At 39.7% G+C, this 55464-nt stretch overlaps 1 long non-coding RNA gene across 1 annotated transcript; it reads left to right on the top strand.

Moving 5' to 3' along the window:
• Positions 1 to 22029: 22029 nt before the first annotated feature.
• On the top strand, positions 22030 to 34063 carry LOC120297204. The gene is made up of 5 exons (XR_005553725.1): positions 22030 to 22154; positions 27021 to 27095; positions 30308 to 30451; positions 32970 to 33022; positions 33929 to 34063. It is a non-coding gene; the product is annotated as an uncharacterized LOC120297204 (long non-coding RNA).
• Positions 34064 to 55464: the final 21401 nt, after the last annotated feature.

Genomic DNA, 55464 nt, shown 5'->3' with positions numbered 1-55464 from the left:
AGATCCTTCTGTATCTGAAGCCTGTCTTCTGGAGTGTTGGCTATTACTGCCAGCTTGGTGTCATCTGCAAATTTGATGAGTTCCCCATCTATCCCTTCATCCAAATCGTTGATGAAGATGTTGAAGAGGACTGGGCCCAGAACAGAGCCCTGGGGCACCCCACTACACACTTCCCTCCATATAGATGCAGTTCCATTGAGGACCACTCGCTGAGTACGGCCGGTCAGCCAGCTATGGATCCCTCTGGTGGTGGTTCTGTCTACCCCACATTTTTCTATCTTGTCAAGTAGTAGGTTGTGATCTACTTTATCAAATGCCTTACTGAAGTCCAAGTAACTTATGTCCACAGCATTCCTCTGATCCACTAATTTTGTCACTTGGTCAAAGAATGCAATAAGATTTGTCTGGCATGATCTATTTTTGACAAACCCATGTTGGCTTTTAGTAATGACTTTGTTTGCCTCTAGGTGTTCGTTGATTCGTTGTTTGATTATCTTTTCCAGGATCTTCAAAGAAGATAGAGAGCTTATTATTGATTATAGCTGTGAAGAAACCAGAGCACTGTGGATATGACAATTGGAATTTTTAAGATCTGTGTTTGAAGAATTTACAGTAAGAGGGAGACAATCTATATAAGTTAAACTTGAGATGTTGAAGAAACAACTAGAGAATAAACTGAATAAAATTGCATGTTAAACAAGTGAATGACAAAATGTTCTTTCTAGAAAATAGAATAAAATAAAATTTAAGGGCAAAAGGTTTATTTATTTATTTATTTAAAACATTTATTTAGCTACCCATCTTTCAACCAGCTCTGGGCAGCTCCCAATTAAAGATTAAAAAAATATTTTAAAAAACGTGTAAAGTTAAAACATAAAACATCATTAAAAACAACAAATTGTTTAAACAGCAAACTGATCCTTGCTAACTCCTAACACAACCAGGTTTTCCGCCTTTCTGTGTTACTGATTTGTCTGGGACCAGAAGGCAGCGATCAAAGGATTTGGGATAAATCCAGTTTAAGAAGTGAAATGATATAGAAGCATTCAGAAGGCAAGTAGCAAGTAAAAGCTACCACACAGGAGAATCAAACAAGAATGAATCCTTCAGAACAACTCAGCTAGTCTTTCCCAACATATTGGCCCCCAGTTGTGTTGGGTTGCACTTCCCATTATCTCCAACCAGAATGTGATGGCCACAGTACCTGGCAAAGCTAGAGTTACAGTCCAATGTATTTGGAAGGTGGTGCCAAGTTGGAGAAGTGTGTGAAAAGTACTGTAGTGACAGAGATTATACATTGTGTTAAACTATCATGGTTTTGGTTTTGCATCAGACATTTATATGATTTTAAAAGTATATTTTATGGATTAACCTGTTATAGAAACCTAGCCACTTAGCTTCAACAAACCATATTAAAACAACAATTTCTTAGTTGCAGTAAATCTCCAAAGTTTCAGTCAGGAATGTGAGGACCTGAAAGAGCTGAGACTGAGCTAGGCTGTTGTAGTCTTTGGTAGTAAAAAGAGGCTTTCTATGACTCTCATTTGCTGTGGTGTAAGTTGTATTTTTCTCATATTTTCTTGCACTTGGGTAAACACTTGGGTACTAATTTAATAGCTTTTGCTTGTACATCGATTGTGCTTTTGACTCTATATTCCTGATGACATAGGAGATAAAATCATTTTCTTCTACATACATTGTCTTTCTGGTATCTATAACAATATATTAAGTGTTAAGGATGTCAAACGCGTCGCGTCACATGACATGTCGCGATGTATTGTGACTTTTTTTGCATTGCCGGAGCTGGGGTGGGCGTGGCCTCCATATGATGCAACCGGCCCGTGGGCCAGCAGTTTGACACCCCTGAGTTAAAGCAACGTTTTCCTAATCTGGCAACTTTTAAATGTGTAGAATTTAATTCCCAGAATTCTCCAGCCAGCTTGGGGGTATTCTGGGAGTTGAAGTCCACACACATTAAAGCAGTGGTTCTCAATCTGTGGGTTGGGACCCAATTTGGGGTCGAACGACCATTTCACGGGGGTCGCCAAACAACGCAGTCCGCCATTTTTTTCTCCTTTTCCTTAGCTGTGCTACTCCCTTTTATTCTACTGGCTTTTGAAAGCCAATAGAATAGACTCTCTTGAATAGAGTCTAATTCTATTGGCTTTCAAAAGCCAATAGGAATTGTCCAGGCTGTCTCTGCCCTGCTGAGCCCGCCAAAAGTCCCATTCTGCAAACGGTGCTGCACCAGTTGAGTAGTCCTCGACTTACGACCGGTTGGGGGTTGCGGCATTCAAAAGGTTGAGAACCACTGCCTTAAAGTTTCCAAGTTTGAAAAACATTGAGTTAAAGTAGTTTTTTTTACCTGATAGTAAATCGCTCCTTTGGCCTTTGGTGTGAAAAGACTCATTGGTGCCTAACAAATAACTCATGTGATATAAAGAGGATATGGCTAGGATCAGGAAAAGGGAGCATTTTAATCCTTTAGAGAACACACCTGATGAGGTTTCCTTTAAGGAGGCCTTAACTGACTGGTGAACAAAAGAACAAAACAAAAGTCCTCTATAAAAGGGAGATGCTTTTTTTTACCTTTTAGGTCTTGACCTTTCTCTGGAATTCTGCTCTGCATCTAAGCTGTATAAATGCCTGAGAGCTGAGGAATAAAAAAGAAGCTGCATGCATTGGTCACTTGGCAAAGCTTTAGTATTAACAAATATTCACTCAGGCTCAACATGACTCATGGAGACTCTTTGGACACATCAATTGCAGTTCTCCTGGTGGCAATCTGGAAGGAATTTCCCATTGTTTTAACCAAGCTTTGTTATCCATATTTGACCTGTGATGGAAGAAATCATAAATATGAGTTGTGACACCACAGTGCAAACCTTGTTCTTTCATGCTTATGGCCAATGTTATTTTATTACAGATCCCTCCCTGGCTGTAGACCAGGGGTGTCAAAATGCTGGCCCTGGGCCGGTTGCATCATGGCAAAACCATGCTGACCCCATTGCTGGCAATGGAAAAAAAGTCGCAATACATAGTGACACGTCACGTGACACTGCGAGTTTGACATCCCTGCTGTAGACACTGTTTTCACATGGTTAGTGTAGTCTGCAGCCCTGAGATTTCTTAATGAAATATTAAAGATCCAATCCTGTTCAGGTCTTTGGAATTTTTCAAATATAGCCTTTAAAAGAAAGAAAAAAACTACTTATGAAAAATATATCTTTCCTTATAACTATTCTAAATGCTTGACTGGACAGCCTTTACTTTACGTTGCCTATTCTAGTATTTAAACTATTTCCCAGACAGCAGGAAACTGCTCAATTCTCAACAGTCATAGTCAGAGGAAGCTCTAAAGCCTGTAAAAAAAAGAATTCAGTAACTACATTATTTCTATGGGCATATAATAATTCACTATTTAATTTTTAAATGGATTTTGGTAACTTCATCTTCTTGGCCAACCATAAGTAAGAGCAGGGATAGTGAATATAGGCTTTAATACTCCTCACCAATGTTGGAGAAACATTGATCATAGTATCATAGAGGCAGAAGGTACCTTATGTAGGACAGGCAGTTCAACTTCTTGTTCACTGCTAGAACAACTCTGGCACATGAACTTCTATTTGAAGACCTCAATGAAGGAGAACTCATTGTTTCATATGGCACCCTGTTCTATTGGCTGACAGCTCCTTCAGTCAGCCTGATGTTGTCTTGAATCTCTTATGCTAGCCCATTGGTTCTGGCCCTACCCTCTGGTTGTATAAGGACTAAGTCAATAAGTCATTTGAAGATTGCTACTCAAATATCTCCTCTGAGTTGTCTTTGCTGTAGGCTACACATATCCAGATGCTTCAATTGTCATAAAGGTTAAATCTCCACTCCTGCCTAAAATATAACCTCCCAGTTGCAGCAGGAATTTTAAGACAGGCTTCAAATGTTCTCTTAATACATCTGTGTTCCAAAAACTTTCCATTAAGGGCATCTAGAACCACTGTCCCTCTACTATGAAAGTCTCTGAAAACTGAGTTTGAACATCCTCTAGACAAAGGCAATATTTGGATTCAATATTCAGCTTGGGAAGAAGAGTCCATATATTCAAAAATAAAGAGGTCTAAAAGAAATTGGTATAAATTCACTCAAAACATAAATTAAGAAAAGTAACAAAATGGATTCATCCCATGAACTGGAGGGACGAATGTATGTTTTCATTTTCCTAAATGCCTTTTGGACTGTAATGCTGGTGTGTCAGCAGGATCTTTGGGTCTGCTGTTATTTTAACGCCAATGCACATAAGCCACAGAGGCCAAGAGAGGTCGAGTCTTTTTTTTATCCCAGATCCAACTTGTTCCTCTGTTTGTTCTTTTCCAGACCATTTAGTGGAATTACCCTCAATTGCTAACTTCAAATTAATAACTGGAATCTGTTTTTTTTCAGCATCAGAAGGTCTGGCAACTCAGCCCGATTGATTACAGGTGAATGCTTCCCAATTGCGTTTTCCCCCGGGTCAAGCTTTAGGCCCCCTGGACCACCTGCATTGCTCCTGTAAGGCAGCTTTTGTTAAATTGCCCTAGAGCTCCCCACCCCTCCCTCCTTCCCTCCTTTGCTTTCTTGTCCCTGTGCACATGATGGATCCGCTCCCTTTCTGCCACGTGACTTCAGTTAGCCTTTGAGTTCAAAAATCATCTCTAGCATCAGGCATGCTTGCTTGGTTTCCCTGAGGCTATGCACTTGGAACAAATCAGTCTTGTTTGGGGTATTTGGAGGGCGGACAAAATGACTTTTGAAATGCTTCTTGATGGAAAAATCTTAAGCAGGGCCAGGAGGTGATGGTTGGTCTTCTCCTACTTAGCTTTAGTACTAGATATTCAGAAGAACTCCCATACTATATTGTAGTGTGGACAGCTACAGTTCAAGACTGTAGACCAGAGTACATTAATTTTTGTGTTAATATTTCAATTGTCAGAGCTCTGTTAATTATGAACTCTGAATGTTAATTCAAAACTCACAGCAGTGTTATATGGGTGGACTTCAACTCGCCTTATTGCTGAGATGGATGGCATATAGATTAAACAAACAAACAAACAAACTCCCAGAATTCTCATCAATGATCAGGCTGGCTGTGGAATTCTGGGAGTTGAACTTCCGGAAATTCCCAAAGTTGGGAAACCCGCCTACTGTTTTTTTGTTCCACTCATACTTACCAACCTGCATTCTGTAATCACTAAACATGTTTTGTCCTTGTCGGAAATTTCTCCTCCTCCTCCAAGATCTTTTCCTCCATATCTTTTATACTTCTGCAAACTCTTAGTTTTCCTGGATCAGCTGAACCTATCCTCCTGAATGACCCTATTTCAACTACTTAAGGAACCTTACTCAGAGGATTTTTCTCTTTTGGGTGATTTGAGGGACCCCCCCTCTCCCCAATTACATCTACCTGTTCTATCATACCCAGCAGAAGGGCAGAACTTTGTTTACCAGAATCCATAAAGAGAGCCTTTTCTGCTGTGGAAACTCCCTCTGGAACATCATTTCCCTCAAAGGGAGTTTGGGCCCAACCCTGCTGGATTTCTGGAAGGCCTTCAAAAGTTGGGTGTTCCATTGGCTTTGGGCAGGGGTAGGCAACCTTGGCTCTTTTATGACTCGTGGACTTCAACTCCCAGAATTCCTGAGCCAGCATGGCTGGCTCAGGAATTTTGGGAGTTGAAGTCCACGAGTCATAAAAGAGCCAAGGTTGCCTACCCCTGGCCTTGGGGATCCCAAAGAAGTGTGAAGCCTATTGAATGATTACACTGTGTATAGTTAAACTGCACTCTCCTTTGTCTTTTTGCTATTTTGTTTTTTAAATGCAGTGAGTAATTACTTTTAATTTGACTTTAATGGCAGAAGGCTTTGATTGTTCGTTGTGTTTTAACTGTTTATGCCATCCGGAGTAACATGCAAGGGAGATGGATGGCTATATAAACTGAATCAATAAATAAAAACATATAAAGATGAAAAAGCAGCTATTTTTAAAAATTAAAGTGAGAGAGATGCCTATGAAAGATTATTATATAATGACCAGAGATAAATACAATAAACATCAGCAAGATTAATCTGAAAAAAAAAATATCTCTAGAATGGTTGTCATGCTGACAGCCAAAGCTTTTAAATAAGCACACCAGGTGTGTGGTTGCAATTTTGCATTTCCCAGAAGCCCTCTAGGGAGATTTACCTGACCCTGACTAGTCAAGTGGATGATACAATTAAGCATACTGACTTTCCTGATAATTCATCTTCCTAAGAAGTTAGGAATCATTAGCAATAGTACTGTTAGAGCAGGAGACTGCCTGGAACCTCTCTGCAAGTATACACCTGGGTTCCCCATCTTTCACTTTCTTTGTCTGCACCAATTACTCACCTCTGCTCCCCTCCCCCCTCCTCCTCCTGTTCCTCCACCACCATCACCAACCATGGCATGGGTGCTGCTTCTTTTTTTTTTTTTTGACATGCAGACCATGTAAGAATGTTCTGGGCACTCCTGCCACTTTCATGTATCCACGGGATCACTAACTGTACTGTACTGATTTTATAAGATATATGGAGGAGGGTCACCTGTGGGCTGTGAGGTCAGTGGCCTATGTCTACTGATCCACTCGGAGTGGTGGAATGGTAATGGTTAATAGAATCAGAGTTCTGAGTAAACCAAGAACATGTCTACTTCTTCTGGCATATGTTAGTCTTTTAGATATTTGTAAACTATCGTATTTCAACCATATCTAAACACGCCCAGCTCTTTTAACCATTCCTCAGGAGATGTGATTTCCAGATCCTTTGCCCTGGTAGCTCTTTTCTGAACTCAGTCTAACTTCTATATCCCTTTTTAGTTGCTTTCCTCAGAACTGGAAATAGTATTCTAAATATGGTCTAACTAGCAAAATGTATTATTAGATGATTACCTCCCATAACCTGGAATCAACCCTTCTCTTAATGAAGCCCCAAACTGTCTTGGTCTTTTTAGCTGTTCACCTCAAAGTCAGCTTGGGAACCCATAGTACTTCTAGATCAGTGGTTATCAACCTTTCTAATGCCGCGACCCCATAATACAGTTCCCCATGTTGTGGTGACCCCCAACCACTTATATATCACCGGGTGCCAGGGGCATGGCCAAAGAAAAGGGGGGAAAATGGCGGACAGCCTTGTTTGGCGACCCGCGTGAAATGGTCGTTCGACCCCAAATGGGGTCCCGACCCACAGGTTGAGAACCACTGTTCTAGATCTTTCTGCCATACACTGTCATTAAGCTAATTCTTGCCCTAATTAAGTATCCTCTACTTTTTATTTGTTTATTTATAAACCCACCTTTATTATTTTTAGAAACAACTCAAGATATAAATGAAGCAAAAAAAAAAAAAGAATTGATTGTAAACTTGATAATGGCAGCTAGATTAGGGATGGTTCAATATCGGAGATGGAATTGGGTTATTCAAAGAAATGAGTGGTATAATGAAATATTGAATATGGCAATAAATGATAAATTAACAACAGAAATTAAATTTAAAAAGGGATGATTAAAGTAAATAATTATAGTGAAATATAGGAGGATTTTATAAAAACAGTCTTGGTGGAAGGCAAAGGGAATAAACCTACTCAAGAACATATAATGTTTTGGAGGGAATAAGGGCACAATTGAAATATATTGTATATTGTTAGTTGTTATATGAGAAGAAATATAGGTAATAAAAATGATCTCCAAGGGAGTGGGTGCACTATAATATTTGTATTTTTAATACTGTTTTTTTAAATTTAGACTTATATGTATTATGTTTGCATTATTTGTATTTGAATAAAGTTTTTTTAAAAAGAAATAACTCAAAGTGGCAAACATATCCTCCTCCTATTTTTCCCACAACAACAACTCTTTGAGGCGAGTTGGGCTGAGAGAGAATAACCGGCCCAAAGTCATCCAGCTGGCTCTCATGGCTAAGGCAGGATCTGAACTCAGAGTCTTTTGCTTTCTAACCTGATGCCTTAATCACTAGACCAAATTGAAATGTCAGCATCTGTAGGAGGAATGAAAAAGTGTTTTGCTGAAGACCTCTCGGAGCAAACGGTCTGCTAAGGAGACAATACTGGATAAGATGAAGTCAGCTTTATATCTCCCCTCCCTGCTATTGTTAAAACTGTGCAAATCCATTATTTTTCTTTTAAGTGTTCTCACAGAAAAATGTTTACTTGCCAATACTTTTGGCAGAAACAGCCCTACTAGAACATTCCCAAACCGATGTATTGGCAACAGTTGCCTTTTTGGTTCCTGCAGTATTCTTCTAATAATATACTGTGCAATATTATTTGACATTTTCCCCAGTATGTTTCCTTCCACCTCTGGTGAAAAAATAATATTAATATTTCGGCATAAAAACACTTTAGCATTTTTCAGGGCACAGAATACTTTTTTTCCCCCTGGTATCTGCTTGGAATTTTCTTTTCTTCAATCAATTTCTTGCGGACTTTGCCTCGGAATGCAATGCCTGTGTGTAGTACAAAACTTTTGTAACAAGTAACCTTTTCCTGACATGCTATAAAATGTTATTAAAAGTACACCCACATGAACACATACACATACTCCATCCTCTCTAGTTGCTATCTTCTTGGCTGGAGAAAGCTGAACATCTGCTTTGATTTAGTCATGATGGAACCCTTACTTGAAAAGGCATTACTTAGTCAGCTTGCCAGAGTAGATGACCTAAACCATGGCAGAAGGCTGGGCCACAGAACCGTCTTCAAACCTGTCTGTCAACTGAAGCGAAAGAAGAGTAGCTGTTTAAAACAATGCTTAAAGGAGAAAATTCCCTTCTCTCCTTCCTACGATATATTATGTATGACTGCAACTGCAGAGAATGTAGCAACAGAGATACAGTTGGCCACAAAAGCTTTGCAGAGGCAATAATATCAATAATACACTTCCACCTGATATAGTTTCAGAGGAATAATTGTTAGACACGGGCAAGAAAGGGCTAGCCTCCTTCTTCTCCTGTGATGATAAAGGTTAATCGACTTGCCTCCAGTCTGCTGATCCATTCAGTGTCAGCTCTAATTCAGCTCTTAGATCTGGTCACTTTTAAACCAGTTCTAAAATCAAGACAGCAAAGTGCAATATTGCAAAGACACTTCAAGGAGTGAATGCACCCTCTTATCAATGAGTTCGAAATTTTATTGATTCCAAGAATCTTTTCTACTCAATGAATACCATATGTCCTGAAGTCTCTAATATTACATGGTTGCATGGCCAATCCTGGGTGTCCTTAAAGGCTCCTGCTCCTGCTGTAATCATCTTGGACATTTTAAAAAATAGCCTAAAAAACGGAAGAAAAATCTTGGCTATCCTACAAAGTTTATAAAATAGTTCCCATGGATTTTGTTTTTCTTGAGGGAAGGATGAACACTAACTGGGCTTTGTTTTGGCTACAGTTTTTCCTATTGTGCCTGTATCATGAATTCACAGCAGCAAAATTCCCAGATTTGCTTACATTGAGGAAACCATTCTAAGAATTGGCTTTCTTCTTGTGAAATCTTCCTGGTAAATTCTCTTCTCAGGCAGAATAAGTCGTCTTCCACTTCAGATTTTTGTTCATATAATTTCTTTCCCTGCTTCCTTGAATGATTCCAGTTTTGATCCTCTCACTGTCTAGACATCCTTCAGTCTGATCTGTTTCTATGCTGAGATTTCTTTTCCCCCCCCCCTTAGATTTAAGAGATATTTTACCCTCGTATTGGCTTTGACAATGATATTTAGTTTTCTTCCTTCTTCTATAGGTCTAGGTTTTGCACTCCAAAGTTCAGATTAACTTCACTGTAACCCATACACCTCTCTAGATTATCGAGGACTCATCCTATTACTATTTAATCATGCAGTAATTAGCAGATTTTATTTGATTTCTGTGTGGATTGCTTAAAAGAGCAAACATTTTTGATTTCCAAATATTGGATAACTGCAGTCATAAAATTACCTCCACTCCAAAATTTTATTTTTTTTATCTAGAGATACTGTGAATCCTTTTCCAATCCCACATGTAAAACAAATTCTTAGTTCAACATTATTTAGTCTTTTACATCAGGATCTTCAAGGAAGATTTCAACCACTAATCAGAAATTATAAACTGAAAATATACCTATGCTTGATTTATGCTACTAGTACCCTGACTGAGTTCATCCATGATACTAAACCATAGTTTGTGAAATAAACTATAACTGGCTTTCTTATTTCATTAAACCAAAACTAAACAAGTGATATAATGACTTAATGCAGGATGTGCCTGTGGTCTATATGTACCTCTCAATGCCCTGAGATTGTGAGCTTGAAATTCAATAACAAGTGCATTTTTTACATAGTGCATTTTTTCCTCCAGAATAACATTGTGTGGGAAGAATCCAGAGAAAGAAATATTTTGGGGAATATTAAAAAGGCAGAATATATTTTCCCAAAGGATCTTAAAGGCAGAAAAGTAAGCCCAGTTTTTCTTAATAGACACAAGTAGAAACTCAGCAGAAATCAGCTTTTAGAAATGCAGATGTAATAATCCATTCAGGAAGGTTGGAGCCTTCCAGCTAGAAACTGAAGAGATTAGGAAGACAAAGATTCCTAGAATCAACAATCCCTCATACCAAAAAATCCAACACAGGACATAGTCATCAGCCCCAGCCCCAGGAAAGCAGGATATGACCTTTGGGACATAATAGGATTAACCCACCACCATCAGAATACCAGAAAGGCACTTCAGACTCAGGACAAAGTTCATGCCACAGGAACAACTCCAAACAAGAGCCCCAGAAGGTATAAAAACCCACCACTCCCAGCAACGTGTGGTCAGCTTTCCCAGAAGCACACTTCTGTCTGGCTTTGCTCTTCAATAAACTCCAACCTTCTTTCTAAAGTCGTCTCCATTTTGTTTATTCCCAGCTTGGACTGGACCCTGATGAAGATTTTTCTTTCAGCAATTGAGAATGGGAAAAAGAGGCCTCTGGAATGCAAACTGTTGTTCTTTCCAGCCTTAAATCTCCTCAAGCCCCCATCTCTCCTGAAATCAGGCTGCCAAGATTCAGCCATTTTGTGGTCAAATTTTGGCAGCTCTATTTTTGGCCAATTTTGATAGGAGGCAGCATTTTTGAAGGGTGAAAACAGGAGCAGAATTTATCTCAGAGGCTTCCTGCTCTATTCCCATTCTTAAATCCCCCCTCCCGAAAAATGTGCTCCCAATTTCCAGTGAATTCATCTGTGGCCTTCCAGCTGATAAGGGAATTGCAGTCCCCAACCCAGAAAGCTGCCCATCCCTGGCTTAATGTAATGTGTGAACTCACATTCCCCCCCCCCTTGCAATGTAGCCATGTTTGTTCTGGAGATGCCCCAGAGCTTAAGATCTGGAAGCAGAGGCTCCTCTTCCAAAGAGGAAGCTTCTTCCACCCTAGAGAGCATTTCACAGGTTCCAGAGAAAACAGGGAAAGACACCCAAGTTTAAGGGTATGCAGCTGGATGAAAGTCTCGCTGAGTGAACTGCCAGATTTACCAGCTGCCACTTTTCTCTCAATGGATCAGCACTGTCTTTGGTGAGTAGCTCTGACAGCTCCCTGCTGGAGGGAGGAGAAAAATCCTTGCAGAACTTCAGGGCTCTGGGCTAGATCCTGAGCAGCCAAAGTCATTAATGGCCCCTCAGGATAAAGTGTCCACCTACAGTTCATGAAGGGGCAAGGAAGTGGTGAGAAATTTCTCCTCCAGCCTGGTCTATGATGTTGCTCTATCTTTCTGTAATTGTGGAGAAAAGTGTTAGATTCTAGATCAACTTACTGACCACCCTTGATATTAGCACGTCCTCAAAGCTCCATTTTCTCTTGTAGCACCCATTTTGCTATGGCAAGAGATTTTAGAAAACCGTAGACAATACTGGACTTTACAATAATGTGTCTATCCTGATGCCCAGGTTTGAAAAGCTGGGTATAAAGGAAGCAGATTCTAAAAACCAGATCCATACCAGACCCAAGTTTAGATGTGATTAGATTCTGAGAAACGGCATGTGTTCATTTCATAAAAATAGGGAGGGAAGGAGAAATATAGGATTTGAAAAGAGGGTTTTATTACAGGAAATTTAAGTTTAGTATCTCACCAAGTACATATGTCTGGGTTGTTGCCCCCCCCTTTTTAAAAAGTGAATTGGTTCTTAATGTCTTTTAAATAGCTATTTAAAAGCACATACTCCAGTAACAGAAATTCCTTATTTTGTGGTATAACCAGCATTTAAAAATGGATTTTTTTATTTCTTTTTTTTAAAAAAAAATCTTTGCAGATGTAGAAAACAGATACAATCTATGCATGTGCAGAAAAAAAAGCATAGATCAAGGCAACAGACTTCAGAAAAGTCATTCATAAAGTAAAAGAAAAAATATGTATAAACCCTGGGAACACAAAGAGAACTTTGTATTGTGAGGATCAGGGGTATCTACAGAGGAGGGTCAAAAAGTTAAGACAGTGGCCACAACAATGTGATAGAAGCCTCATCTGCTTTTATATGCATCAAAGCATGTCGAAAGGAGACAGGTTTTTGACTGCACAGTTGTGGCCACCATCCTTATATATTTTTTAAACTTCCCTGCAGGCACACTTGGTGAGGATGGTAAAAAGGAATTATATTGCATAACTACAGTGCTGGATTTGTTTAAACTTTGCAGGATCCTGATGAAGGCCAGCTTTGATACTTTTGGACAATGGAGCTGAGATATAAAAAAATATCAGGGTACAGAAGAGGCAGAGCAGTGGTAGAATGAAAGCAAATATATGGCAGAAAGTTGGGCAATATGGAACTAGGGAAACAAAACCCCAATCACCTATTCTATAATAGCACAATATAAAATTTGGGGTTTTGCAGCTCAGATCTGGCAACCAGATGCTCTGCATATTTGAGTCATACTATTTTAGCTAATTAAACTCTTATTTTTTGTATTGTCTTTGTATAAAACACTGTTGATTTGGAAATATTCAGGCACAACTGCTTTTTTCCAGGTGGAACTATTGTAACCTCCAACAGACTGGTCATGTGCTGTAATTTGCAGAGACTGATCCTCTCCTGAAAGTAACCTTGATTTGGAAATCTGATAAGTCCAAATCCAGTTTACAGATCAAGAATCCTGAGACGCTAGGATAGCAGGGATCCTGGTGCTGCCCATCAGCTGCTGGCATCTGAGTAATATATTATAATGACCATGAAGCCAATACATCTGCTCTTTCTTCTCCCTTATGTAGAAATGTAATATGCTACAATTTGTAATAATGATTTTTTAAAAAAAGAAACACAGTTTTTGCATCTAACTCAAATGTCGGTTGCATATGCAGGTTCCAGATTTAATCTCTGAGTTTTCCAGTTGCAAAACTCTGATGCCCAAATTTTCAATCAGCAACATTGCCATTGCCTAATTCTTCTGCCATCTGGCTAATGGTTTTTTACTCCATAAGCCTAGCAATGTCTTCAGGGTATGGTCAATACAATCAAAATGACAATGAAGATAGTGCAACGGGAACCTCACTTGTTCTTTTACATATTTCACATGGATAATGCACATACACTAAATGATGGAGTTTTGATCACAATGTTACAGCCACCACTTAGACTTTATTGATCATACTTTGGGAACAGCCCTGCATCTGCAATTCTAAGCTGCAGCCCTTTAATCCTAAGCCAGAGACTGAAAAGCTGTCGTGATTTCGAAAAATTCTAGCCTAACTTATATCTCTATGTAGACAAGTTTTTTTTTTTAAAAAAATCTTGATTTCCAGTTGCCAAAAGCGGCATGGTGATCTAGTGGTAAAGATGCTCTCCCACTCGGAAGGTTGAAACTTCAATCCTAAGTAATGGCAGATGTTTCTGTCCTAGAGCACAAAGAAAAAATATCGGCTGCAAACTCTGTATGGCATGAGGAAGGACATCTGACCAGTAAACTCTCAGCTCCATCCAGTTGCCCCAACTCTACCCTGAATTAAAAGATTACAGGGTCATAAAAAGGGAGATTTTTAAAAATGTGATTTCCAGTTCCCAGTAGAAGAGAAAAGCCCTCCTTGCCAGGAGGACTGCCAAGTGAATCCTATTCAACTTTTATTTCTGAGTCCCAATGAGGGTATTGGTCATCTGGAAAACCCACATTCCACAAAGTGAACATTCCCATGTCCAAAGTACAGCAGTGTCACTGAAGATTGGCTAGGCTGGTTGGAATCGAGCAGATCACTAATCTCCCAGAGCTCCTCCTCCAGGTGCCTCAAAATGTTTGCATATGAAATCTTGTGTTTCAATAATCATTGGCTTCATGCTGGAGCACCTTAGATTGACTTTGGCCATCTTCAACAGCTGAGAGTTTACAGTGAGATGGGAGTTATGTTCTGAAGACAGGTCCTCAGCAAACATTTACCAAACAACTTCATGTCATGATAAGGAGGATTTATGAATGAGCCCTTCCTTTGCTGGCTAGTTTGTTGTCCAGTGTCACATGAACACAGCCAAGTGGTATTAACAAAGTACAAAAAGAAAACAAGCAACCAACCAAAGGGAGCGGGGAAAGCAAAGCCTCTTCCTTATTAAGTCTTTACTTTTGCAGATTTATGGCTGGAGTATAGGTTAGTTACACTAATGACTGATAGGATCATCTAACTATCACTGTGGCGATAGATCACTGATATAGACAGGCTTTGTATTGCAAGTTCTGGATGATAGCATAAACTACAAATGTGGAGAGCCCCACTTTCATCCTGGCACTCAGATAGGTACTACTAGCTGCTCAGAGAACTTCAACAAAGCTTCCAATCCATTTCTGAGGCAGTCTTCTTTTCAACCGCATGTGCCCATGTTGCTTTGATATTGTTCTGAGGCTTTCCCAAATTCTGGACTTCTTCCCAAGCCAGAGATAATTGCTGACTCTCAAAATTGTGGGAAAAGACACATCCAGCAATGATCTCATTTCTAATATGAGATATTAAAATGTTGTGCTTTCAGCTTTTCTTTCCCCATAGTAATCAAGACTTGAGACAACACATTCAACAGCAATCTGCTGTGGTCATGGTTCAGCAATTCTGAAACAGGTCCAGTGGTGCAAAGCAGGTGTTGGCTGGGGATGCTGTGAGTTATAGTCTAACATAGTGATTCAGTCTTAGCAACTTCCAAATTCAAACGCCATCCTCAGGTATATCCTTTATTCCTAGTAATGCCTCTCCTAAAGAGATATTGTTAAAAAAATAAAATAGCAATGGCATATCCAGCACAACAACCATTATTCCCCCCCCCCCAATTGTTCCAGACAAGCAAATAATGCCTATTTGGTTAATTACTGTTGCTTTGGTCATTAACTCAAGTGGTATTAAAAAAAATAAGAGGATTATATAGTCTAGCTTTAACTGAAAGAGACTTATTGACTTTTAGCCAGCCTTAACAATCTACACAAATTAGACTAACCTCCATTTCTGATTATTTAACATCAGTGTGCACACACAGGAAAACATTAGCAACTGTATCCAAACACTGGTTGTTGTTGTTTTATTTCTTGGAAGGATCTATGTATAGTCAAATTGGAAACATAACCAGCAACTTGGCATATTTCAAGATTGCATAGAAACAGCCTATGCTAAGATGATGAAGATGATGATATTTATTTATTTATATATAATAGAATGACAGGATAACAGAGTTGGAAGGGACCTTGGATGTCGTCTACTTAACCGCCTGCTCAGGCAGGACAACATTCCAGACAAATATTTGTCCAATGTCTTCTTAAAAACCTCCTTGTTCACAATAAGTTAATACTATTAATGCTCCCATGCACTGTGTGGCTTTAAATTACAAGAAGGCATTTTATTAATCTTTTGGGAAATTTTCCACTGGCATACCCATTTAATTTAATGAGTGGAAATGTCAGCTTTCTATGTGGAATGAAACTGACCCAATAAAACAAAATTTGGTTGCTTGTAGAAGATTGAATTATTTTTAAGAAGTTGTCAAATAAGGTGGAAAAATTTACATTTGGAGTTTAATATGGATATTGACTTGAAACAAATTAAAGTTGAAACTTTGTCAGTGAACAGTGAACAATTTACCTTTAAGTTAAATCCAATTTAATAAATAGATCTGATTAAACCTCATGCTGTAGGTCTACCTTTACATCTGACCAATACATAATTAATATATATTATTAATAATAATACCTCCAAATCACATGACATTGGCTTTATTCTTATTCTTCCCCTCTGCAGTTTGCATATAAAGTATAAAAGACTAAAAAGAGATTTTCATAGACATCCCAACCTTTGAATACCCAAGGAACCGAAACAGCAAAGTTCTGCTGTCGGGCAAGCTTCCATGCCAGCTGCTTTTCTTTCCTCTTGCTTCGCCTCTTTTTAACCTCACACATACCCCACCTTCTGTAAGGGAAGACAAAAGGTTCACTTACTCTCTCGTGAAAGCTGGCCTCCATGTTTATGTGTCTCCCACAGCCACCATCGGCTTCCGCTGGGTTAGACGTGGTCTAACCCAGCCACTCAAGCCATGCTCTGACTGTGATGCTCCAGTGCCTCATGGCTCCTCCTAGAGGAAGCAGACAGTGCAGGAGGGGACCCCACTCGCACTGTACCACCAGTGGGGCATTTTCGAAAAAACGAGGATAGGAATGGCAACAATAGGAAAAGAACGCAACTCTGGAAAATCTATCGAAAAAAGGTGCTGGAACTCTGTTCCGGTGCATTCTATGACAAAAATAAAAAATAAAAAAAAAATCCCTGATTATACTTACACTTCATATTTCTTAACTGCCTGCTTCCCTCCTTTATACCTTCCATTATTTCTGTATCCATCAAGACATATATAGAATCCTCCCATCTCCTTCCCCCCCCCCAACAATCACCTTGTCAGATGAGTTGGATGCAAGGAAGTGATTGACCTGAAGGCATTCAGCCATCTTCCCTGCCCATGGGACAACTAGGACTCATGGTGTCCTAGTTTCCGCTCCAAGATCTTCTTCAGATCAAATTAAGGAGATATTATTCTTCCCATCAAAGGCAGTCCTATTCTTGGTGTTCAGGGATTGTGCTTTGCAACTCTACCAGTGAAGTCTTGTCCCTTTTTATGCAAAGCACCCAGGAGACAAGTGTTTAAAAAAAAGGATAGGATTTCAACAAATAGCAAAAACTATCTTGGTCTTTTTTGATCATCTCCAACAGACATCCCTGGATAAGATTCTGCATTAAAGGAGGAAAGAAGAGGGAATAAAATCTGGGAGGCCGTGTTTTGTGGCTGCAGCTCATAAACCTTTCCAATCAAAATACGATAGGAGGGGACATAAAGGTGAGTGTTCTTGGTGGCTGTCCCCTTTCTTTACAGCCCTTACCTGTAAAGTAAGAATGGCCCTTCTCTTTGACATCTTTCAGTGATTTGGAGATTTTCAAGAAGAGACTGGATAGCAATTTGCTTGAGCAGGGGGTTGGACTAGAAGACCTCCAAGGTCCCTTCCAATCCTATTATTCTATGTTCTATGGGATTTCTCCCGAGTTCTTAGACTGAGCAGCCTAAAAAAAGATCTGAGTCTTTATTGTTTCTTATTGCTTATAGTTTTATTGTTTCTTTATTCTTTTGTTTTTCATACTAAGTCTGAGCTTGTACACTTCCTAAAGCCTCTGGAGTGAGGGAAGTTATAAATCATATAAATAACCAAAATCAATACAATAAACTTGCCCCACTCGCTACTATAAGAAGGAACACATGGTTGTTCTCCAAGATCTGGATGTCTGCACCTACATGAACTGCAGGTACTTCCTTCCTCCAGCCAATGGCTCTAATACAGGGTCTCCGCAGAGTATGGTCAAAAAGGTCAAGATGGTGGCTACAATTGTACAATCAAAACTCTGCCTATTTTTTATGTGCACATAACACCCTTGTTGCAATAACTGGGATAGGAGAGAATGTGGGTTTGGTGAGCTCTGCTTCTGGCATAAAGCAGAAATGAATTTCCTTGGGGTGAAATTCCTGCAGTTCCTGCAGTTGGATGCCAGACTGGTCTAACTGTGCCGGCCTTTCAGGGAAGGTTTGCTACCTGTTTTACTTTTCTGCTTGCCTATTTTCCACATCACTTCACTTTAGCTCCTAAAGAGGCTGGGCAGAAACACATTTGTGAAGACCTTATCCGTACAAGGGAAGAGAATGGAAGTAACTAATCCAGCCAGAAGTCAGAGCATAAATCTTTGAACTATGTGTTGCCAGCTGCTGCATCATTTAAAAATAGTGTGGTGCCAATAAGACAGATCATTCCACATGGGGGCCATAAACAGAAATCAAAGGTATGCGCCAGGACCCTGATTGCAGCTCAGCCTCATCCCCTGGGCCCCCCATCAAGGTCCACTTCTGCTTTACACTATTATGGGTATCCCTCCTGGATTTCTTTGCTGTCAGCCACTGATCTCTCCCTGGACAGGAAGGCACCAACTGTTTTTTGTTTCATAGAAGTCTGGTGGCACCTACTGATCTTTTCAGGTCTTTACGCTGAGGTATTGCTATAGCTTGACACAAGCAACTGTTTTAGGAGGCATTTGAAGTGCTTCCTCCCTGTCCCTCTTTACAATCATGGGGTTTGGATGGTTGTCCAAATTAATATATAATTTTTCAGTATTTTCCCTTCTGTAGAATCACAGTTAAATTTTCTTTAATACATGCTGGGGCAGTTGTTGATGAATCTTTTCATTATGCTGAAGATTTTGATCACAGTAACACAAAGGATTGTCTCCATCCTTACGTGTGCCTTCAGATTCCTCGCAACTACTTAGTCAAATCCATGCAATGTTCTTGGCAATGTTTTCAGAAGTGGTTTCCTGTTCTTTTCTTCTTCCTGGGGCTGAGAGCAGGGGACTGGCCTAAAATCCTCCAGCTGGTATTGCACCTAAGGCTGGACTAGAATTTAGAGTCTCCTCATTTCTAGCCTGGCACTTTTAACTACTATTATATCGCATGAGTATCCAACATTGACCATTGTTATCTTTATTTCCTTTCCTATTTGTGTTCTCACATTTCTCTTCACTATCTCTTGGCTAGATACTTATCTGGGACCCTATCTCACTGCACAGGAAATATTCATAGCAGGCAAGGAATTACTTTGAATCTATTGAGCACCAGGGGGTATTTTCCTATTAATAAGTTAGGACACAGCCAGGCAGCTGTATTAAAATGTTCTCCATCAGCTTAGGAGAAGTGGCTGAGCTGGAAGGCAGGGTTAAGTGTGTCATCAGTTTAGAGTCATTGCATTGATACTTTTGCATTGTCAGAAAAGACCTAAGTCCATCCCCTCCCATGAATTTTGTTGACCTTATCGGGTGCCAATTGACCATTATTTGACTAGATTGATGTATTAGAGGTAGCAATAATAAACTATTTTGTGTTTGAACACAATGAATGCTCCTGGATATTTGCACCTGACAATCAGTACTTGGGCCAACAGAGAAGTATGTTATTTAAAAATTGCTGTCCCAAATGCCAAGCCCAATGTTTGCTATAATAATAAGTCTGTTCTCTTTAACATTTTAACAAGTTAAGGACAAGTGATTGGTGAATTCTCCCAGTTTCATTACTCTTCCCATTAGATGTTGCTTTTAAGTGAGAAAACCATCTCCAATCACTGCCCCTAATGTGAGATGGGGTAGGGTACGGTTGCCTAATTATCATAATCTGGTAGTTGAATGATGTATTTAGCCACCTATTACATTGCCATATCTGACAGGTTGCAAGCCTGGAAGTGTTCTGGATACCTGACCTGTCAACTGGACGATTTCTGAATACAAGTCTAGCACTCTTCTGAAAGAGCACTAAATTCGTGTCCCCAAATTATCTGGTTGACAAGCTGCAGTCAAGAAAGAGGAATGAAGGATGAAGGGGGAAGGAATGATCAATAAGGAGCAAGTTTAATCCTCAGATAGGAATGGTTGAAATCAACATTTGGTACCACACAGCCTTTGTCCTTTAGCAATATAGCACTATTTTTTTTAAATGCAGGTTTAGTGCTTCTTTAAAAGAACACTAAATACATGTTTACAAGGAGGCTGCGTAAGATCTGAGAAATGTTTTGAAAAACTCCATTCAAACATGCAGTGGAGCTCTCTGCAGCAGCCAATGTCCATTCTCTCCTGCAGTTCAAGGCAAAACTGTCATGGGCCTGTTCCCAGAGGGGAAATGTTATGCTTGTAGTAGTCTTCAGTGGCCAGTAGGAATTGAATAAATCTCAGTACAGACTCTGTCAGAAACCACCTTGTTGATAAAGCTAGATCATCTCCATGACAAATATTGTATTGAAGGAAAAGAGAAAACACTAATGAAGGCTAAAAACAACTTTTAATGCCTGAGCTGCAGATTGGGAATAAGACAAAATGATGTAGTGAGGGTATGGTATAAAAGTGGTCACTGGGATATGTTTGTACTGCAGTTAAAGTGATATGAGAGTTTGCCCTTGTAGCAGTTTCTAGACTTGTTGTGCCAAAATAACAGCAATAAGAATGGGCTTTATATCACTTCAATGATAGCTGAGTGAGGCTAACAAGATGCTGTAGGTCTTTAGTAAGGAAGTAGTCAGAGGTAGAAAGCATATCATGTCAGAATGGGACTGCAAAAATCTTGATTTGCAAAGTATCTCATCTATTCCTCCTCTGGATTTCTGTAGTCCATATCTGGTAGCCTTAACAAAGTATCCCAAGAATCCGGGCCCAAACCCAAAGTCCTTGGGACAGACTGTTATTTTGCATAAAGCAGCTGATGTAGTCTACTTGATTCTTGCAACAGACAACTGGCTCACATTTGGCTTGTTGTGGCTGAAAAATTGGGTACATCACTCTTGATATTAAATTGAATTGGGTAGAGATTAAGGAGAGTGATAGCCTACACAACTGTAAGAAAATTGGTTGCACAATGCTATGCTAATACTCATATAACTAGACACAGATTACTGTTTTTCTTCTTTTCAGTGTGGACAAATTCAATGTATTTATTCAATTAATCTGTTGAAACAGGTATCCTCCAACTTTGTACAAATATTTGTGGTTCACAAACCATAATCATAATAAGAAATGCTAATCGTGTTAAATGCTTGCAAGAAAAAAAAGGAAGAAAACTATATTTCAGTGGTGTATTTCATCATGCAAAAAATCTCAGGGTTTATCTCCTATATTTCTACTCTAAGTACTATTTTAAATTTATTGTTCAGATATTTTTAGATTTTTTTATTGCTTGTTGTTTTACATTATGCTACTTTTAATTTATTGTTTTACTGTGTGGATTTTGGTCTGATCTGTATGCATTTGGCTTTTTTTTGCCTTCTAATGTATTATCTGGGGGGGGGGTAGCAAATCTAGGCAATAAAAATAATTAATATTTTTGGGGAGGATTCTGCAGATGGAGTTTCAGGGGAGACTTTGCGCAAACAAATTGCATGCCTTGGCATGATCTCAGCAATTGGAGAAGCTTTCCACCTTTGGCCCAGGGTATATTTTGGCCTTTCAGTTTGCAAAAGAGTCTGGATAAGGCTCAGAGCCAAAGGAATACCGGAGATCCCAGCATACATTAGCTATGATATGAGAGACGTTCTTCTAGTAAAACGCATAGTCATTAATCAGTCCAACTTCTATTCATGTTATTGGCACACCCCTAGGTCAATTCCCATGGGCACTCATGAAACATTTATCCCATGAGATCAGACAGCATGAATAATCACAGGAATCTGGCTTTAAGTGAAGCTATGGCAGGGTTGTCAATCAGTACTATGTCAGGACACTAAATTAAAGGTCATGCGATATGCGATGTTAACTTTTCCCTCCCCCAAATATTCTGGATCCAGTTATGAATTTTCAACTGGGAAAAAATGTGTTAAATCTACCACATACTTGCATGTGGGCCTACACAGCATGTGTAAAATGTCCCTCTGGTTAATGTAATTGAAAGTAACCCCTAAAACAGGTGTTAATGGTCCTTTCCCAATCAAAAAGGAGGGGAAGAGCATAGTGGTAGCAGGCAACAACCTGAATCCAGCTCCTCTGAATTCAGAAATGAGATACCCTTTATATTGTGAATGATTTAACTTCCACAAAAGCAATTTGTTACCAAGAACTGGACCTTGAAATGCAGGTAAGAATAACTTCATTTTCCCAGCCTTGTGCTTTCCAGATGTTTCAATCTAACAATTCCAGTCCTGGGAATGATGGGAACTGAATCCAACAGAAGAGCATCAGAATGAGGAAGATTGCATTGGGTTCCTCACCCCTGCCCAACCTACTCCTCCAGCCCTTAGATTTAATTCCATACTTCTAGCTTCCTCAAATTTCTAGTCCTCCAAATGTGTTGGGATTACAGTTCCTAGACTAGCTTTCTTCAATGGAAGGTTAACATATTATGAGAAAATGTCTCATTTGACTTGCTTTTGTGTTGTGGATGACCTACTATACTTCGATGATTTCATACAATGGTTTCTTTTCTTCCTATGTATTGCCTTAGTTGTATTCCTTATCAGGCTCCATACCTGTCATTTACATTAACTTGTCAGTCTCTGTTTTATTCCTTCTAAGGAGCTCCCATCTGGGTAGCCACACAATGTCAGCCCTACACATAGATCAGATCAGGAAAATAATTTCACATAGATAATAGACCTAGACTTTTTTTTGAGATAGGCTACTATAAAAGAATCCGTTTTTCTTTCCTCTTATGAGGAAAGTGAGTATCTTTCTAATTCTATGTGTGATACTCTATGAAAGTGAAAGTTGGACTTTGAAGAAGCAGAAGAGGAAGAGTGTTGATGCCTTTGAACTTTGGTGTTTAAGAACTCTTCTGAAAAGGTCATGGATAGAGAAAGAAAACAAATTGATCATCAAACAAATCAACCCAAAATTCTCACTTGAGGCACAAATGACGAGACACAAATTATCCCACTTTGGACCTGTCTTTCTAGAGAAAACTGTATTTCTAGAAAAGGTTGAAGGAAAGAGAAGAAGACTATGACCAGGAGCAAGGTAGGATGGAGTCATTAATAGTGATCAGTATCAATGAGTACACTATTGGAAGACACTGAAAAATCAAATTAGGGTCTGGTCATCATGATCTGGCTACCAGATCATTATGGAGAAAATCTAGCTAAGTGGTCATTAAGAATCAACACCAACCGAATAGCTGAAGAGGAAGAGAGGAGGAGGAGGAAGAAGAAGAAGATCAAATGAAAACACTCTGTGTGTTTGCACTCAAGAAAATGAGTCAAAAGGAAGTGACCTTAGAACAGGGCTTTTCAACCTTTTCACCCATTGTACCACTTTTAGGATATGGCAATATCCGAGTACCACCAGTCGCCTAGCAAGGTGTCAAAAACTTGATGACCAAAAAAAAAAAGAGGAAAAAGGTGATAAAGTACAAGTAGTCCTCGACTTACAACAGTTCGCTTAGTGACTGTTTGAAGTTACAATGGCACTGAAAAAAGTATCCCCAAGCCACAGCCGAGCAAGACCCCTGCCTGCCCACCCGGCAGCGCTCTTCCTCCTGTCCGAGGTTTTCATTGTTGTGAGCATTTCTGTTGAGGATTGGCAGCAGGGGTGGGGTGGGGGAGTGTTTGGTTTCATTCCCCCAATCTGCTGGGTAGTTGCAGCAGGTTTTGGTCACTTCACATGACCCTGGGACACTGTGACTGTCATAAATATGAATCAGTTGCCAAGCATCTGAATGTAAATCACAAGATCCTGGAGATGCTGCAACATTCCAGCTGATTGGCGCTTCTTCTGGGCTCAGCATTATTTGTCCATTATTAAAATGGAATGCTTCAAGTAGCTGGATTTTTGCTAGTTCTGACTTACAGTAATGGCAGACATTGGTGAACATCTGAAATTAAGTCATTGTGTCTGAAAGTGAAAGGTTTAACAGTCATATCAATTTATGTGCCCGGCAGTTTTATAATTTAGGAGGTTCCTCTTGTAAAATGCTTTAAACCCATCTGCAAAAATAGGCTTCTTAGTCCCTTGAGTCCAGGCTAGGATTAGAAGTTTGCAGTTTATGACTCATACCTCCTAATTCAGACTGGTTTGATTGCCATGTCTCAATTTCACGTTCTTTACACTTCCCTGTTTAGCTGCTTCTCTCTCTCTCTTTTACTGTTTACTTTTATAAAGTTTATATCCCACCTTTCTAGATGTTTCACGAAATACATAAAGATGCCCAGACCCATCTTCACTCTCCAGTTATAGTGTGTATTCAGCCACAAAAATAAACTTCAATATAATTCTAAATTTACCTGCAGTAGGTTTGTGTTAAGAACTTTATCATTATATAATCCTGTTTGCTAAATCTATTGAATTACGAATACCAAATGGAGCCTGAAAAAGCACAAACCAGATATGTCATTAATTGCACAAATATAATCTCGACTTTTGTTTTTGAAGTTTAAATAACAGCGCAGAGACACCGTTACTATACTCTGTTAGGAGCGTTAGAAAGTTCAGGTGGAACCATCTGCTTCCTAAAATATATTAGCATTTGCTGGTGCCTAGAAAATTCCCTCCTCGGGCTAATAGCAGAGTGAACAGAATCTGGTATTAGAACACTAGAATGGGGAGAAATGGTTAAGCCTACTGTTTCTAGCTGTAGTCCTGAATGTGACTGAGCCCTGTGGCTATTTAAATGCTAATCACAGAGCACATTTATTGAATTAATATAGTTACTATTTATTACATATAGTTACACTGCCATTAACTATGCAATTAATCTCATTCACAGTTTAGTAACATAGTTACATCCTTCAGATAAATTAGTGAAAGCACTATTGAAGGCATTATTAAAGGCAAAGGAAATATGCATTTAGAACAGGGGTGTCAAACTCAATTTCATTGAGGGCCGCATCAGCATTGTGGTTGCCCTCAAGGAGCTGGGTGGATGTGGCCAGGGTGGGTGCGGCCTACTGGGTGGGTGTGGATGGAGTGGGTGTGGCCTACTGGGTGGGCATGGCCAGCTCTACATTGTAGCATCAGGGTTTGCTGATAGGCTGGAAAAATTGAGCTCCAAAAATTGAGTGACTGTTTATTAATATTCCTAAAACAGAAATGTAAAAGAAATATTAACCTGATACAATTTAGTGTAAAAAAAAAAAAGTCTAAATTCACAAACCAATGGATAGGATCTGTGTTGGAGGCAACTAACCAGGAAAAGAGAGGCCTCAGTCAAAATGGTGATTTAGTGTGCAACTGTTGTTAAAAACGCATGGATGCCATCATTGCAAAAGAAACTGGAACTAAAACTGCCAATATGATATTTTATTTATATACATCATTTATATCCCACCACAAACATATAGAGACTCAGTGGCTCACATCATAAAGAACAATAATAACAATAAACTTTACAATATATAAACCTACAATAAAAAAATGAGCAAAACTACATTCCAGGCAGTATCTGGCATCATCCTCAGATGCCAATTTACAATAGATCCCTTTTAAGAAGCTTGCAGAAAGCAAATAGAGTTTGGGCCAAATCTGCTTGTCATGAGGGGCTGTTATGGCGTGCCTACTCCTAGAGATTTATGCAAAATTCTGGTTATAAATTATTCAAAAAGTATACAGATCTGATCAAGATACAGCAAATGGCTTTTTTGTTTGAGGGGTCCATGGTGTTCTCTGAGCTTAGTTATTTTCTTGCAGATGTTTCATTACCCAAACTAGGCAACATCATCAGTCCTAGTATAGGGGTTAAGAAAAGTCTGCAAGAAAACAACTAAGCTCAGAGAGCATCAAGGACCTCTAGTTTTAATCCTGACCTACAAATATTCTCCTTTATTAGCTTTGTAGCTTAGAGAAAAGTTAAGTAAAAGAATATGATGGATCTTTCTCAGGCATGACTCCATGTCTCTGGAAGAACATTCCTCCCAGGATTAGACTGGTTCCCACCATATTCCAGAATGGCACAGTGGTTAGAATGCAGTACTGCAGGCTAAACTCACTGCTCACTCCAGGAGTTCAATTCTGAATGGCTCAAGGTTCACTCAGCCTTTCATCCTTCCGAGGTCAGTAAAATGAGGGCCCAGGCTGTTGGGGGCGATAGGCTGACTCTATAAACCACTTAGAGATGGCTGTAAAGCACTGTGAAGCAGTATATAAGTCTAAGTGCTATTGCTATTTTAAGAGTAGATTTATGTTGAAGGAGGATTGTATTGCTCTGTATTTGGGTGTTGTTGCTGTTCCTCAGGGCATAGTAGTATTGTTTTGTTTCCATTTTGTCACTGATGTTATTTTAATACCATTATTGTAAGTCACTTGAAGTTCTATTTGGATTAGAGTGACATACCAGTTGCAGGGAATAAATAAATATAAAATTAGCACACCAAAACCAATGTGGGCTAGGTTCTGTCAAGATTTTAGTAATCTTGTGGGACCTGGCATCAGAACAGCAAAATCTCATGAGACCTTCCTGAAATCTCACGGTAGTCTCATTCAGTTTTTAAAATATCTAGACAATTATTGTGCAAGTCCAAAGGAGTCCTGAGCTAGAAAAGTTGTCAATCTCTAAGTCAGGGGTGTCAAACTCAATTATTTATGTTTCAGTTGTATAGGTATAAACATATCTTTATGACTGTAAGCTCCTCAGAGTTACCCTATGGTAAGATGGCCAATACATTTAATAAACAAACAAACACAATAAATAAATAGATAAACAAAAACAAACAAACAAACAAATAAATGGGCTTTTCTTCGGTCTTTGATTGGCCATCAAGATCTAATGTACTTGTTTCTTTGTTATGATCTTATTTCTAACTGGCATTACATTCAGCCTTCAGGCAGTGAAACAGAAGCACAAAGAATAGATGGAAAGCAGTGGCCAAGACTGTGCTATGTCAATTGTGAAAAAGTGACTCAGAGAAAGAAGATGGAAATGTTGAGCCATTACAGAAAAAAAAAAATCTGGGAAAGTAGAAAGTGAGAGAAAGAAACTCCAAATAACTTTATCTTACTTTGTGTTATGTATAAGTTGAAGCAGAATCACACTCCAAGCAATTCCTGTTTCTTGACCTTGTCTGGCCAGAGAGGAAACCCTGCAGCACAGGTAAGGCATAGATTCTTAGCCACATGAATCTATCAGTAGAAACATTGAATTAACATTGTGAATAAATGTGAAAAGACTTGATAAGACTACGAGATAAAACCACAAATCCTGTGCAACAAATCTTGAGAACCTGGGCAATAGGAGGCTATTTTTCCTGAAATAAAACACTCTCCTGCTGACAATAATGGAAATTGTGTTAAAACCATAATTTAATAACAGATTAAGAGATTAAAAGTATGGCATTTGGCAAGAGTATTTTATATATAGTTCACATATGTTTTCACCCTTTTTGGAATATAAGCAGAAAGTCAGGAAGGAGGCATTTAAACTCAGCTGTTGCTCCTTCCACCATCAGCACTTTTGCTGCCTGCAGGATGGTCCCTTCCTTCACTTGCACACACAACAGCCTGATTCATCCCACAATGCCAGCATTTGTGGCTGGTTTTTGGATTTCATTAGTCATCTCAGAAGTATTTAAACTTGTGGTGAGCAGTTACAAGTGCTATAGCAAAAAAAAAAAGAAGAAGAAAAAAGATGAATAACAGCGAGACAATAGATTTACCAGCAAGGCTAATGAGACATAATCACCAAAGTAAGGGGAAGAATAGATATGTGTATATGTGTGCACCGTCACATAAATATGTAAAATCGTCTCAGATCCACATAATAAGATACCAGCTAAAGACTACTTTTATTCCTAATGTGCCTGTTCTATAGGTAGTCCTCGAATTACAACAATTCGTTTAATGACCAAAGTTACATTATTGACAAAAATGACTTATGACTATTTTTCACACTTATAACCATTGCAGCATCCCCATGGTCACATGATCAAAATTCGGACGCTTGGCAACTGACTCATATTTATGACGGTTCCCATGTCCCTGGGTCACATGATCCCCTTTTGTGACCTTCTGACAACCAAAGTCAATGGGGAAGCCAGATTTACTTGTGTTAAATTGTGTTAGCAAATGTAGTGATTTACTTAACAACTGTGGCAAGAAAGATCATAAAATGAGCAAAACTCACTTAACACATATCTCACTTAGCAACAGAAATTTGAGGCTCATTTGTGGTCGTATGTTGAGGACTACCTGTATGTAAGTTTTAACATATTTAACATATCCGGCCCCCTTTCTGAATTTCATTGCATATAGGTCTGCCATGAAAGATTGTCAGAAATTGTGAATGTTTCAGAGTACAGGGATTAGTTTGCTGCTGCAGCTGCATATTTTCCAGAATTTCCCATGCACAGGGACACTCTTGGTTACTTGTAAGTACAAACAGTGCAGGAGGGCTAGCACAAGAGGCCTCCTCCCAGGATGCAGGCAGGCTATAAGGATCTCTGCCAATTGCAAGAGAAATCTTGCTTTGCAGTGCTTGCTCTGTGATTTGATGCGCAAGGGAGAAGACGGGGGAGGGGAGGGAGAGGAGACAATGCAGGAATGTCTTTCTGTCAGGAAAGTGATGTAGATTGGGCAAAGAATCCAGGAAGCAACACATGGGTGCTAATATTGGGGAGGGAGAGGAAGATTGCTTAGCCCTGAAAGACCTTTGTTTTGATTCACCAGACTTTTTGTAGGTTCCTAATATGAACAACTGCAGCATTTGGAACTAGCTTCATAAATGGGTTCTGGCTTCTTCATCCAGGCAGCTGACAGGGTCCCACCAGAGCAACTGCTGATGCCACTTATGGGCCGGTTGCGTCAGATGGCTGAGCATAGAAGACTCTTGCTCTTTTAATTGCCTGATATAGCATTGCTGTGGGGACACTATGAGCAGCTAGAGATAGACTGCAACATTCCTGCCGACAGTTACATCCAACAGGGCTGTCCACAGCATATGAAGTGGCACTATTTTACTGTATACTGGGAACCTGAGCTTTCTTGTAAACACTAATTTTAACATTTGAGATTTGAATGGAGATAATTATAAAATGTAAACACTTTCTTGAATGTCCTGGTGCCCATATGCACCAGGACATTCATTCACTTTGGCAAAAATGCAGAAGTTATTTGCTTATTGCCTTCTTTTGGGATGAGTTGTCAACTCCCTAGTCCAGTGTTTTTCAACCTTGACAACTTTAAGACATGTGGACCAACTCCTAGAATTCGCCAGCCAGGCTGCCCTAGTCTAATCTTTAATCTTGGAATTTTTTAGTGGCCACCCTTTTAAGTTTGGATAGGGCTGGATAGGTGCTGCCATCTACTGCAGACAGCAACTTGTTTCTCTTCATTTTGTACTTCTTTGTGAGTTTGTGTGTGAAAACTGAATCAGTCATAGAAACAGAGTACATAAAAAGATATGTTACTCTGGAACCTTTTAGAATTTAAGCTCAATCTTTGGGGTAAAGGTGAGTTAATCCCACACTTGGCAGCTTCCATGGCACAGTTACTTGGAACCAAAGTGTGAACTGGATCTATTTGGAGTTAATTCAAACCTTTTGATTTGGTTAGCTGACACTTTTTTAATATTTGCTAAAACACCATTTCCATTCATTTAGCTGTGCTGTTGTATCTTGAAATCTATAGCAAAGGAAATTCTTACAATAAGGACATCATAAAGATGCACATCCATACAAGAAGAAATTGATCAAGCTCATAGATATAGTTGTGATGTTTGAAATACCTAGATGGCCTTTCAACAGTTTTTGTCTAATTTCTGGGCACAGATTGAATAGATGATTTCTCTGAATTGAGAAGGAGAAATTGTCAACCATTTCTTAAGCACAGGAAGTCTCCCCTATAGTGGTTCCAGCAGCACCACTAAGAAGAAAGTACTATGAAAGTCACTTTTCTCCCCTGTCTTCCCTTAGGATTTAGTGGTAGGAAGAGAAATCAGGGTTGTTATCAGTTAAGGGATGATTATAGAATGAAAAGAGGACATTCTTGCCCACACCCTGGCTATCTTGTAAGAAAATCAGCATAAGAAGACCACATCTAGCCAAGAACATTTTACCCCAAAATCTCTTCTTTTGTGTGTACCCATAAAAATATGCAGGATAATATCTAATAATTCAGAACATAATATAAGGTTTTAGCTGGTTATGGCATTGCAATAAGTATATGGTTGGATAAGTTTAGGAGGACTAGAAGTAAGACACATACCAGGAAAACACAAATAATAGGTCATTTCTGTCAAAATAATTGCTTTCAGGATCTGTGGATGAAATGTGGAAATCTTCTGCTAAAATGTCTTCTTTTCTATTACAGTTTCACGAATCAGCTAGGAAAATGCTATGGACAATGCTGACCTCTGCAGAATGACAATGGGAAACCAGCTGTGAACGCTACTAGCCTATTATCTGGCCTTTGTCATGTGCTCTACAACAATTACATCTATATTCTTTAAAGGAGGTATTAAAACAATCTATAAAGTGTCATTTCATTTACGATCTACAGTGTGCCAGGATCAGAGGAGTAAGTCTCTGCATCCTTCTCACAACCAAAATTTGTAGTTCAGAGACCCCATTTTTTTTCTCCCTCACAGATGAGTTTCAGTAACAGAAAAAGTGAATGGGAAGATGCATAAAATATGGGAGAGAGGGCCATATGGTTCCCAACAACTTTCTTTGGCATGCTACTTACATAATAAAAGCCTCATCTGGAAGCACTCTCTGAAGACTGGCTGGTGGGGAACATGAATGGGAAATTGTTACAATCTTCATGTCCCAGTGACATCTACTTGATCATTGTGGGAACTGAATGCTGAGATAAACATCCCACTTAATCCAGGAAGAGCATTTTTATATTTATTCCCTGAGAGCCTCAGTTTGAGATGTATCCATTCCAGTACTGAGATGGCTTTATACTGATGGACATCTTAGACCAGGGGGGCACAACCCACTGCCCTCAGACTTCTAGTGGTGACCAAGAGGTTATGAAAATTATACTATGTAAATTCACTTGCAAAAGGGCAAGTAGCAAAAGTCTGATTTTTCAAAATAAAAGCAAAGGAAATGTATGCAACTATTTAAATAAACTTAATCTATATATTAATTTGCTATGACAGTTTCACCCACTCTAACTTTCTGTCATCAGACTTTGAAGAATTGCCCACTCAAAACCTAGCAATTTATATGCAAATAGCATGTTATTGCTTTACGGAATCATAAAGATATTCTGGTTCAGCCTTCCTTAACCTGAGCATATGTCTGTGAATATTTTGATTTCCAAAATTCTCATCAATGGTCAAAAATTAAAAATCTTTTAAATGTATACATGGGAGCCTCCAGAAGTTCCTGGTTGTGTGCCATGTAACTTCTTTGCTCATCAGTTTTCTAGAGGTTCTGGTTAAAGTCAGGCCTTCAGATGTGGTAGACAGTGATTTAAAATTGATATAAAATTGATTTGAAGGCACAAATATATACTGTATGCAGACTGTCTGAACAAGTCCCTGCAGTTTTTCTGGCAATGTTTCAGAAATGGTTTGCCATTGCCTCTTCTTTTTAGCACAAGCTCACCTGGTTTCTAGCCTACACTTGCTCTTATACATCACTGCCCAAAACAGAAAGATTTGGCCACCGGAATGTTTTTATTCAGAGAATGGGAAAGGATGGCACCTTGATCTTTCCCTGAGCCTGCCCAGAGCCAGTGGTCTTCCAGGGGCTCTTTCCCCTTGTGCACTTTCTTCATAAGCATTGCTCTGGACCCTGAAATCTGAGTCTTTGGTTAGCCCGATTTTCACTCTCCACACTCTTCACTCAGAGTGGCTGCTGTATTCAGCTCACAGCAAGGACAACCTGGGACCGTCTTAGACATGTGTATCTCCCCAAAGCCTTTTCTTTTCTTTCATGATAGATCATGTAAAGTTGTTTGGATAAAGACAAACATAGGTAACAGGGGAACAAAGTAGATGGACAATTTCAACCAAGACCAGGAATGGGGTAACATATCTGCTGGCTTGACTTAATAAGTCTGTAAAAAACCTGATTTGGTCTCTTAACCTGATTTCATCATACTCAAGAAACTCCACTATTCAGCAGTGGGCCAAACCAGAATCTTCTCCTTTGTTTGTCTTGGCCTACCATGCTTCTTTATAAAGAAATGGTCAAAGTGAAGTACTTCCCCTGTGTATTTTGACAGGAAGCCTCAGTAATATGTTTTCCTTTTATTGTATATCTTGCTCTTTTTCTTCAGCCCTGTTCACATATTTTCTAGCACAATGACATATTTATTAACCCGCCACTCACTCCATGAGGCAAGGCTTTGATTGGCTTTTGGTAAAGGGTTCCTGAAAAGTGGAGGCTGCCCCCACCCCTGCTGTCTCCAATAAGAGTTAATATTATTACTGCTATTTGTGTCAAAGCTGGAGAACAAGCACTTTTAAAAATGGGGCCCGTTTATTTAAAACAGCTGGGCAAAAGAACATGAAGGCCCAGCTAGAGTCGTCAGGTCAAAGGTCAGGGGTAACACCAATCTCTGCAGAACTTTGAAGCTGACATTTTACAGATTATATGTGGCTCACTGCACAGTGGGCATGGCGTATATATGGTGCTGAGGACCCTGATTTGTCCTTTGGATTTTTATGAGTCCACAACATTGTTCTTTGAAGCAGCGCACACGGGGAAAATAATGCTAATACTAATAAAAAGTTGCTTCAATGCTATTAAGCTATTTAAAGTAAATCAAGTGAGAGCTTCCTGGAAAGATGGCTGCACTATGAGATAATGTTTTAGTTTTTCCCCTTCTTTAAAGCTTTCCTTTTTTTCATTGATCCTTTGCTTTCCCATCCAAGACAACATTCTTCTTTGTTCTGCCTTCTACATATATTAGGGTTTTAATAATAATAATAAAAACCTGAGATTGTTGGGATGTACATTTGAATCCCACCATGCTTTTTTTTCTGACTGCATTCTATTATTGCTTTCCCCAGGATGACCTACAAGACCTTGCCAGCTTCAATCTTTTGGGCAATCATCGACTACAGTGAGTGCACAAAGAAGAAATGATGTAATGCAAATAGAAACATTGGGATTGATGGTTTTGGGGAGAAGACTTCTCTTTCCACATGTTAAACCTATTCAATAGCACGTAATTGCATTTTTATTTTTTTTTTTGGCTTACTACCAAAACATGATGAGAAGCTACATTTTTGCTTTGAGGGAGCTCTGGAGAGCCATCAACAACCCAAGAGTTGTTGTAATCATTGCACAAAACAGACATAGACTGATGATTATGCACCCAGATAACACCTCCACCTCCCATACTCACTTAATTTTGGACATATGTTTTGCTTACCTGGTGAATATCAATATTTCCAGGAGTACATTTCTCTGGGATTGTATTTGTCTGTTTGATAAGCATTCCAACCATCTTTTAATCCAAGTCACTAATAATATCAAAGAACATAGGTTGAATCCTAACATTGTAGGACCCTAGTTGATACCTTACCCTTCTTTGATAAGGAATATTGGTGAGCTCTCTTTGAGCATGACTTTTTCATCAGCCATTTATTCTCTTTTCATGCCTCAGTCTCCATAACAAAGAAAGAAGTATCTGAACAAGCTTTTTGATCCACATATGTGGAAGAGCACACAGCTGATTTGGTAACCTCTTAGAACCAAGCGGTGATCGGAAGGTGGAAAGTTCTCTGTGATTCCCTTGTCTTGGATAGATCACATCCTGGTCAATTTTTGAGCAATTTATATTTTTGCTGAGATGGTGGCACAATTAAAATAATCTGACCCAGGGACCTAATAGTTAGAACTAGGAGTTTTCCATCTTATTTATCAGTAATATTGATATAATCCAGGTTATTTTTGGAATACAGAGATAGCCAGGGTGATTGACACTATTGTTCTTAGCTATTTTCTTATCTCTTATCTTTCACAGAGCTTATTCAGCCCATTGATTTAGTAGCAAGCTGAAAGTGATGAAGCTGAAAGGACAGCTGGAGCACAAATTTTATCCATTGGGAATGGATGAAATTAAGCATGGATTGAAGACTGTTTGAAGACCTGCTCCACAGCAATGAAAGCAATAAAGAGTACTTAATCACCATTGCACCTGGTGTTTTTTTTTTTTCTTGTTGTGTGATATCTTCATTATTAGGTGATAGAGAGATCTACAGAATAGCCTATGGCTCATTGTGCAACTTGTATTCTTAACCAGGACTCCAGCACTGGAAAGTTCATAGGAATATAATGTTAATAATTACTCCTTCTATGAATTTTATCTTTTTACCTTCACAATGATATGCATATAACTATGTGGAGATATAAGAATTATAATATATTGCTTCCAGTTCTGTGTTATGGGAGGTGGGTGAGTGAGGATGTGTTCCCACGGTCTAAAGGAGGCATGTTCTCTGTTGAAGAAACTTCCATTAACCCAAGAGATCTTTTTAATACACTAGCAAGTCTGAAACATTCAGATAAGTTGTCAAGAATGTGGTGGACTTACAAATTCAGATGCAACTGGATGATTTTGATTATCCAAACTCATTTCCATTTCGCTTTGCTTCCTTTTGTAGATGATCTGTGAATTAAACTGAACAGGGACAGTCACACTTCTACTGGATTTCTTGGCATCATTCAGTACCATTGACTACTGTATGGTCGTCTTTTGGATTATCTAGCAGAATTGGGCTGTGGAGGAATTATTCTATAATTGTTTCGGTCCTTTCTTTGAGGCAGATCCAGATGGTGGTGCTAAAGTACCACTTTCCACTACCTAGGGGATTAACCTATGGTGTTCCAGGGTTTCCATTTTCTTTTTATGCTGTTCATAAAACCCCTTGGAGAGATCATAACAAATTTTTGGAGCAAGGTAACTGTTTACAGTTCTTTGCCTTCAAACTCCAAGGAGCAATCAGCATCTTTGTACATTGCTTAAATTTGATAGGCTGAATAAAGAAAAACAAGCTGAAATTAGACATGACTTAAATTGAGATGTTATTAGTCATTAGTAAACTGGATTTGTTATTTGGGGCCTTTTATTAAAATAATAACTAAACTGATCTCCAACAGGGTGATGTGCCTACTCCAAGCAATGCATTTCTCAGCTAGACTCCCAGCTTCTGTCCCCCATGTATTTCTTCCAGTTTAAAAAAACCATTAAACTAATTCCCAATACACCTCAAGTTTTAGGAACTTTCATCTTCTTTAAAAGGGCAGAGTCAGAAAAAAGTAGTAAACGTAATAAACTAGTAGCCTGGCTAGCCATGGGGTTGGCTGAAGACACCATGGGTGGCTAAGCTGTATGAAAACCAGATGTAAAAACTTTGGCAGGGAGGGAAAAAATCTACTCCTTCTGTTTATTGGGTAACAGAAAGCAATTAAAAAGTAATGGTTGTGCATTAAAGACATAACTCATAACAAGAAGAACTGAATTCATTAGCCAGCTCAATAGAAATAGTACCTATTTTGGTTCAATAAAGTTTATACATTGTTTAAAATATCACTGTTTAACACAGGCTAATGCTGATCATTCTTCAATTGGCATGACATCAAGAATTACATAGGTAAAGGATACTTCCAAGATTTATTAATGTAAACAAGACTTCCAATGACCAATATCCAGACAAAAAAATTTTTGCAATATTTTTATTATATCAGTAAAAGATAATACAAACTAATATCAAAATGAAGAAGAGAAGATAGGGAAAAAAGAACAGAAAGTGCAGAAAAGAAAAAGAAAAAATCTATTTAAAAATATTATCCTCATATTCAAAAAAGAGAATGAAGATGACCCAGGAAACTATACACCTGCTTGTACTGGATATATAAATATTGGGTAAGATCTTTGAGCAGATTATCAAGCAGCATGCTATTATTAACAGAAGCTAACCCTCATTTACCACAAACCAGTTGTGCCAAACTATGTTTATTTCCTTTGGATGTCATAGACTATCTGGATCTGAGTAAAGCATTTGACTGGGTGCCTTATAATAATTCTCCTTCATAAAATGGTGTGTGCTAAATAAAACTACTGTTAGATGAGCTCATAGTTGGCTGAATGACTGCACCAAAGAGTGCTCATTAATGACTCCTCATCAGCTTGAAAGGAAGTATCATGTAGAGTACATAAGCCCTATGCTGTTCAACATTTTTATCAATTACGGTACTTGGATGGAGTCAAAGAGATGCTTTAGAATTTGCAGAGGATAAAAAACTGGGAGGATGGAATCTAGATGCTTTAGATGAATAAGATGTGAAATTTTGCTGTACAATTTTGCATCTGGGTAGAAAAAACATAAGGTACAAATATAAGATGGCAATAGAACATAAGGAAGGGATGAATGTCCTTGTTGAATCCAAGTTAAACATGAACCATCACTGAAAAAAAAAACCCTTCCTAATATCACAAATGATATTTTGGGATGGATTAACAGGACCATAGTATCCAGATTACAAGACATTACTATACCACTCTGTCCTGCTTTAGAATCCCTTTGGAATACCATGACTAAGTTGGAAAAGAATAGTGGCAGACTGGAGCATTCCAAAGGATGGCTGCTAAGATAATGAGAGGTCTGGAAACCAAAGTCTGTGAGGAATAGTTAATTCCTGGATACATTTAGCCTACAAAAAAGTTGATATGACAGCAACCTTCAAATATTTGAAAAGTTTTCACACGGTAGCAGTCTTATTCTTTATTACACTGAGACCAGGTCCAGATCACTGGGCCAAAAGTATAAGGAAAGCAGTTCATGCTAGACATCAAAAGAAGTTTCTGTCTGCATAAGCTATCAACCAATGGAACAGGCTGTACATGAAGTAATGAGTTATTCTTGTCTAGAGATCTTTGTTCTTCCCCTTTCTCAGAGTTTTGCAGGCACACAACCTACCAGTTTGATCCCTCTTTCATTTTATTAGTTAATTCATGCTTTTTACCATTTATTCCTCTTACATTTTAAGCCACTTTCCTGTATAATATGCTCCAGCCATCACCCACATGCTTTATTCTGTGGTTATTGTGAATTTTAGCTTAATTTGGTCAGCAGGTCACAAGTGCAATCTCAGTTTAGCTTTACCGTAAGCATGTTTGCTCCATTCTATCTCTGGATCTTTAATATGGAGACTACTTTTCTCAAGATCTATTTCAAAATCCATTTAATATTAGTTGACATTGAAGGTTTTGTTATGGAGTGACTCATTTATTCATAATTTAAATGGCATGCCCAAGGTTCAGAAAATCCACTAATAGTAAACAGAAAATATTTTATCAAGTTTATGCCAATGTATGACTAGGTTCTGAGCTCTGCTTCTAAAAAACAGAATTATGAAAGCAATATTGGCTATTTTCCAGTGTCTTATTTATATAAAGTTTCAAAACTGAACCAGTCATTAACCTGCCGTATCACATTATCCCCTTACTCCAGAAGGCAATTATATTTCTAATAAAAACTTCATTTTTGCAGAAAGCAAAATAATCCATAGACAGATGACAATTAGTACCTATGTGTGGCTGTTCAGACATATAAGAAACTGGAAACTAACTTCAGCACTGCATCATAATAAATGGTGAGAAATTCCTCAGAGGTGACAATTAGCCATTAGGTGCATTTCTGTTCTTACCAGCAGCTTTGGAAAACATCACCTGAATGCTGATTCATCTTTGAGAAACAACAGGGAGTCTTCCTTAACTTGGTGCCCTTCAGATCTTTTGTGAATGTCACTCCTAAGAATTCAAGGCACCACAACCAAATTAGGAAAGAGTGGACCAAAAGAGCATGATCCCCCATCATTACCATAACACTTTGAAAAATTTGATTGGAGAACAGAATGAATACCACTCCTATGCCAAAAACTCTGACTTGCATTCCAGCATGTAGAATCCTGCAATATGTCCCAGTCAGGTCTCTCTGCTCTGTAAGTGAGCCCTTAGCATGCCAGAACCTCCAAATGGATGAGGCATGACTTTAAGAAGACACAGGAGACTTCAATAAACACTTTCCATCTGTTTTGACAATAGAAGTTGGGCAGCTGGCCCATATGACTATATCGGGCCTTCAAGATTTCATTGGTGGACTTAAGGCAGTTAGAAATTCTTTTCTCCCTTGTTTAGGTAGTTACAGAATTGGTCTAGAATGTGAAAGTTGGCCTTTTTTCATCTACAAAAATTGAAGGCCAACCATTTTTATTTGCTTGTTTCTTCTTCGCGGAAAACTTTGGGAGAGTCTTCCTTGGGGCAATTTTTATACCCAATACAATCCAATTTGCATGACTCTAGATTTTCTCAATATTCTTCTAAGAGTATATCTAATCCCTGATTGATTGATTTTTGGATTTTCAATGTTTTTCATCAACATGGTTGCTTTTGCTTTTTAAAATTATAAGAGGTATAAAGAAGATATAATTTTTACAAATATTCCAGTAGATCATTTTGCAAATGTGTTGTGTCATTGTTTATAACTAGTTTGTGTGATCTTCTTGCATGAGTATACGATCTACTGTTTATTCTGCTCCTTTGCACAAGCTGCCCTTTGAATCATTTGATGGTTTTTCAATTCTGCCCTTACATTTGTTTGAATAACTTGCTCTTGAGCAGCCAAAATCAAGGTGTTCAGTTTCTTTTTTTAATGATTTTTTTATGCTTTAATATATGTGTGAATAATGTTGTGGCAGGACCAGGGGATAGTAGACTAGAAGACAAAGAATTAAAGAAGATCACAATTTTATTTTATTTTTTTATAAATTTATAAACCGTCCCACTCCCGCAGGAGATTTTATAAACCCCAGGCCTGCCGGAAAAGCCAGGTCTTAAGCAGCTTATGGAAAACCAACAGGGTGGGAGCAGTCCTAATCTCCGGGGGGAGCTGGTTCCAAGATGTGGGCGCTATCACAGAGAAAGCCCTCCTCCGCGGCCCCGCCAAATGGCACTGCTTGGCCAACGGGACCCGAAGGAGGCCCAGCCTGTGGGATCTAACCGGACGAAGGGAACTATGAGGTTCCCTTGTAATGCAATGTATCAAGATTATTCCTGCCTTTTTTACCTAATACTCCCGCCTCTTTCTTTCTCCTGTCTCTATATAAGTCCCTTCCAGGCACCCCCCCCCCAAATAACAGCATAAGGTAAACCAAATTGGAGTAGATGAGACCAAATAAACTACGAGGGCTCCCAGACTGCAACTTTCATTGGAGACGAAAATACCCAGCAGAAAGCAGATGCAGCCCACTGGGCCTCAGCATTGTTCCCAGGGCTTTAGTTTGGTAGCAGATTGAGGCAGGAATCTGCCATTCACCAGCAAATCATTGCTGACATTGCAGTAAGTGCTTTCCTGCCAGTACTGAAATATGTGGGAGGAAAGTAGGACATCTCTGGTGAGACAGTAGAGCAGTCAGAGCCTTTAGTGGTCTGCAACATCTACCAGTGTGAGAGTGATGGGTGACCTGAATAGCATTTGTGGGGCTTCTTCTGTGTGAGATCCCTAAGCCAACATGTGGTCCAAGAGAAGTAGACTTTAGGAGAAGATGGGCAACAGCTCTGGCTCCTTTTATCATCATTTGCAACACTGAAAATAAAATCAAAGTGGGCATCTCTTGGATCCCATGCCAAGCTACTTGGAGAAGCCAACTGGCCCAGCTATTACTCTACTCTAGTGATAACCACATCTCTCTGAAATGTACTACAAGGTCAAATTGAAGAGCCAGAGCTTTCCGAAGACAGCTGCTGAAATATTGTTGTACATGAGTATGTTAACAATATAAATATAGAACACAGAATACAGAATAATAGATCTGGAATGGACCTTGGAGGTCTTCTAGTGCAATCCCCTGCTCAAGTAGGAAACCCTACACCATTCTGGAAAAATAATAATTGTCCAGTCTCTTCTTGAAATACCCACAATTTCCAGAGGTAAGCCTTCCACTGATTAATTGTTCCCATTGTCAGAAAATTTCTCATTAGTTCTAGGTTGGATCACCGCTTGATCATCTTCCATTCTTTACTTCTTGTCCTGCCCTCAGGTGCTTTGGAGAATAGATCAACCCCTTCTTCTCTGTGACAGCCCTCAAGTACTGGAAAACTGTTATCATGTCACCCTAGTCCTTCTTTTCATTAAAGTAGACATACCTAATTCTCTCAGTCAGTCAGTCATCATATGGTTTAGCTTCCAGTCCCTTAATTATCATTATTGCTCTTCCCTGCATTCTTCCTAAGGTTTCAACATCTTTTTTGTATCGTGGTGACCAGAAGCAGACACAGTACTCCAAGTGTATTCTCACCAGTGCAGTATAAAGCAGTACTATCACTTCACATGATCTTGAAACTATCCCTCTGTTAATGCTACCTAGAACTGCATTTGCTCTTTTGGCAGTTTTGGTTGGTTGGCTGATAATATAAGATATTAAACTGTCTTCTAATCCAATGAATTCAGTTGAAATAAATTGCATATTTTATCATAAATGTGTGTCTCATTAAATCAGTACAGAGCATCAAAGTCTGTCTCATACAGCTTTCTAAGCTTCCTGTATAAATTTATAATAATTTCAACTTAGAATGATTTATTAGATAAAAAAAGAACATAACAGACATAAAGAAAAAGACCAGTAAAGATAAGAGAAAGAAAGAAGTCAATTTCCCTTCTTTTTTATAAAGTTTCTGACATAATTGTTGTTGTCATATCATCTTCATCAGCTTGTTTTTTTTAATGGTACAGAATAGAAAAGGGATCACCTGATATCTTACTTTCCATCTCTGTTCTGCTACTGTTATGTACATAAAATGATTAATTAATTAATTACATACATAAAAAGAATAACCAAGGTCAGTCCTTTTGGGAGTGTCCATGCTAATTACCCAGTGCATTATCCATTTCAGTGGCTCTAAAAAATTCTGATTGATATTGATAACATAGATTATTCTTACTAAACTCTCTTCCTCTTATATCTTGTCTATTGTTCACATTTTTTTACTTTTGCTTGCCTTTTGTCTCATTTTTGCAGGCTAACTTTTTAATACGTTTGTTGATGTGTAATAAATAATTAGTATTTTTGCTAGCTCAACTGAGTGACATGCATGCTTGCTCTGATGTGCATATAGAGTTGGGTGTGAATGTGCTAGGTGCAAACTACGGCAGAAATTACACACCATAATTTTTCAACAATTTTGACATTTAGAAGCAACATTCTTTATTTTACTATGAATGACTTCAAACTTTATAGTCCTTCTGTGACAGATCAGGGCTCAATATAATTCATTCACAGCTTTTTAAGCATGCTGGGAAATAACACCTCTGAACATAAGTAACTATAAATTGTGCCCTTTATAAAATAATATTTATGGTCACACATATATACCTTCTCTCACAAGGGTCCCCAAGGTTCTGAAATAAACATTAGTAATTCAGCACCTATGTTCCTTGCCTAGGGTTGTTGAAATGACTCTGTGTGTACCAGGATCTGAGGACCTTCAGTGCTTTTCTTACCAAACCTTCTCTGTTACAGTGTCAGAGGCTTTACAGAGAATCCTCACAGACTGCAAGCAATGACACATGGCAGCACTTCATGGATCTTACTGCATCAGACAGTAGCAGCTGCAGAATCCCATGACTGAATTCTCCCCCATATTTAACAACAAACAACTCCCTCTATTTCAAAAGCCACAAATCAGTGAGGAACATTGTATTCCAGACACTTTCCTGGCCCACTACTTTACTATGTGATGGGATGGTTTCCTTCAGAGGAAAACCTTGAATGTGCTATTTCTAGCTTTCACATTCAGAGTATGAATATGAAGAACAATTGCAAGAATTAGGTATGACTAGTCTAGTGAAAAGAATGACTAAGGGTGACATGATTTCCGAAAATAAGACCTGGTCTTTTCATGGTCTCACCTTGCGGCAGTGGCACTGACAGGCCCACCCAGCTGGCCCACTTCTACAGCCAAAGGAAAGGCTTCTGAAGTTGAAAAAAGAGCTCAAGCCTACATTTCGCCATCAAAGGCCTCTGAAGCCGAAAACCGAGTTACGGATTGAATCCGTAGCTTGGTTTTCAGCTGCAAAGGCCTTTCCGGAAGGCTTCTGATGGCAAAATGCAGGCCAGGGGGTGCTGCAGAAGTGGCCCGGTGAGGCGAGGCAAATGTTGATTCAAGGGAGGCCTGGCTGCAACGGTAACTGGGTACAGGGTACATGGGGCAGCTCTAACCCCCACTCCCACCCTAGCTTGATTTTTAGGTGTGCGCCTCACTCCAAAACTAGGTTTTGGAGTAGGGCTTACTTTTGGGAAAACACAGTAGTAGAGTTCCAATATTTAAGGGGCTGCCACAAGGAAGAGGGCCTCAACCTATTTTCCAAAGCACTGGAAGGCAAGACAAGAAGCTATGGATGGAAACTAACCAAGGAGAGAAGCAATCTAGAATGAAGGAGAAATTTTCTGACAATGAGGGCAATAAACCAGTGGAAGGGTTTGCCTTCAGAAGTTGTGGGTGCTGATATAAGGTCTCCTGATTGAGTAGGGGGTTGGATTGGAAGACCTCCAAAGTTCCTTCCAACTCTGATGATGATGATGATGATGAAGATAATGAGTAATGTATGACAATCTAGGTCCAGGAATTCTGCCACATTGTTTGATTTTTGTTTTCTGGATGTCACTCAAGACCTTAGTAAATCTATTGGAGTGAAAGCTTGGAACACCAATGCAGAGGATACCAATGCAGAGCAGCATTTCTGGGGGGAGGGGATGGTTTTGTGTGATGGGCAGGCAGCTTCATTTGTGTGAATGGCGGACACGAGTGAGGTTGTGAGCAACAGTGCCTCTGATTGTGCAAGTGGGGCTGTGAGTTCTGGTGCCTGCCACTCATGCAAGTGGGGCTGTGTGCATGCACTGGCTCACCACTCATGTGACCCGGATGGGAATAGGCCATGGTCTGGTAGTGGGACCCCTGATTTAGAGCACAAGAGAACTGATGTGTGTTTGTATTAGCTGACAAGGACATGGGGGCATGAAGGCTGATTCAACTCAGGGTGACTTTGGCTGATATGAAAACAGAAGAGCTCCAGGAGATCCCTGTAGAATAGACTGGGAAGTCCTAGGTTACCAAATCTAGGCTGGAAAATTTGGGTGATCTTTAAATAGCAGCAAAACTTCAAGAGTTTTCTTTTCCTCTTTGTTTTCACCTAGAGCCATTCAGATTTTGGCAGGCAACTTCTGATAAGATAAGACAGCTGAAAATGGCAAATTGCTTTTGTATTATTCGCAAGAAAACTATATAGTCACCAGGTGTAAAGTCTGACTTGAGAGTCTTTCCTGCAGAGTTGTAATATTCTGTTTAATAGTGGAACAACTGAATGTTATTTCTTTAAATAAAGCAAAGAAGTGGAGTAAATGTGTAGGAATTCTTAACCGAAAGACCAGGAGTTCTAATCACTAGGAGTAAAAACTGTTTTGAAGGTGCATACACAAATGCACGCACACATACACGTGTGTGTATACTCACATAGAAACAAAATATTTATTTAAGTCTTCTCAGGAACTAGGTTTTTTTGCAGCTCGAAGGACTAAATACCTCCTAAATGTAGATTGCACTGTAGCCTTATAATAAATCCAATGTTCTATCTATGGTTCTATCTGAACTTTCGTGACGTTGAAGCGGGATGTGCAATCACTCTAAGCCTTTGCTTGTATAACCATGACTATTAAACCACTGTTGGTTGGCCTTCCACAATAAGCCTAAATCAAGTAAGCCATACTCCAGCTTAGTTTGGTGTTGAACCAGGTCCAAATGTTGAAAGAGTCACTGTATTTTACTTAAACTTGTTGAGGTTTTCCATCCCACATTACATCATGCATATTACGGGAAGCCAGAATGCTGGTGGTAGAAAACATTAATGTCATGCTATTAACTCTTACCTTCCAGAAAATGGCTTGCAAATATTTGCACCAACTGAGCTTCCAAATTAACCCTCATGTTACAATATACTAATACTGTATGTGTAATATAATAACAGGCAATGCAAGCTAATCTTATGCATATTGATATAGAGAGCTAGTATGTCATGTGCTTGGTTTGTTTTTGGCTTAATGCATTTTGTCAGCTCCATCCCTGAAGTCTCTAAGCATGATTTATGACTTGACAACAAACGTGAACCCAGACGATTGTGGTTTACTCAACTAAGTATGCTTTTGTTTAATATGTGAACTCAGCCATAGGGGCTAACCTAGAAGGCTCCCACTAAAACCCTTGAAATAATTGGTCATAATTGTATATCAATTGTATAACTACTGAATTTTGACAAAAAACAAAATATTAAAAACCAAAGAGAAAAAGAATTAGAAAAGTCAGAGGAGTGGGTGCAAAAAATTTATTTTTTTAAAAAAAGCCTTCCAATTTTCTTCTAAAATTGGCCATAAATATATATCGAGTAGAGAGGTTTTCTATCCTGATGTCCTCGGCTGAAATGCTAGGGTGACCAGTTCCACAGAGTTGCCCACTTTGCTTTACCAAAGTGTTTTATCCAGGCAAGTATAGACAAGTAAATCCCAGTTACTGTGTGTATATGGTTTTCTTCTTCTGAACAGACTGAATCCACCTGCTAGGATAAATTCCTTGTAAAAAGATATTAGAGGAATAATAAATCTTTCTCATGCAGCTCTCCATTAGGCATAAGATATCCATCATTTCTCTTTGTGAACATTCAAGTTTAAAAGCAAATTCTTTGTTGCCAGAAACTGCTAGCCTCATCATCATCCCTACTGTAGTTTAACTAGGTGAGTCCCAAGTATGAACACAAATGTCTCAGTTTATCTCTCTCTTAACAAAATTAGATACTGCCTTTCAAAGCAGGAGTTTTCCCAAATAGATACCTTATATAAAATGACTATATTTTCCAAGAACTGCTTTATGCCTTTAACCAACTGCACAAGTTGCAGAAATTCAACAGGTGCAGTTTCTCTTGGCATGAATATGCAGCGGGGAGAAATGTGAGACCTTTCCCCTAAGCCAAGGAACTTAACATGTGACACGTGGCTTCTGCCAAAGAGGTGTTGGCACTGTCAACCTTAGAAAGCCCTTTCATGGGAGACTTAAGTGTACTTGTTGGGAATGTTGGCATGAAGGAAGAAAGACCCCTGGCCAGCCTCTGTTCAGAGAGTGTTTCTACATCCCAAACTTTTGTAACATGGCAGTTCCTGTAGTTTTTAGGCTTCACTAGTTATGAAAGTTTATACATATTTGTTGGATCAAAAGCGATCTTTCTCCTCTATCAATATCTTCAGGGAATAAAAGCCTCTGTCAATTGATAGATTTGGGATATACTGGCAGTCCTCCTTAACAACAGCTGACAACATCAGCAGCTGTTATAATAGCACTGAAGGAGAAGATTTACAACTGGTCCTTGTATAGTGATTGTAGTTGTCACAGCATTGTCATTGTGATCACATGATCATGATTCTGGGTCTTAGCAATCAGCTCACAATTATAAAGTTACAGCATCTCAAAGTCATGTGATTGCCATTTGCGATCTTCATGGCCAGCTTTTGACAAGCAAAGTCAATGGGGTAGCTGGCTGGAGATCACATATGGTGATCATATGACCATGGGATGGTGCCATTGCATGAGATTTGCCTAACAATGACAACCAGGAGTGCCACAATGCTGTTGTAATTTAGTGTATCCACACAGTGTCATGCTTTATTATTGTTAAGTAAGAACTGACTGTGTATAATGATTCTTGGAAAAGACTCAATAGGTGGATAAAAATGCCAATTCCAGTCTGAACATCTGACTGATGAACCAATAATAATAATATAATAAATTCTACAAGAAATACCCACTTGCCTGCAACAAGAACTGGTGGGACCATAAAATAGATGAAGTAATAGAAAATGAAGAAGCTATGGGGCTTTAGAATTCAAACTGACAGGCTCCTGCCATGTAACATCTCAGACTTAACAACTCTTGATAAGAAAGACAAAGAAGTCTGGATAGTGGATGTGGCCATAGCTGGAGACAGTAGAAAAGAAGAGAAAGAACCAGAGAAGATAACAAAATACAAAGACCTGCAAATAGAAATAGAAGGACTGAGGCAAAAGAAAGCAAAGTTAATAGAAAGCAATAGTAATAGGTACATTGGATGCAATCCCAAAACAACTGGAGCACCACTTGAACACCATTGGCATTAAAAAAATCACTATCAGTCAATTGCAAAAGGCGCTTTACTCAGAACAGCTGACATTCTGTGATGATAACCTTTAATACCAACAAACATCCATATCTACCTACCCCAAGTCTTTGGGAAGGACTTAATAGATGGATAAAAATGCCAAATCCAGTCTGAACATCTGTGCACCGAACCATATTATGATATGATATAATATGATGATACTATAATTCCTCATTATTCTAAAACAGATGCCAATTTTTCTGTTTATTTTTAATGACTAGTTTTCATAAAGTGGTCTGGTTTGTTTTAGTTTGCAATGTTAAATCCAGCCAACCGATGTGATTCATAAACTGTGATTTATGGACTGGCATATTGTGTGAATTTAGCCAATTATGATTTATTTAGGAATCATGCAGTGTTTATCCATCAGTAGTATGAACCAGATTTATAGAATTTTACATGAAATTCCAGTCAAGTATAAGCATCTATGCATATGCATGCCTATGTGTGTATGTATAAAATCATGCATTCATGGACATGCGCACCCAATACATGTACTATGTAATTTGTATATCTAATCTTTATTAGATATTGAACTTATCTTTAAAATGCTAATTTTAGTTCATGACTTTCTTTTACTTTAGATATTTTATTATCAAGCATATATCTCTGTTTTTAAATTTTATTTTGAAATAAATTGAAATTTTCTGAGAAAAAAACCAATTTAGAACTCTTTGAACATTAGAATAAAGCATCTTGTTATGCCAGAAAATACCACACTTCAATAAGAAGTCACCTTTTAAATGAAAGTGAGTATTTCCTGCATTGCAAAATGATGATATTTTGGGCTTTCCTGTATTCTGCATAATTTTAAACATGAAAGCTTCAATATCAAAGAAATTTCTTTCAGTCTTTTCCAATATAGTATCTTCCCTGTTACAGGAGACAATAGCTCTCTCCACCTAGAAACATCATTTAGAGAGCAACAAGGAATGCAAGGTTGCTTCAAAATAGGTAGATTAATAAAATAAATTGTGTAAGTAGATGAATTAGTTGAAACAGCCTTCTTTATGCTGAAGCTTTCTGCATGCTCAAAGCCCAAATGTCTATTCTGGGAATTCTTCTCCATTAAACCTTCCAGAGAGTTCAAGGCTGGGAAAGACTTTCCTTAAGATTTGCCTCAATCTTTTTCAAAATGAGACCAACATCCCCATCTCGTGGTGCAGATCAAAATTTCAGTAACAGTTCACCCGGTGGCAAATTCCCAGTCAGAAAGACACTCTTCCAAATATAACTCCTACATCTGATTCCAGACTGCTTTGTGACAGATCCACATTTACAGTATAATCTTCAAGCTCCAGATTTTCCTGTTCTTACTGAAGTGGTTTATTATTATTATTATATATTTGTGGACTGTATAATTAGGTTTACTGATGTTTCATGAAAGCTAGGAATGGATGGCATTGCACTGTTTCATCAATCTCTGTCAAACTCCTTTGTCTCTACTGAGTGATAATATTTGGCTTCCTAAGAAGGTCACACCTCACAATCTGTTCCTGAAGGCTAATCCTTGATTTAAATAAATGATTCTCTGTACCCCCTGTAGCTTGAGAAACACCAACCCAAGATCATGGCTGCTCTCCATAATCTCAAACCAATCCCTTACTACTGATTCTTTATCTAATTCCAAATGCCTATGAATTGCCTTCTTAGTGCCAGGCAGTTCTGAGTTCTCAGCCCATCTATGTTTTTAAGCAAGCAAACTTCCAGCCTCCAAATTTCATTTTTATGCCCCAAAAGAATTTTTAGAAAATAAAACAGGAAGATAGCTGCTGCTCAAGCATTGCTCAGAAATATATTTATACAGGAAAAAGAGAGGAAGGGGATGAGAGAGGACGGGAGGAAAGGAGAAGGAAAGAGAGAAGTATGTTAAGGAAAAAAGGGGGTTCACCTCCTGCATCATACTGCACATTTTTCAGTTCACATCACATGCATTGTTTTCTTTCTTTTCTAGGTGTGTGCCTTAATTATTTCCCTCATAAAGTTGTGTCTTCCTTATTTTACATGCATTTGTATGGGTTGTATATGTTTGACCAGCATGTGTGTGTGTGTGTGTGTAAGTGGAGGATTAGTGTCTGCATACTGCCAATATTTTTCTGAGCATCTTCAATTTTAATCTTGATTAGTGTGGATAATGACTCCTACTAAATGATCACATTATTTGAATTCACACTGTTCAAAATGATATTTCTATGGAAAACATGGTAATTGGTTCAAGCTCCACAGAAATAGGTGATTTTTTAAAAATATAATTATTTCTATGTAGATTAATGAAATACGTCAATAAAGGATAAAATAATACATTTATAATTTAAATTCATTCTTAACAAAGTCACAGAATAGTTATAAAAACAAAAAAATCTACATTTTTATTGTCTTTCCAAATATCTTAGCAGTGCAGACTGTTTTCTTTTTCTTTAAATCTTAATTTATATGCTGGTGGATGCATAATGCTTTATCCATATCTCAGCAAATTTGCATATTTCAATCAAGATTAGCATCAGCATCTATAACTTTTACCTCATGACTTCTACAGCTGGAAGATACCTTGAATTCCATTACTTTCACATTAGTTTTCCTCTGATAGAATCTTCCTTTTCTCCATTTTCCACACACAATTATTAGCACTTTCTAAAACCCCAATGGCAACTGCATATGTGCTAGCTATGCGTTAACTAAATTTTGGTTTTCATTAAATGTATCCTGGTATCAATTTACAATTTGCACTAAACTGAATATCAGATTATTCAAACTCACAATAATTGTGACCTTGCTACAGTTGGCAGAAAATAATTACTATTTTCTGTATCAGTTTGCTGCTATTTAATGGTTCTTTGAATTTTTAAACCCTCAGATTTAGTAGCTTCCCTTATATTTTGGTTCTTGCACAAATTACTTCTCTTTAGCCTTCATATTTTGCCTGCTATTAAAGAATTATTCTGTGATATGCCAGGCCAGATAGGAGTGGCCATAGCAAAAAAAAATAGTGTATAAATCAAAATAATAAAGAAGAATATTTGTAGCTCAGGTTTGAAATGTTTTTGGCAAGAAACAACCAAGCTCAGAAAGCACCAAAGACCCTCAAATCAAAATAAATCCAAATGATTTTCTGAGTGGACAAGGCTTCAACAACCAGTTTCTGGGAATATCCTTGATATCCTCTCTAAATTGCAAATATACGGAGGTGTATTTCTACCCTCCTCCAATATATACCCTGGTCTTTGTTATTTGGCAAAAATCAGTTATCTCTTTTCTTTAAGCTGACTGAGAACTGATTTAGACCAAAATCATTTACACCCCAGCTGTCTGCTACTTGATGCCTTGCTAAACTGTTAGGTTTCACCTCCTATGATCTCCAGCCATCTGGATGGGGGTGGGGAAGTTGAAATCTACTTAGTAACACTGCCATATTTGAAGGGGCCCTGAGCAAGATGTCATGTTGGAATATCTGGCTGCTAATCATCAAAAGTGCCTGAGTGCTCCTACTTCCCAGAGGACATTTTCTTCCCCACTCCTCCTATTTCTGCCCCAACCACCCTACCTCACTGCCCATGCCTCCTTTCTCTCCCTCTTGCTATCACCAGCTGACAAACATGGAAAGAAATGCGACAGAAATGGCTTGTTGGCTAGTTTTATGTATTGGGGTTTACGGCATTCAAGCGACACACAAGTTGTTAACCAAGTTCTTCTTTATTCGTTCCACGTTACCACTCGATAACCCAGCAGGCTTGCAGGCCTTTTATAGATTTCCAAACATCCAATCATAAATCCCCTTTATTCGAGCCTTGCACCTGTGCACAAGACCAGCGGCAACCAGTCTGGTCCCCGGGCAGCTTTTAGGTTGCCCGGGACCATTTGCACACAACACCCCTCCCCCCTAGATGAAACACACAACTATACACATAATTACATTTGTTTCCTGGCAGGGAAAAGAGGACTTCCTCTGTCCAGCACATAGGCAGAATACTTTTATAAAATACTGAAGTTAACTTAAACAAAATGCTCTCCAAAATTATAGTAAGTCTATTCACGCTATACCAAGTGTAAATCCCCATCATCCAGTTATAGACCAGCAAGGTTCCTTTGTGATGACAGAAACCTCACATAGTCTCCCAGATGCTTGGGAGGGGCCTTAGCCCTTTGCAACCTATGCAAGGTCAGAGAGGGTGTCTGGTCTGCCAGCTCACCTGTCCGGCTAGACAGACCAGGACTTTTACTTAATGGTGCCTGGCCTACCGGCCCGTCTGGTGGGCTCGATAGACCAGGACTTTGATGCCCTTGGATGACAGGTGACCTCCGTCGTAGTGGCCTGGCTGGATCTTCTGAACTCCAGCCAGGTTCCCTCGGAGGCGAGGAAATTCCCAAGCCCAATGGTGGACTGGAGTTTTCCCCTTCCACCATGGACTACTCTTGGGAACATTGTCCCTCGAGCCCGCGACCAGTCTCGGACGTGACCTGCATTGCAGCCATGCCCCAGTAGTTCCAGTCCTCCGTGTATTTGGCTGAGGTGCCAGAGTCAGGAGCTGCCTCTATGGCAAACCCCCTCTCAGGAGAATTCCTGTTCGGAGCACTTGCGGATGCGCAGGCCACCCCCCGGGATGACTCCCTGTTCGGAGCAATAGCTGAACCTTGAGGATGCTCTTGCTCCTCCACTGGGGCATTAACAGCAACCTGCGGAAATCCCCAGGCACTGTAAGACTGATTCTCAGGATTTTGACCTGAAGTATGAGCTTGTTCCATGTCCCCCTCCCCCATGAGAGCAGAGCCAGGAGCAGAAACATCGGGGGACAACCGCCAGCACAGTTGGTCAATATGACACCAAAGGATGCGGCCATTTCCCAAAGTCACTTCGTATGATAGCGGCCCCGAGATCTTGCAGACAACAGCAGTGACCCAGAGATGTCCAGGACCATAGTTCCTTGCCCAGACCAGATTGCCCACCTGAAGTCTCCGAGGTGCCCGTGTCTGTCACATCTGTGAAGCCACCCAGTCTGGGTGCAATCTGTCCAACTTCGTGATGAGGGGGCGACCCCAGCGCAGTTCAGCTGGGCTCTTTCCCATGGCAGTGCATGGTGTGGTGCGCTGTGCAAGAAGAAAGTCTGCTAACCTGTGATGCCAGCTACCATGCGTGATTCTTTTGAGTGCATCTTTGGTGGTGCGTACCATCCGTTCGGCTTGCCCATTGATGGAAGGGTGGAAGGGAGCTGACATTGTGTGCCAGATCAAGTTGTCCTGTAGGAACGCCTGGAACTCAAAAGAAGTAAATTAGGGACCGTTGTCAGAGACGAGGACATCAGGAAGCCCATGGGTGGTGAAGATTCCTCTCAACACCTGGATGGTCCTAGCAGTAGTAGTGGAGGAGACAGATATAACCTCTAGCCACTTAAAATGACTATCCACCAGGATAAGGAAGAATTGCCCCTGAAAGGGCCCAGCATAATCTAGATGTACCCTTGACCAAGGGGTTTGTGTCTCCTCCCACCTGTGCACAGGGGCCTGAGGCATTTCAGGCCATGACTGTTGGCACAGTCACCTTGATATCTTTATCAAGCCCAGGCCACCAAAGATGGCTGCGTGCAAGCGCTTTCATGCGCACAATGCCCAGATGTCCCTCATGCAGAGAGGAAAAGACTCTAGACCTCAATGAGGCTGGGATAATTACTTGACTACCCCATAACAGGCACCCCTTAAATGTAGACAGTTCTTTGCCAGAAGCTTAGAAACGCAGCATCTGGACATGTGTCAGGCCATCCTGACAAGATCCATGTCAGCACGCGTATGAGCATGTGGTCAGTGGCAGTTTCTGCAGCCACGTCCCTAGCATTGAGGGGAGATTCAGGTAACTCCTGAATGGAGAGAATGTGAAGAGCAGGAGCAGGATCTGCCTCTATTTGTTTGAGAGGTAATCTGCTGAGACCATCTACATGGCCCATCTCTTTTCCAGATTTGTGAATGAGTGTATAATTATATGCTGATAGGAAAATTGACCTATGTTGGGAAATAATGTGTGATGTCTGTTTGTTAGTAGTAAACAAACCCAGCAGATCTGTGTAGATCTGTGTAGACCCTGAAATGGCGGCCATATAAGAAATCATGGAATTTCTTTATGCCAGCCACTATGGCCAAGGCTTCTCTGTCAATCTGAGCATAATTCCACTCTGCAGATGACAGAGTCCTTGAATAGTAGGCTACAGGGACTTGTGTCCCATCAGCCTTCAGGTGGCTAAGTACTGTTCCCACCCCATTGAAATGAGCTAAAACAACATTTGAAGAGAGCAAGGCCTTAACCTCATTGAAACTCCTGTCATGGACTTTAGTCCACTGCCATGGAGCCTGCTTGTCTAAGAGCCTGTGTAACGGCTCTGCCACTTCAGCCTTATGTGGGAGAAATGCGTGATAGAAATTTAAGAGCCCCAAGAAAGCTTGCAGCTCACTTTTGGACTTGGGACTTGGGGCCTGCTGAATCACTTGAAACTTGGATTCAGCAGGGTGGATGCCTTGAGCATCAATCCTGAAGCCTAAGAAATCAGTGGAAGTGACTCCTATTTTGCATTTGTCTTGCTTCAATTTAAGGCCTGCTTGGCAGAAACAAAGCAAGACAGCCCTTAATCTTTCTGCTAGATTTTGAGATGACTCCCCAGCAATGAGGGACAGACCCCAGGAATACCATGAAGTGTGTGTTCCATGACACTTTGAAATATGCCAGGGGCTACATTAACCCCAAACTGCAATCTTTTAACCTTAAAGGCCCCTCTATGTGTTATAATTGTTTGGGCCTCTGCAGTTGCCTCATCAACAGGTAGCTATTGATAGGCCTATGTCAAATCAAGTTTTGCAAAAAGGTGCCCTCCTTTGAGGGAGGCCAGAATGTGGCTCACCACAGGCACTGGATATGTGTGCTGTTGCAACACTTTATTCAGTGTACACTTATAGTCTGCGCATATGTGGACTTCTCCATTAGCCTTTAAAGGCATTACTATGGGGGTTTCCCATGGACTAGAGTCCACAGGTTCTAAGATGCCCTGCTGGAGCAGTTTGTCCAGCTCTGCATCTATCTTGCTTTTGAGGGTAAAAGGCACCCTTCTAGGCTTGATCCTGATGGGCGTGATAGTTGGGTCTAAATGTAATGCAATGGAAGGTCCCTTGTAGGAGCCAAGCTCTGAGTTGAACACATCAGCAAACTCCTTGCAAACTTCTGCAAGGCCCAACGTTTGCAAGCTGTGAAGCCCAGTTACTTGGATTCCAAGTGCCTCGAATCAATCGAGTCCAATAAGACTCATGTGTTCACCCCCAACTACCACCACATCTAGCAATCCCTCAAAAGCCTTACGCTGCACCTTGAACGTAGCCTCCCCTTTCACACTGACTTTGGAATTCTGGAAGTCAGTGACAATTAAATTTGATGGCCTGAATCTGACTTGAAGGCCACTACTACTACAAATCCTTTTGAAAGTGTCAAGTGAAATGATTGATAGAGCAGACCCTGTGTCCAACTCCATCGATAAGGGAACCCCTTGCAACTTCATGTCAAAGCAAAGTTTTTTCCTAAGGGGTTTGTGTGTCCCTGTTCTCAGAATATTCCTGCACAATGCGCAGAAACCCACCCTGTGTTGGCTGGGGACCCTGGTACCTTTCTGAAGCAATTCTTGCCAAGGTTGCACCTGCTGGCGATCCAAACAGACAATGGCAATGTAGCCTTGCCTACCACATGCCCGACAAATGGTGGAGCAGAACCGGCAGTCTGAGCACTTGTGGCGCCCTTCGCATACGAGGCATTGAAGGGCCGTCGAGGTCTTCACTTGCTTCTCTCATGGCCTTTGTACTGCAGGCTGGTGAAGTCTGTCCACCTCTTCTTCTGGATCCGGGTCCTGAACTTCTTGAGCGACCTCTTGATGGACGGGCGCGACTGTTGTAGCCCTTTTGGTGAGTTACAAGGCCTTCACAGCACCGCCTGCTGCCTCTTCAGCTGCAACTTCGCATAAGACATCTTGGAATGTGACTTCAGCTTTAGCAAATATTTTTTGTTGCAGCTCTATGTTGCAGACAAAACGGTCCCGTAAGCGTTCTTCCAGGTCCTTGAACTCACAAGGCCTGGCTGCTTGTCTCAAGGCAGCAATGAATTCTGCAACAGACTCACCAGGCTTCTGGTCCCTTTGCTCAAAAACGTGCCTCCATGCAATTACAGATAGCTTTGGATGAAAATGATCCTTCAGCATATTCTTCAAGTCTGTGTACGTTACAGATTCAAGCGGTGCAGGAGCTACTAAATTTTCGGCCACGTCAAAAGTGTCGTGCCCGCAGACACACAGCAGGGTTGCTGCCTTCAAACCGTCTTCTCGAACCTGGTTAACTCGCAGGTAGTTTTCTACCCGGGCCACATAAGAATTCCAATGCTCCGGGTGAGACACGTCGAATTCGGACAGCTGGCCGATCTTCGACATTACTAGCTTCTCTTAACCTCGCTGCAACTCGGCTGGGAAGAGGCCCGTTTGCCAAGCCCACCTCCAGCGTTTGCGTACTGGCAGGTGAGTGCAGATCTGGATGCCAACTTCCCGGCTTCCAGCTCTTTTTGTAGAGGCTAGGTTCTTTGAGTTGTCTTCTTTGCAGCAATCCCACCTTCGTCGCCACTTTTATGTATTGGGGTTCCCAGCATTGAAGCGACACACAAATTGTTAACCAAGTTCTTTTTTCGTTCCACATTACCACTCGATAATCCAGCAGGCTCGCAGACCTTTTATAGATTTCCAAACATCCAATCATAAATCTCCTTTATTCGCACCTTGCGCCTATGCGCAAGACCAGCGCCAACTAGTCTGGTCCCCAAGCAGCTTTTAGGTTGCCCAGGACCATTTGCAACATATCTGGGCCTGCTGACCTAGCTTATGGGCATTGCCATAATTGTAATGGAATGTGTGGATGACCTTAGGGGATGAGGGAAAAAGATGCTGTCTAGAAAACAATCAGACAAGACAGGGAGGAGCTCCTGGTGGCTTAGTAGACAGAGAAGGAAACTTAGAAAAGATCAGGATGTTAAAAGTGGCGGTTGGAGATTTGTGCCTTCAGACTTGCAAGATTCTCTTAATGTAGCCTTACAATTAAGTAGGTTTCCTGTCTGGTTTACCTGGGAGGACTGACAATAATTTTGCAATGAGCTAGCCCATTTAGTCTCTTTATTGTCCTTAGAGCTGAAATGCATGCTATTTATTTCTTTAGTATGAACAATTTCATGCCACTTTTCATTTTAAACATTCCATAACAGGGTACA

Source organism: Crotalus tigris, unplaced genomic scaffold, assembly GCF_016545835.1.
Source record: "Crotalus tigris isolate CLP2741 ecotype Arizona unplaced genomic scaffold, ASM1654583v1 scf7180000023598.3388751, whole genome shotgun sequence".
Taxonomy (NCBI): domain Eukaryota; kingdom Metazoa; phylum Chordata; class Lepidosauria; order Squamata; family Viperidae; genus Crotalus; species Crotalus tigris.
This window is presented reverse-complemented; position numbering and strand designations above follow the sequence as displayed.